The sequence below is a fragment of the Mauremys reevesii genome, linkage group 16 (genome assembly GCF_016161935.1).
Source record: "Mauremys reevesii isolate NIE-2019 linkage group 16, ASM1616193v1, whole genome shotgun sequence".
In the NCBI taxonomy this organism is placed as follows: Eukaryota; Metazoa; Chordata; order Testudines; family Geoemydidae; genus Mauremys; species Mauremys reevesii.
Window position 1 is genome coordinate 13,701,852 of NC_052638.1, and position 72,089 is coordinate 13,773,940.

A 72,089-nucleotide genomic window follows, 5' to 3' on the forward strand; every position below is an offset into this window, starting at 1 on the left:
AGTATTCCAGTAAAGGTTCCACTAACGCGCTATACATTTACTATACAATTCAATATTCTCTTGTTTATAATCCAAAAATCACAGTCTCTTAGCCGCTACATTGCGTTGGGCATTTATGTTCAGCTGGTTATCCGCCATGACCCCTAAAGTTCCTTTTAGAATCACTACTTTGCAATACAAAATGGTTGCACCCAATTTTTTAAAAACCTGCAAAACACTATAAGAAAACCTCCTGGAACCTCAAATCTATCAGATTAAAATCTTCTGCCTAACTCTGTGTATAATCACTTCCTCCTGGATACAATGTCAGACCTCAAGTGACTGGCCTACAGAGGATATACTGCAGCTAGCAGAGATTTTACCTTTACTCAAAGCCTGTGGCTTTGGATGAATGCCTGTTTTTGAGCCCCAATGCTAAAGGGGCGAGAGTTAGCTTGGTAGTTTGTGTCCTGTTTGTGACCATGGATTTATACACTAGATGCGTGCACATACCATAAGAGCTCTGTTCTGGGCCCTCCAAAGCTCTGTTCTGGGCCCTCTGAGAAGTTGCTAAACCACTTTCTGCACATTAGCCAGTATTTGGTGCCCAACAGGCAGTGCTAATTTTAGTTTTCAGTTCAATTTTACATCCCCAGATTATTGGGAAAAGATGTGTTTTTGCATGTTGTTTCCTTTTGTGAGATTTTTTAGAATCACATTATATCAATCAACAGTAGATAATTAGATGTGTGTGATAAATTTGGAATAAAGATGACTGCATGTTAACAACTGGTCTCTGTGCTTTTTTGTATATTTTCAGTGTTCTCTTTTAACAGTACGTGGGGTTTGTTCATTTGAATTAAAATCACCTTAAATCACTAAACACTACTCATTCTTGGTGGCCAACCAGCATTGCTTTTCAGATTGGGGACTTTGCATCGCTATTCAATTGTCTTTCTATATCTGTGAAGAAGGCCTGGAATCAAGACTCAGGAGTGAATGGAGAACTCTTTGGGATCACCCAGGCCATCTATTGTAGAAGCGATGTGTTTTGTCTCTTGTTCAGGTGCCATACCCAATCTTATTCAATCGTTTCCCGACAGATGCCAGAATTACATCATCGGCCATTGGCTGCTTACACCTTTAACCAGAGAAGTAGATTGTAGATCAATGCCAATAAGAGACAAGGTGATAGGAGGCTATTGAGGGAAGAAAGACATGGCTGATGGACAAATGACACTGTCTGGAAAGGCTACTTCAGTGGAAAAAACATGGAAGTTAAATGTAGAAGTACAGTGCTCTCTTCTGCAGTTGTGGGCCAAATGTAAGGTGCTACACTTAGGGAAGAAAAAACAAATGCACAAATACAGAATAGGGGAAAACTGACGTGGCAACCTCAACATGAGTCAGCAATGAGATGCTGTTGCAAAAAAACGCAAATGCAATTTTAGGTTGCATTACCAGAGGCATAGCATACAAGTCATAGGAGATGATAGAACCGCTCTACTTGGTGCTGGTTAGGCCTCAGCTGGGGTACTGTGTCCAGTTCTGGTCACCAATGTATAGAAAGGATGTAGAGAAATTGAAAAGGATCCAGAGGCAAGAGGCAAAGATGATTAAGGGAATGGAATTCAAACATATGAGCAACGGCTTAAAGAACTGGATATATTTAGTTTGGAAAAGAGAAGATTAAGGGGGATATGAGAGAGGTCTTCAGATACCTGAAAGGCTGCCATAAAAAAGGATGGAAATAAATTGTTCTCTTTTGCCACAGAGGGCAGGACAAGAGGCAATGGGTTCAAACTACAGCATAGCAGATTTAGATCAAATCTCAGGAAAAACTTCCTAACTGTAAAAACAGTAGGAAAATGGAACAGACTGCCTAGGGAGGTTGTAGAAGCTTCTTCACTGGAGATTATTAAAAAGAGGCTGAATAGCCATCTATCTTGGATAGGTTTCAGAGTAGCAGCCGTGTTAGTCTGTATCCGCAAAAAGAACAGGAGTACTTGTGGCACCTTAAAGACTAACAAATTTATTGTAGCATGAGCTTTCGTGAGCTACAGCTCACTTCTTCGGATGCATAGAATGGAACACACAGACAGGAGATATTTATACATACAGAGAACATGAAAAAGGTGGAAGTATGCATACCAACTGGAAGAGTCCAATCAATTGAGATGAGCTCTTATCAGCAGGAGGAAAAAAAACTTTTTGAAGTGATAATTAAGATGGCCTTCCTCACACCTTCTATTGGCCATCTTAATTATCACTTCAAAAAGTTTTTTTTCCTCCTGCTGATTAGAGCTCATCTCAATTGATTAGACTTTTCCTGTTGTTATGCATACTTCCACCTTTTTCATGTTCTCTGTATGTATAAATATCTCCTGTCTGTGTGTTCCATTCTATGCATCCGAAGAAGTGAGCTGTAGCTCACGAAAGCTCATGCTACAATAAATTTGTTAGTCTTTAAGGTGCCACAAGTACTCCTGTTCTTCTATCTTGGATAGTTTAGACACAACAAATCCTGCATCTCGGCAGCGGGTTAGACTAGATGAACCTTGCAGTCCTTTCTGACCCTATGATTCTATGAAATATTCCGATTGGTGTAAATTGGTGCAGCTCTATTGAAGTCAACAACTGAGAATTTGAACCTGAGTTCCTAAACACTTCCAATATGCGTTTCTGTTGTGGGTTAATATGGTCTTTCCTTTGACAGACACTCAATTTAACATGCTACCAAAATGCTTTGTAAATTCAAACAATTCAAGGAAGCATGTCTATGAGAATCACTGACAGCATCATTTGGTTTTATTTGTATCATTGGCATTTCGTGTGTGAGATTTTCTTTTTTCTTTTTTTTTAAATGAATAAAAACATTCCATCAGGTAGTAGATTGAAAATTTTCCATCGCCCAATGTATAAGTAAGCAGGTAAACAAATAAACAGACAAGCCCCCCAATGTTATAGAGAACAAACAAAACAAAATAAAATAAAACAAGTTAAACATTAGTACTTGGCTTTTTATGTATAATGCATTGACCTCAAAAATCTGAGTCATTCTGTCCATATAAACAAGTGATAGTAGTAACAAAGTGCATGAAGCAAATTGCTAAATTTTAACTAAGATATTAAAATAAAAAGTACTTTAAAACAATACTTTTAATACAGTTTCTTGCCATGATTCCATCATGCATCAACACAAATCAAATCCTGAGGCAACCTGTGCCTTTGCCAATCTTTCTGTATGACTATGTAAATAAATGGAAACGATGACCAAAACCTGCAAGAAGGTGACAAGCGTTGAGGCAAGTCCATCTATATTCAGAGTTGTATTAAAAAAAAAATAATCAAAGTGCACTGCTGGTACATCCTATTTGGGACTGGTACCCCACAGGGAACATAACCAAAGTCCAAAGAAGTCAGTTTCCAGTGACTTCACTGGATTTTGATTCCGGCACCAGGGGAATAAAAAAGTGTTGGATATTCTGCTACTAGCGTCACTGTGACTATCATGAAAATTGGAAAGTTGTACCATATTTTTGGGATAAACATCTTTTTGTATATTTAGGAAGTGCACACTCTTAAATTATCTGATGAAAGAAAGTGTAGAGTACTGGTACTTAGTGTTTTGGTACCAGTACCAGACTGGTCCATGAATTAGCATTCCGATCTATCTCTAATTACAGAAAAGGCATATAACGAAAAGAGTAAGTATTTGGTTATTAATATTCTATACAGTTCAGCAACCCAGCCAATCGGATTTTACATTGCCAACTTTAACAATCTTCAAGCTCGTGGCTTCCAGTTTTAGATAATACCAGTCCTTGAAAAAGTAGCTGTACCCTGTGAAGAAAAAAAAAGATAAATATTATGGAAAACACAACTCTTGATTATAGTTTTTGTTTGTTTCTTTATTATTTTAGCTAAACCTATAGGAATAGAAGAAATTTTTCTAATGATATTTAGAAGAAACTGTGTTTTATTTTTAACAGGGTTTTTAAAATGACATTTGTATTAATAACTTTATATATATATATATATATATATATATATATATATATATATATATATATATATATATATATATATATGAAATCCAGAGTGGATATCAAGGGAGGACTGATTTTGAATTAAGCCCATTTTGTGAGCCTAAGTTTTATGTACACAAATATTTGCTGGCACAATTAATGTCATTTAAAAATTTAGCTCCGTGGTATGAAGGTGCGATCAGGTAGGCACCTCCGTGACATCTCACAAACACTTGTGCCTGGGAAGTTGTCAGTGCAAAAATGGCAGGTCACTTCTGAAAACCATGGACTAGGTCCTTAGCTGCAGCTGAGCTACATTCAGAGATGGAAGAAGCAAAGTTGGCTCCAAGCTACCAGTATATATCCCCCCAGTCCTGAAGCTTACCATGGTCTGATTCAGATCCTGGGAGAATTAGAACAGTGCTGGAACATGCTCTAACTGGCCACCCATGATTCCAAGAAGCCATGTGGGGAAATCTCCTGGTCACGCCCTCTCCTCTTGGACCAGTTCTTATGTCAGAGGCCATGCGGCAGGATCTTATGCTGACCCTATCCAGGACTAGAAGAAGCCACCACAGGAAGGCAGCTAATCTGGTTTTCAGGCTTCACACCACCAGAATGGTGCAAAGCCATTCTGGGATTTGACCCAGACATCCAGTCCAAACCTTAAGGACTGTGTCATACATATTTATATTCCGTGTGTGACTGATTCTTCTCTTATATTCCTCCACATATAGAACAGGTTTGTAACCTTCTAGAGCAGTGTTTCCCAAACTTGGGACGCTGCTTGTGTAAAGAAAGCCCCTGGCGGGCTGGGCCGGTTTGTTTACCTGCCACATCCACAGGTCCAGCCAATCGCAGCTCCCACTGGCCGCGGTTCACTGCTCCAGGCCAATGGGAGCTGCTGGAAGCGGCGGCCAGTACATCCCTCGGCCCGTGCCACTTCCAGCAGCTCCCATTGTCTTGGAGCAGTGAACCGCAGCCAGTGGGAGCCACAATTGGCCGGACCTATGGACGAGGCAGGTAAACAAACCGGCCCGGCCCTCCAGGGGCTTTCCCTACACAAGCAGCATCCCAAATTTGGGAAACACGGTCCTAGAGGATAGTGACAGAAAAAACTATGGCCTTCAAGCTACCCATGCACAAGACATGGCATATAAAACATAAAGACAAAATGAAGACCCAGTATACAAATTATATTGACAATGAGGTAAGTGTTGAGTAAGTGCCCAACAGTTCAGAATTCGTATTCAATTCAAAATTTCAGGTGTTTAGACAAAATTTAACATTGTCCCGACTTTCTCATGAGACGTCTCTTTCCCCATGAGCATTTTGGCATTCTGGTTCTGGTCAAGTATTCTGGAATAAGACCCTTTCCTGAGGTATATTATTACTTCCACTTCTGATCCATGATGGAAACAAAGTGGAGAAAACCCCTCCAAAGTAGAGATGTTCCAGTTGGCAAAACTTGGCTTCTGACTCCCCTCAGGGTTCCATATTCCACAATATGGCTCACACCCATCTCTACTCCAACCAGTTCTCTAATGGGCTGTTTTAAACATGGTTTTGGAATGGGGAGGAACTGTGTTATCTAATTTGGTTTGCTCATTTCTAAAAAGGGAAAATGAAAACTAAAAATCAAAGGATTCCTTTGCTACTAAATCTCTAATTCTAAGAGACTTCCTTTCCAAGGGACCAGTGTCAGGGGAGCTTAAATACTTTCAATATCAACGGTAGCAGATTTTTTAAATACAAGTACTGCATGAAAGTGGTACTGATTTGAAAGGATGGTTATTTTTTACAGGAACCAGAAACGTTCAGGAAACGTAATAATTCCTAAATATTTTTCTTTAAGAGTAAATTGAGAGCAATGGGATATTTAACTGAAATATGTATTTTGCCTGGCAGCATGCCAAGCAGAATGATTGATTGGCTGCCTGTTCATTAACCACTAGAAATGAATGTCTCCAGGAAGTCCAGAAGTAGACAAGGGCAATACACACTTGAAAGGAAGCTCTATAATGACTTATGCCTGACTGCTCACCACTTCCGCTGAGATCCAGCACAGCATCTAGGTTATCTGGAACTCCATTCCAAGCATCAGCAATTAATTTAGGGAACCCAGGGTCCATTTTCTTCTTTACTTCATTGTACCTGCAGAAGATAACACCCCATAATCACGTCTTTATTTCATTGTAACATTTGCCACTACCTTTCAGGAGGTCACCAGTAACTGTGGCTGTACAAAACATTCACATGTGAAATTCAATCATCGTGTTTTCACACTGTTTCAGTTTTGTCCAGTTGTGTGACAATCCTGTGAATTTTTGCAGCTTTTCTGTTTGAAAATGCAATCAGTTCTGAACTGAAAATGGACCTCACTTTCACCCAGATAGTCTTTTCTGAGCAACGCCATCAATTTCCCAAAATTCATATTTAAAACTTCAAAACATAATTTCAGTGAAGGTCAACTTTTGCTCTGCAACCAGCAACTTTTCAGAATGACACATTTTGATGTATAATGGCCAGTTTGTGAAGATTCCATTCAAAGCTCCATTTCTGAGCCATAGAAATGACCCAGAATGAAATTACAAATAGTTTTGCATGAAATTTAACCACAAATCTCCACTGTTTTCACACAGCCCTACCAGTGATGATAAATATAATGGTTACAAGAACTAAACTTCCTTACAATTTGTTCCTACCAGTAATACCTTAGCTTGGAAAACCAGAGAATTTAAACCAACCCAATTACTTTCATTTGTTATACTTTTGGGGCTAAATCCTCAGCTAGTATAAATCAGTTTAGCTCCACTGAACTTATATCTACTTTCCAACATCCTTTTGAAGTGACTGGAGCTTTGCCGATTTCTACCAGTTGAGGATCTGATGCTTTGTTCACTTTGGGCACTTCGCTCTAGACTAGCCTGTGCACAGGGAGAGGAAAGATGTAAGAAGCTTTCCCCCCATTTTCATAGCCCACATACAGTTTATCTACAAGTGACTGTCCCTATGCACATAGGAGCACAGGGGACTAATCCCATTCTGTGACGCTGGGGATGCAGGATATTCCCAAGGGGTCAGGGGGGCTATGGCCTGGTTCTCTACCTCACGTGGACCTAGGGACTGAGACTGATTCCCAGAAGGAGGGGAGAGGAGAGTATGCAGAATTTACCAAGGGATGGTAGCAACTGATGTGCCTATGCCCCCAGTACAGGACTGCATCAGTGAGCCTCAGTTTAACCTGTGGTAGTGGACTGATCTCTTTATGATCATTTTCACTTCCTACACACAAATACCGTACAGAAGTAATATATTCTTGTTCTATACAGAGCCTGATTCTCCTCTCCCTTACTAGTTTTACACACACAAAACTCTCTTGATTTCGACTGAGTTACTCCTGATTTATACTGACGTAATTTAGATCAAAATTAGGCCCATACATTCAGAGAGAGATTTAAAATCATGACTTTTTTTTCTATTACTAGTTAAACAAAACCTACTTTGGGGGCTAAACCATCCTGCAGTGAAGTTTTAAAAGTTTAGCTGTGGAATTTATGAACCAATTCCCCTCACCACCAGCCCAATAAACCTCCCTGGCTTACAAATCCTGTTATGAAGACACTGAAAGGGAGGCAGTGGGCTTCATTCTTACACCTCTGTTCAAAGCTTGTGATAATGACATGAAAAGGACTTTGCAAAGTAGTTATTTTGATTCTGTCTGGCAGAGTACTTGTATAAAATAAAACAGCTGCATATTAAATGGTTATAATGTCTGTGTTAAACACAGTTGCCTTTTCCCAAATGTTTTTGATTGCTTGCTATCTTCTTTACGCAGATATAAGTCAGTTAAGCTGTTTAGTTGCTTAACAATAAATTATACATTCTACAGTGACTGCAACCGATAAGGGGTTTTGATAGAAATAGTGTCTGAGATCAGAGTGATAAATTTCTTGGAGACCCAAAGGTACAGTTAATCAAAACAGTGAGTGTTAAGGAGGAAACTAGCAGCATTGCTAACTCCTGGTCTGTAATTTCAAGTATTACAAATGGCTATATTATAAATACTTGAAAACATTAACCATGATCAGCTGCATAGTTAATATTTTCCAAGTGAGTGATAAGCAATCTTTTGCTTTTTAAGATCAATGCCTGTATTTTCAGATAGTGGGGAAAAGAAGAGTGCTGTTCTCAAAGGTAATTAATCATACTTGTCTTTCAAATGGTAACCTTTGTGAAAGGATATTTTATGTACTTATAGGAATTCATAGCCACTAGGATATAAAAAAGACACTACATCTACTCTGTTCACAATATGAAATTATTGTTCATATAAAAAGGATTCATGCACCCTAGATGTATCTTTGATATGTGATATAGCTTACATTTCACTGAAAGAATACTTGAAACCTTGGGAACTTATTACATCTGTAGTAGGAGCTTCCTGGTTTTTCCTTGTTTCTATATTGTCAATTAATGAATGGCTCTTATTTCTACCTGGAATTTCAAGTGTGTGTTCTTAAAACCAAACCCTGCCCTAATTCCATGTGCAAAGAAGGTCTATCTGGTGATTAAAGCAGGAGCCAGGATGTCAGGATTCCGCTCCCAGCTCTACTACTTTCTTGATGTGTATTCCTTAGGTAAGTCACCGCAGTTCAGCGAAGCACTCAGACAGGTGACTAATTTTAAGAACCTATTTTTGTGCCAAAACCTGCTGACAGTTATACTCTTGCAACTCCATGAAATAAAATAAAATGAGTACATTTTTCTTCAGATACAACTTAAGATATTTGATACTAACCTTTCAATCACACTCATAGACCTGCGGTTAAAGACATTTCCTTCTAGCACAGGACTCAGTTAGACTTTCTAGACAGGGACGGGTGTGAAGGAGCTTCTCCTTTCCTTCTAGCACAAAGTTAGCCAAAACTTCCTGCTGTGCAACTCTTTGAGTATTACTTTGATTATTTGGGAAGGAAGAATAATTTTCAGGAAACTGGTTTCAGTCCCCAGATCTGCCACAGACTTCCTATATGACTTTAGTCAAGTCTTTCAATCTCTCTGTGCTTCAATTCCCTTTCTGTAAAATGGGGATAATCCTTATTTTCGCCCAGCCTTTGTCTGTCTTGTCTATTTAAAGTATAAGCTCTTTGGTGCAGGAACTGTCATTTACTATATGTAACTACTGTGCCTGGCACAAAAGGATCCCATGTTTGTTAGACCAGGGAGAGGGATAGTTCAGTGGTTTGAGCATTGGCCTGCTAAACCCAGGGTTGTGAGTTCAATCCTTGAGGAGGCCACTTAGGGATCCGGGGCAAAAATTGGTCCTGCTAGTGAAGGCAGGGGGCTGGACTCCATGACCTTTTGAGGTCCCTTCCAGTTCTAGGAGATTGGTATATCTCCAATTATTACCTTATATTACCTAACCTCTGAGCCCTATCATAATATGTGACAAATAACAAGAATATGACATTTGAATTCTGCCTTTGGTTACTTATGTTGCATAATATTATTTTAACTCTCTGACAGACATTTCCAACATGACTCTTAGGGCGCATTAATATACACACTAGTATTTCGGGGTTATTTGTGGACATCCCTACAAAGACGGCTTGCCTTGCTGCGCATAGAAAACATATGAAAAGGATTGCAGATGCGGTCAAAATAAATTTCAAATTAAGATTTGACACGAGATTAACAGCTATATTTCAGCAGGATGTGCCCAGCTCCCCTCAGCACCAGCTAGATAAGTAGAGCAAATATGTTAGCCTTTTGTTATTTCTGTTGCTACCAGAAGAGCAGTTATACCAAAGTTTGCTAGCCCTATATTGTCGTCCCTCCCCCCCCCCACATTTTTCTGGCCAATGCCCTTCAGGAATAGTGGTTCAAGGGGAGATTTTTCAAAGGCACAGATGGAAGTTAGATGCTTACTGCCAGTGACTTTCACCTCGCTGCTATTTGTGCCTTTGAAAATCTCAGAGATTTATTCCAGGCCTTGTCACCTGACCACCTTGTTTCTGTGCTGCCAAGGGATATAATTTTTTTAGGCTCTTGTCTGGCAAAACATTTTGCAGCAAACACCTGAGCCTAAATGAGAACAAGTATCCACCACAACAGCTGTGAGTTTAGTTAAGGGCTCACCACCTTAACTGTAATGTGTCTCACCTCCAAAACTTGTCTCCTGCAAAAATGTATGTCTTCTTGTTTTTGCTCCAGTTAAAAGCTGCATTGACGTGTTGTACCTCGGGAGGTAACCCCAGACTGGTGAGTTTCTTTGGATATCCTCTCTCCAAAGTACTGGCTGAATAAACCCAGTACTCATTTCCTAAGTGGGAAAAACACTTAGTTACATGGTAGTTAACTCTGTTACAAAGTGGATTAACCAAAAAAGCTATTTCTGTTTTGTGACACTTCATAGGATCTTTTATCATCCTGCTTATATTACTAATAAGCAGTGTGTTCCAGTAGGCAGAGCACTGGACTGAGGCTCAGGAATTATGGTTCTGTTCCTGGTTCTGGCATTGACCTGATGCTTGGCTTTGGATATATAGCATCCCCTCGCTGTGCCTCTGTTTCCCTTCCTACTTGTCACCTGGCTTGTCCATTTAGATTGTAAGCTTTCTGGGACAGCGGGTGCCTCTGACTATGAGCATGCATAGGCCTTGCTGTCAGTTGGGTTTATTGTAGTACAAATAATTAACAATGATAATCTGGTTGGATGATGAAGTCTTAAAGCAGAGTAGTCTGAAGGCCAAACACAACCTATATCCTGCGCACACCCACCCTCTCCATGTATATGTGGTTTGTTTATTTCAGAAATGTCTATTCATCCATCAAGTTAGATACAAGAATATCACATATTAAGTAGTCCTCTATATCTCCATTTTAAAAGGCCCTGATTCTGTGGTCCTTGATTTCTAATATGACCCAAAGGGCCAAATTCTGCAACCTTTACATTGTTTGGTACCTTATTCAGTGAATATTTCTATTGACTCCAGTGAAATTACCCACCGGTGACCATGGAAACTTTCGCCATGAGAGAATATTTCTAATGGCCATAATTATATTACAATATAATTATATTACAATAATTATGAATGTCAGAAAGCTTTCCATTGACTTCACTGGGAGTTGGATCCGGAACTAAGTTATCTGACAAAAGAAAGGTGTAAGGTGCAACATTGAACTTCCTGGCAAACTCATAGATTCGCAGATTCCAGGGCCACAAGGGATCATTGTGACAATCTAGTTTATAACACAGGCCATAGAACTAACTCAGAATAATTTGTAGAGCAGAGCTTGTAGAACAACATCCAATCTTGATTTCAAAATGGCCAGTGATGGAGAATCCACCATGCCCAGATTAGATTGTTTCAATACTTAATTACTCTCACCATGGAAAATTTACTCCTTATTTCCAGTCTGAATGTGTCTTGCTTGAACTTGGATTGGGTTATACCTTTCTTTTCTAGACTAGAGCCTATTATTAAATATTTGTTCCTCATGTAGGTACTCATAGACTCTGCTCTACTTCAGATTCCCCTGTTTATGCATCTCAGAATTGCAGTAGCTATCTTGGCCACTGAGTATACTAGGAGCTCATGTTCAGTTGATTATCCACCACAACCCCCAAATCTTTTCATAGTCACTGCTTCCCAGGATAATCTTCTCCGTCCTGTAAGTTACCAGCATGGCCTTTCAGAAGCAAAATGTGGATGCTCCTGTACAAAGGATTTTAGGGTATTTGGGCTAGAGGCAGTTTCCTACTGATCTTTTAGCGATTGCTAGTCTTTCCTGTTTAGAATTTTTCTAAAGCAATTGCATTTCCCTGCAAAAAACAAAACAAAAAGCTACACCAAAACAAACCAAACAAAATAAAATCTCCAAAGTCCGCCACAACTAACAATAATATTTACTGGAGATGGCATATCAAAGCATTTTGACTGTGCTGAGTTTTTATTTTTTTACCATGTAGCTTAACTCCGATAGCCAATCAAACATGGGGAATAAATTAACAACACTTTTTCCCCCTGAGCAGAAAATGTACAACAGCATCAGCCATGTGTTTTTTACATGGCTGGAGATGTTTAGTCATGTTGCAATGGATTCTGAAGGATAGTTTTTGCTGGCTCAGTTTTCCAAACATTGAAAACAACCTCCCAGCTGTATTAGTTTGGCTAGGCTCGCTGGAGCATATATACGACTGACTTAAAATGGACAGTATACTGATTTGTATCTATTATTATCCTCGGCCGTCAAGCTAGCTAGCATGCCCGCATGCATCCTCTCTGCCTGATGAGTAATCCGAGTTAGACTCCTGGAATGCAGAGCAGGAATTTGTCTTTGACAGACAGTAGAGGTGCAGCAGCAGAACATGAGAAGGAATGGAATTAAGTCTAAGATTCTCAAAGAGAAGTGATCTGTACTGATACTGTAGCTGACAATGAGGGTGACCTGGACAACGGGAAGGGTGACATTCAGTGTGAGTGAAATGCCAGCATTCACATACAGTGACTCAGTTCTGCATATTGCCGAGTTTTTCTTTCAAGATGCTAACAGCCTTTCAGCTCCCAGTGGGTTAATGGAAGTGGAGGGTGCTCAGCACCTTGCAGGTTCTGGACCTTTAGTCCTAGGAAAGGAATAGCTGAAATCTGACATTCATAATAGATCTGATATGGCTGCCCTCAGAGGTACATTTCCCTCATCCAGCTTAGCATTTAGAAGACCGAATTTGAATGCAGCGCTTATGCAAGCTATGTTTACAACTTCAAACCAATACCTGAAAAAAACACGGTCTTCTCTTCCTGAGGGGCCTCATAGACAGCATCGATTTTTTCTGGCACCTCCGGCCAGAATGTAGCAACAAGCAAGGGACCTGTGGGTTTATTTCGGGGGTTTACAGTCCTCCAGATGAATCTGAACAGAACAGAAAATGGCACAGGCTTTACAATGAACTGATTCATCAGCACATCTGTTTCTCATCATATCTGGCAAAGGCGTATGTGCCTGAACACGCACATGCTCTCACATGGTCTAGCAACAGCAGCACAAACTTATAACTGCTTGGCTATACATTCAAAACTGTGCCTGGGAGGTTAAATGAATCCTCCTGCAGCATGCTAATGAAATGGTTGCATAATCTGCCGCCCGCCGGAACCTCACTGAAGTGAAGTAGATTGATAGCTGAAGGGTTCATGTTGCTTCTTGCGCCAGAGTAAAATGTATTCTGTGCTTCAATTATACAAATAAAACCATTTACAAGGCAGTTACATGATTACAGTTATCCTGCTGTTGTGTATGGAGCAGATGGACAAGCATTTGACAAATGCAGACATTTGCATCCCATGAATTGCTCCTGCAATTATTATTGTAGGGACTAAAAGTTCAAATCGAATAACTATATATCAAGCAGCTGGGAAGTGAGCTTGGCTGTAAGAGAAACCTTAAACATTAAACATGTTCATTAGAGAAATGCTTATTTTATGTACAAGCAGTATCCTCATTTGATATAAGATTTTAAAAACTGTAATTATCTTTCAATGGCAGAGCATTGTGTAGAAGGCACTTGATATTAACAAAGGCACTACTGGTTTTCTCCCCTGTTGAAGGAACAGCCTTCCCCCTCTCCCGCCCCAAGAGAACAAAAGCTTATAGCAATTTGCCAATATTTTAAGATGAAAAATCAACAAGCTAGCTGAAGCCCTGTTGCAACATACTTTAGCTGGTAGCTAGTAAGCTAATTATCAGGTCAAATCCAGCTTTTATCATTCTGAAAAGTAGAAGCTGAAAAAAATGTGCCAGTTTTTCTCACCCCTAACTGGAATCCTTTTCTCATGAAACTCTCAAAGACTGAAATTGTATTTCAGTGTTGCCTAAAAATGGCAGGATCAGGCCCTAAATTGCATTTATAGATTGCTGTACCACCCATCAGTTGAAATCTGACTATGGATAAAAGGAGCTAGCAAGGACACAAATTTAGAGCATTTTAATATGTATTTGTAAGTACGATAGTTTTTTGTCTCATTTCTAAAATTAAACAATTCTGATAATAGGGTGTAGTAACTGATATGAGCAAGACAGAAAATGACTAAATGTATGTTACTTTCCTTTTTCTTTACAAAAGTTTTGTTAGCTATAACTTGGTCTTAATAACCGGGATAATGATGTCTTAATGTGTTCTATTTTTCACTGATATAAACATCAATTTCAGATTTATTTTTAATGAAGAATAATCAGAGTAGCTATAGCAGGCCACACGCACACAAAAGCACATTTACTGATACACTATATGAAAAGGGTCCTTTTCCTATTGCCTATTATATGTTTCTTTTCTTTCACAGAAAAGCAGATCACGTGACATAAGGAACTCCATGTAACACATATCTGCCACTACATATATAGCTTTTGATAAATGATTATCCTTACAGAAGGGCCTAAGCTGCAGAATTCTGATCCATATTAGTGGCTCTGCTCCCCTTTGCAAAGTTTGGATCAAATTTAGGCTCTAATCAGAGAAAAGGGCCAGGGATCCATATCCACATTAGGATTCTAAACCTCCCAGAGCCCAGAAGGGTTCGAAAGCAGGGATGTGGTTCAAGCCCATCTCTACTGAATGGAGCCCATCAAAATATTTTTGACACAACAGTTTTCTGTTGGAAAATGCAGTTTAGTCAAAAGCGATATGTTTTGTGGTTACGTGTTGATTCCAGCAAAAAATTCAACAGCAAAAGAGGAGAAATGAACTTTCTTGTTTCATTTCAATAATGCTGAAACATTTTGTTTAGACTTTTACATTAAATATTAATTTAATATTGTATATTACATATATATATATAATGCATACAATATATTCTGTTTTTACATTCGTGAAACAAAATGATTTAGTGGATTTGAATTTAAATTTGTTGGACTTTTTTCATTTTGCAGGAAATTTCTAATTTTTTTTTTGTTCCAATTGAATGAAAACAAATTTCTAAATGCTGGAATTTCCCACTGAACACAAATTCCAATTTCCTCCCAGCTCGACTAATTAATAAGATTGCTTCCTACATCCTCATTGGAAAGGCTAGCAGGTCTTTTAATACGGGACCTCTTGCTTATGTAGAGTAGCGCACACACACAGTATTTCCCTTCTCTCATTTCTTGATTCTACATACATCTGTATGGAGAGGAAAAACAAAACCAAAACCCTTTGCTTTGAAGAGTTCTTCTAGTCTTTCTCCTTAGTCTTCTCTCGGTCTTATATCTATGTGATATAAACATTGGATTCTTTGGTCATTTTTATTATTAAGGTGGGTGAGTCATAAAAGTCACAGGCCCCATGATTCAGGGTTATTTATTAATTCCAGAAATGGACCACAAGGTTGTTTTCTGCCTTCTCCCCTAATATTGGGAAATACAGGATACAAATACAGGCGAATGAATTCCAAAGTAAACCAAATAAATAGTCACACCCTCTCTTTGCTGAATGTTAGATAAAGTATGAGTCAGTTTGAACAATTTGTTTTAATCTTTATATTGTTCTTGGAACAATTGAATTTTTCCGACTGCGTGTTGAATTTCATATTTCCCTATGATTTTGTATATTATAAAATGTTGACCTGACACGGCTGATGCCTTGTATATACACATTCATAATACTTGCACGTGAGTTTCAAGTGCAAGAGACCTATGTGAATAATATAGTTGATTAAAACAAGGCAATTGCTGATTACACTAATGCTATGACTGGCACTACCACTAGCAGCTGCCAAACAAAGAAAGGAGGGGAGACAGGTGGAGAGGAACTGCAAGAGGCTGTTGCTGGGCTCAGCAGAGGTGCCCTACACAAGGACACTGAAGTATGGTGTATTTATACCTGACAACCTCCTCTCTCTTTCCCAGGACATTGAATGGAAATTTCTTCAGGAATCTTGGATTTTAAAGGCTGGGAAACTGTTTTTAGTAGGATCTGTTTTCAGAGCTGATCTCTATTTGTGCCAGAAAATAATTATGGCAAAAATGGAAGCTGGCTTGGGGCCTGGCTGAAAATTGGGCCCTAAAAATGATACACATGGCATTGGAGTATCAATTTTAATACCACAATTCAGAAGTGGTATGAGCTAGCCCCCAGTCAGGCAGGTTTTGCAAACATATCAAGTTACTTTTGTGCAATGCAACAAATTTGACACCACAGATTTTTCCCCCTGCATTTAAACTTTGTTGTTGTTGTTTTGTTTAAAGGTGATTGACATTATTGAAAGGCCATGTGTTTAGCTAAAAGGAAGCCTGACCTAAGGGTTGCCCTCAGACATCGAGGCTAGCAGAAGTGTGTGCCCTCTGTGTGGTAAACAGAAAGTGGTTCAGGTCGTGGGGTCCACCCCTTTGTAGCTCAGGCACGGAATGGTCCAAAGGTGGCTTTCTGCAATGTTTGCCCTCCAGGCACTGCCCACAGCCCACAAGGGACCTTTCTGGCAGCTGCACATCACCAGATTGTAGGGAAGCCCTGGTCACACCTACTTTTTGGGGGGTTGAAAGGAATAGCACAGGAGCTTCTAACTGCCCCAATGCCAGCAGAGATTCTTTCCCAAGGGAAATCTCCTGAGGCCCCTTATACCCAGAGCACCACAAAGCAACTTCAGCTGGAGTTTTCTTCATAGTCTCTCTACTGTGTTCCTCTCTCCTCCATCTGTCTCCCCACTCTCTGTTACTTGACCAGAAAACCAGTAACAGAGCAAAAGTTAACCTCTCGAACCTTGGCCCTTGATTCTGATCTCACATGCATGTAAATTGGGAGTAAATCCACTGCGGAGTTACATAGTGGTGAAGCAGGACCCGAGAGCTTGCCTCTCCCTTCTGCTCTTTTTCTCTGAAAGGATGATTCAAAGAACATGGCTTAGGCAATATTATTTCGCAGAAAATCATAAGTGTTCCAGCTGAAAATTAAACATGGAGGAGATTTCTGGGCACACAACACCAGCAGGCACAAATGATTATTAAATGGCCTGAGACTGGAAGCTCCACAGCAGATATTTTGTGAGCATGCCCAGTTTGGTTATTTAGTTCCGTTCAGTGCATCCAAGTCTGTTGTGTTTCAGCGGAGCACATAGCAGTTGTGGTTTCCAGTACTGCTGGAAAAATGGCCTTTGTGCCTGTTTATCTAGGACAATAATATAACCATTGACATTCTGATTCATGCCAATTTCAAATTTTACAGCACTGCATGAGCAGTTTTAAACAAGGAAGTCTGCTTCTTTTAAACAAGTGAGATTCGTTTTTACGTTTTTAGCTATTATTAAAAAGCTTAATTTCTAAAATGAATTTACTCAAGCACAAATTAGTGTGAATGTGCACACATCTATACTCCCCCACTCATACTGTATCATATATATAAACACATATGCTGAGTCCATAGATTTTATGCCCAGAAAGAGCCATTATGATTATTTAGTCTACTGTCCTGTATAATACAGTTCTCTGGTTTTGTTGCAATAATAAAACATTGGATTATTGGAGCACTGAGTGTACTTTTCACCCTTTTATTCTGTGTTACTTTTTGCAACGGGCAGACACTGAAATTGGATGGGTCAGTTCCATTTGATAGTTTGGCCAGGTTCACTTTCTGGTCCTAAATCTGAGCTGTTGTGTTTGAGTCTCTCGCTCTCTCTTACACACACACTCACACTCACACTCACACACACAAAATATGCACATGGCCAGAACCTTAGCTATAGCCAGAGAATGCTTGGAGTAACCGAGCAATGGGGAGGCGGGGGGTGCTGTTTATACTCCCCCAACTAGAGCTGGTTGGGAGTTTTCTGGCTAAACGTTTTTTCATTACTGAGTCATCAAAACGGAACTATTTTCCAGAACCATATTTATTTCAATGATCTTCTGAAAAAAACATAAGTGGGTTCCAATGGAGCCCTGCCTGGTTTCCTGCCACCTTGCCTGGCGTGCTGCTGGGAAGTCCAGGCTCCCAAGGCCAGTGGCTCTAGGAGCACCCCTGCCATTCAGACTGTCTTTGAGTTGGGGACCCCAGAGCTTCCAGGCTCCCTGTGGCAGAGCCCAAGCTACTGCAGAGATGGGAGCCTGGAAGCCCTTGGTAGCTCCAGCTCTAGACAAACCTCCCAAACCTGCAGAAGAGAGCCTGGGAAAATCTGAGGCTCCTGGGACTTCTAGGTTCCTGGCTCCCTGTCATTTAAACAAACAAACAAACAAGATTATTTCTAAATCCTGCCTCTCCCTCCCCCCCGATTTCCCTTCCATGGGAAATTTCATCATTTCCACTTTGTTCTGAAACAGAACATTTGGTTTGTTCAGAAGTTTGGATTTTCCCTTGGATGGAAATTCCAGTTTTCAACCAGAATTTTACAGAATTGCTTTGACAGTATAGCACAAACTTTCCTTCTGCTCCAAGTAATCACAGAATCATCGGGTAAGACGGGACCATGAGGGTCATCTAGTCTAACCCTCTGCCAAGATCCACAGATGGCTCCAGCCTTCTTTTGAAAACCTCCAGTGAAGGAGCTTCCACAACCTCTCTAGGCATCTGTTCCATTGTCCTCCTGTTCTCACATTGTTTCCTGAGATTTAATCTAAAATCTGCTATGTTGTAGTTTGAACACATTGCCTCTTGTCCTGCCCTCTGTGGCAAGAGAAAACAACTTTTCTTCATCTTTTTTATGGCAGCCTCTTACCACTAAACAATGTCTCTCACCTGTCTTTGAAGAAAAACGTTTCTCCTCTAATTTGGGAGATACCATCAAATATGACATCTTGTTTGCATAACATTGGGGTGACTGGTCCAAGCGTGGGAGCTGGATCTGGCCCAAAATCAGTGGATCCTCCTACAACGAAGAACAGATTTATACTCTAATGTTTGAGTGTATTGTTGTTGCTATAAATCATTTAAGGGAAACAATCACTTCAGTTGTTTGGAGGTTATATTTGATGGAAATTAGAAAATGTTTCAGAGGTTGTGTAGTTCAGTGGACAGGGCACTAGATTAGGACTCAGAAGGTCTTGGGGTGGGAGGAGTCTATTCCCAGCATTGCCACTAGCCTGCTGTGTGAGCTTTGTCAAGACATGTCATTTCTATGTGCCTGTATTTCCCCTCCTACCCATAGTTGATCTAGTCTATTTAGTCAGGAAGATTTTCAGGACAGATAATTTTTGTTAGCAACTCGCATTTATTAACTTTGAGAATTTTTTTGCCCAGTGTTGGGGTAGTTTAAAATATAACAAACTAAAGTTTCTTAAAACAGTGTATGCCATGGTATCTCAACTGATGTGCAGATAATTCTGAATACTATACATACCAGGTTTTTGTACTGCAGTTTTTCCAGCCTGCTAATAGTTTGCAAGTCATAAATACACATTTTGAGCCATTTGTTGCCTTTCTCCCCTCATTAAGAATCAAAATGTTCTCTTCAAAACATGCACTTTGCCATCTGTTGGATTTTATTTTGTTTTGTTATTTGGCTGTGGCTGCATTGCCTGGTGTAGCATCTGGCTGCTCCTTAGCAATCAGGTGATTTTACATCATTAAACAAAACGTGACTCCAGCTGATTTGATGTAGCTCTGATTAATGCTAGAAAATGTGTAATGAACAATAATCCCAAAAGCAAAATACAAGTTTGTTTACAAAAATAAAAAGTTTTTTGAGTTAAAGTATTTCTTCAGTTAGTTAAAGAGGCAGGAAGGATGGTCTTCTGGTTAAGCCTTAGGGCTGTGACTTAAGAGACTTGGGTTACATTCTGAGCTCTTCCAGAGTCTTTTAATTATGAACTTGTGAATATCACTTAACCTTACTGTGTCTCACTTCCCAATCTGGTAGTACGCTGCATCCTTTTCTGCTTCCATCCCTTTGTCTTGTCTATTTAGATTGTAAAATATTCCAAGCAGGGATACTTTTTACATGTTTATGTGCAGCACCTCGCACCATGAGGTCCAGTCTTGGTTGGGCTCTCCAGACTTCACACAAATGATTATATAATTTCAATTAAAGAGCCCAGCAATTGGAAAAAATGAATATCAAAGTCAGTTTTTTGAATAAAGAACATATATCTGGTAATTATTTGGTATTATTATTAGCATTCCTAAGGTGTCCAGAACTACAGAATCAAGGCATCAGTAATTAAGAAGTGATGCAGTTAGAAAACCACGAAATGATATGATCCTTTCAAACTGCTCAGCAGCCTTATATTCAGAGATATTTTCATCCCTACATGGTAATTTAGCAAGTCTATAGACTGAATGGATTTTAACTGATCAAAGTCATAAAACCACCTCCATGCAATATATGCTAAAATGATCTTTGGAGAAAAATACATAAATATTAAAGATGAACGCAGAATACAAATATCTGATATCCTCCTCTTCCCCACAGAAACATCTGGTATATACAGCTATCACCTTCCACACATTATCTACAAATGTTGTTTCTCCTGTTGTACAGCCTAAATGGTTGGCTGATTGATAGGACGGTGATAGAGGTAACACACTACACATACTCGTAAATTCTGGTCCATCATCAATAAATCAATCAGGTGAGGAGGCTTATTGTTCACATATCATTCTGAAACTTATCAGGAAATCACAAGAAACATCTATCATGTGGAGAATAATCACTAAATTGAGCAGAGTGGAGACAAGAAACTCATGAAAAGCAACTTGTCTCTCCAGCACAATTTATTTTCATTTTAACCACCACCAGCAATCACCAGCTTCTAAGTCTAGGGAGTGTCTCCTTAATGAACAAGGTAGAATTGCTCATCTGAAGCATCCCAATTTGAAAACAATAGTACGAGGCTGAAGAGGGCGTGTGTGTCTCCATCTGTGAAACAGCTTTACCCTCTTTGCATTGCTTTTAGACCAAAAAGGCCTTTGGAGTATAGACTTAAATGTCCTTTACAGGCTAAAAGAGTGAGCTCCCTAGTTGGTGTCAGAAGAAGAAAATTATATACCCAGCCATTGACCTCTATCACCCCATTGCTTCTGGAAGACTAAATGAAGAGCTAAATATCTGGCATGAAGTTTTCTCTGGTTGATGGTAGGTAGTACACTGTCCTTAGGGAAAGTCTCTACCCCCATGTTAGGCCCAGGTTCTGCCCAGACCTATGCATGCACATCTCCCATAGAAACAGGGGTGTACTCAGGAATGTAAATGTTTCTGCTTTGAGTGTGGGGGGCACATTAAACACACATACATTATACATGAAACCATATAAACCCATGCACATGCATCATATGCAAAGAAATAAACAGCCACGTGTTCACCATTTAAATGAACTGTACCTTTAATCCACTTTGAATATGGGCTCCTTAACCTTATGGGGGGAACATGTGCAAACCAAGTAGGTGCATGTGCATCCATAATCTCACGTTACGGGGATACATGTATGACCTCACTGAGTTTGCGCACTGCATGTTAGGAGGAAATATCTTAATAGAAAAAAAAAGCGGGTGCGGGGGGAGGGCAGAGAGCTCCTCCCACCCTGGGGCTGCAGTGGAGAGAGTGAGCTTCTCCTTCGCTGGGGGCAGGGCTTGGTGGGGGATGCAGAAATCCTCCTGCCCTGCAGCTGCGGCAGGGAGAATGAGAGAGCTCCTCTCTCCCAGGGTTGCGATGGGGTAGAGTGGGGAGGGTCCATACCAGGACCCTTGTACTGCCCTCTGCCATTTAGTCAGGATAGACCACCCCTTTAGCAATATGTAGGGCAAGGTGATGATGGTCCCCTGACATCTGGTCATGACCCCTGAGTTAAGGACTCCATGTTACAGAGCAGGTATCCCACAATTCCCAGCATGGCGTTTCATAGCCAAAGAGAGAGAGAGAGCCTTTGAAAGTTCCACCTAAAGATACGGGATTAACCTATGCTGCTCTGGGGCTTTCACAGCTCAGAAGCGTAAGTGGCTGCTTGTTACTGAATTGAGCCATTAATAGGAAGTAGGAACAATATCTTGAGTGAGGCAGGCAAGGGAATGGAAATTTGCATCTCTAATTACTCGGAAGTGCACGTTATTTATAATAGCTTCTGAAAATACTAGGTCAGCCCGTACTTTTGATAAACGATGAATACTTTACCATAAAGTTCCTGGATTCCTTTAATGTCATCCTGAGACAGTCTGAAGTTCTTGGTAAAGGTGTAGATTGGAGCCATAAGAGCTCCTGGGTCCTCAGAGTGCTCTAGTCCCATGGCATGGCCAAATTCATGAGCAGCAACCAAGAAAAGACTGTAACCTGAACAACACAATGAGTCAACACAGGTTGCTTGTATCCGAATAAAGATATACTGCATCTATTATCCCAGGCCCATAAAATTGCCACTCCTCCTCTCTCCACCAAAAGATTCCCATAATAAATATTGCTTGATGTGGAATTTCATATAATAATAATAAACATGCCGTGCATATTGCCAAGTCTTAGGAAATGTCATTAGACAGAAAGGTTTCTTTTCAATCCTATTGTACAGTTGACTCATGCATATATTTTCCCTGTTTCCCATGTAAAGTGCCCTTGAACATTGACTTAGTACTTCTGAGAAGGAAGGAAGTAGTTCAAGTGAAATGTTTGATTTATTTAGCATGGAAGAATTAAACCACAATCTGGACCTTGAATCTTACTTTCAATCATTAAAAACCATCCAGGAGTTATACGGCTCTACTGAGGGTTTTTTATTTTATTTTAACAAAATTGCTGTTTTCATTATTTGTCTTGCTTGAGTTGCAGATAATATGAGGCAGGCGGAGGCCTACGATTAGTGCAGTAGCCTTTCACCTCTGGATTTCTGAGTTTAAAACCGACCTTAGGTCACTAGTACTTTTGTACTGCCATCTTAGACTCTAGTACATATTTGTCAACACCCAGTCGTCACCTCCATAATCCTTATTAGTACAGGAGGGCATTGATTCAGTACGGTTAAAAAACTACTGATAGGTGAAAAATCATCCATATTACAAAAGGGCAGCATTTTATCAACAGTTACCAAATCAGTGTCTGAACAGAGAAGTTATTTCCTGTTCTAAAAAAAATGGAAAATGCTTCTGTACATCAGATACCTGAATTTAGCAATTGTTGGTCAATGTTGCAAGTACTGCATTTAAAAAACATCTCTAATTTATTTCAAATAACACCAAAGATTATTAAAATGAAAATAATTTATTAAAAAAAATATTTCCCCCACTTTTTCAAGAGTTGTAGGGTTTTGTGGGCGGTTTTGGTTTGTTTTTTTTCCTGCTAACCCTTTCTGGGAGTGGTGGGCCACAAGTTGCCCGCCACTGCTTTAGGGGACCATTTATGATTAAAAACCTGTTTCCTTTGCTGTCTTTTATAAATATCCTGCAAACATTTTTATGTATTTATTTTGACAAGCTTTTTCCAAACCCTAACTTTGGGCGCCAGATGTACTCTGAGAGTGTCCTTTTATTTTCAAAAGTAAAATATGCATTCCCAAATTTGTAGGGAAAGTAATGCAAGTGTACATGAATTATAAATATGGGTCCAAACTTATCCTGGATGTAATGCCGATTACATCAATTACTCACAGCATTTTGGTCAATGTTCTTCTATCATTGGTTAGCCCGAGACAGAGGCGGGAGTAATACACGTTGCTAAAGGTTTTCAAGTTATTGTTTGAGAAACTGTGTTACCTTGATCTGGACAAAAGCCCCATTTGCGGTCATCATCATAGTTACTAGTGGAAGCACACCACATCTTGCCATCACTACGTCCAGCGCTTGTGCAGGATTCATACTTATTGCCAAGGAAGGTGAAAGGAAATACGCAAGGAGCTCCTTCTGAATTTCCACCAACCGTTGACATTGCTATGGGGAAAACAATATTTAAATGCAATAAGTAGAGAATCAATCAGCTTTTGTGACATAAAACTGACATCACCTTCTCTTAAATCGTACCTAAGCCCAGAAAGCAACTGGAAAATCTAAACTGTTGTAACAAACACGGAAACTGTGACTGAAAATGACAGTTTGAAAACAGGAGCGGCTCTAGCCATTGCGCCGCCCCAAGCACGGCGGCACGCTGTGGGGGGCGCTCTGCTGGTCGCCGGTCCTGAGGCTCCAGTAGACCTCCCGCAGGTGTGCCTGCGGATGCTCCACCGAAGCCGCGGGAGCAGCGGACACTCCGCAGGCACGCCTGCGGGAGGTCCGCCAGAGCCACCTGCCGCCCTCCCGGCGACCGGCAGAGCGCCCCCCGTGGCGTGCCGCCCCAAGCACATGCTTGGCGTGCTGGGGCCTGGAGCCGCCCCTGTTTGAAAAGGAAATTGCCTGCAACTGAGGAAAAGCGAGGGAAAGTCTAATTGTTCCTGCTGAAGCCACGGAAGCTAAAGACAAAAACTGCAACTGGCAACTACTTGCAGGAAGCAGTTACTCTACTGCAGCTCAATGGCATGTGGAATTGGAGGGGGAACTGATTAACAAAGTGATATTAACAACTGGTATTAGCCTAATTAATACGATCGTTTCTGGTAATGCTTTCAGTTGTCTTCCATGAGTAGATTTATTGATAGAAACTTATAATTTTGTTATATATCAGCAGATTGTGAAGTGTCACACTGAAGTTTACTTAGCTTCTGAGGACAAAAAAAGATCTTAGAGGAGTCAAAAAGTCAGATCTTGCACACTGAGACGGTCGAGGCGTACTGACAGGATCAATTTTAAATCAGTGGTTTTTAAACTAATCTAATGAGAAGGATATAAACTATATGTGATACGTGCTGTGGAGTAAAATTTCTACCTTTGGTGCTCACGGAGACCGCTTTTTGTCTTCCTATTCTACTATATCCACCCACACTTTTAAATATGGCCAGTGGGTCAGAACCATCATGGAAAGGATGCTGAAGAACTGTACCCCTTATATGTTGCTCAAGGTTGGAATGAAGGATATTGAGTAGCCACAGTGCAGGAGTGTGGCTTAGCCAAAATGCATGTAGATAGCACGGGATCCATGCAGGATGTACTGACTTTCACGCTGTGAAAATAGAAGTGTTAAATATGGCAGGGTTTGGGGTTTGCTTTGTGGAGTTGCAGAATCTACAGCAATGCCATATGGTCATTCCACTTCCACACACACTGTACCGAGGCATCACTGGGCTTAAATGTCATAGGGGGATTTGTGCCATAATTTGGAAAGAGCTCCTATATTTGCTGTAAATCCATAGAAAGTTGGAATCAAGACTAACCAGGCCAGCTAGAAGATTGGCATTTTGCGTAAACCAGACATAAACAATAAACAAATGCAAAGCACAACAGGCTGATTATGTAGTAACTTCTTCATCTGCTCAAAGGTTAGTCATTATTTGTATTACCAGAGCACGTTGGAGCCCCAGTCTTGGAGCAGGACCCCACTGTGCTAGATACTGTCCAAAAAACCAAACAGAGGGTCCTTACAGGTAAGTGTATGAGCTACTTCTAGTTATTGTTAAGATTTTGTGTAAGAATTTCAATATATTAGTCCCAATGTTCTCCTGCTCATTTAACCTTCAGTTAGATTTTTCTGTGTCCCCATTACCAGTTATGCTAAGTTTGATCCTTTTTTGCTGTTAAGAGTAATGATGGCTCAGAAAGTCAGAAATAATTAGCAACCAATCAAAATGCTCCAAGTACCTATTTTAAACAGAGATGGCATTTTAGAAAGCTTGGAAATGGATTCAATCTGTTTGTTCATCCAGAGCCAGCCATTGCTCCAGAGTTAGGCTTACATTTAGTTTTGGTTTCATTACATTTGGTGGCTTCACCTTGGCTCCATTAAGTGCCAAGAGTGCTGAACCATCATAGGCAGTTTAAATGAGTAACCGTGCTTTTCATCTGTATCTCAGAAAAATGATTCCTGCCAAGTTATACAATCCTCTAAACTAATTTTGTTCCTGTGACACGCTATGTAGTAACGACTGACGTTAACAAGCATTTAAAATTGTCAAGAAAGCAGAAGGATCATTCTTCTGGAGAGAAGAGATAATTTTCAATTTATTTCCTAGTATGTTGTAAATTCGTAAAGGCAAATTTATTAAGTTAAATTTGACTGTGCTAAACACTCTTTTAAAAAAAATAAAAAAAATAAATGTTAATCATTAGTCATTGGCTGTTTAAGTTTCACATTTCCTTTGTACTGCTTTTTTCATTTGTGACTCATGTTTCAGGGATATTAAAAAGTAATAATCTACCCACATTTACCATGTAGTGGTAGACATTTATACCTACAATTTAAAGTCATACATGTGTGCATATGCTCATTTTTGATTTAGCTGTGCAAATTCCTGATGCCCATGGGCAAGCTATCTAGGATTGTGTGCATGCATCCAAGATTTTTTCATCTGAACTGGGTATATTTAAAATTGTATGCAACCTTAGATGCATATGCTTTTACAGATTTAGGCTATACTTTGGTTGGCCTATACAGTATACCTCAAATATATGACTGTTGTTGTAGGTAATTCCATTTCCATCTGGAAGCTGAAAGAGCCAAGGAATCTGGGAAAGTTGCTATTTGTGACTTGCTTACGTTAGAAAAACGCAAGCAAACTCTTTCAAACCTCAGGAAAGTTTCAGCTCTGAGCTTTGGTCCAGTGTTCCAAGTGTGGTTCTGATTACATCTGAATGGATATATTCACTGATAATCAGGTGACTAGTGTGGTGAAGGAAAAAGCCATACCATGGCCTCAATTCATTTTTGGGTGTAATTCAAGGGGTTAGTACTGATTGGTACTACACAGCTCTCCCTCGCAATTTTCCAGCACTTGGGCTGATAAATCCAGAGATTTATTTATCTGGGGACTGCTGGAAGAGCATACTCAGTAAAGGGGATGGAATTCTGGAATCCACTTCCCTTTTGGTCTGACAGAGCACTGTTCCCTACAGGTCAGGCATATTGAATAGCTATTTTATTTTCTCTGACTTTTCCTGAGATGCAGAAAGGACTTGAGGATTTTTGTTTTTTCTGGGGGTTGGAGGGTTGGATGGGAATTCAGTAGTTCTTTATTCTTGTTAACTGATGTTGCCTTGGTTTAATATTATATTGCATATACGCACACATAGGTTTGTGTACGGGCTTAATCTATAGGTTATATTGTGCATGTGCCTAGAAGCCGCAATCAACACATTTTCAGTAAAGTGGAAATATCAACACATCCAGAGGCACATATGCCCCTAACTCAACTACTTTTAACTATTCAATTAAAGGATGGAAAATTGCATGTGCAACATACAGCTCAATGACAAACCAGACCAGCATATCAAATGTCTATTTACCAGTCTCTGGGCAGAAGCCGTATTTCTTATCTCTGTCGTAGTCTTCTGTAGTTCCACACCACCGGTACCCATCTGTCCTCCCCTCTGTTGTACAGCTGTCATAGGATGTGCCTTGAAATTTGAAGGGGAACTTGCATGGCTGCCCTTCACTATTTCCACCCATCGTGAAAAGAGCTGCAGTGAAAGTGAAACAGAAAAAAAAATAGAATATTTTTAATGAGTAATTATATAAATTATAACTAGAAATTGATAAGAAAAAACATTATTGGTTAATTATCTGTAGTATGGCAGCATGTAGAGGCCCCGGATAACATAAAGAGCCCATTGTGCTCGGTGCTGTACGTACACATGGTAAGAGACCAGAGGGTTCATGAGCTAAACAGACCAGGGTGGGAGAAAGGAAATAATATCCCCATTTCACAGATGGGGGATCTGAGGCACAGAGAGAGACAATAATTATTAAAATGGTTCAAGTGCAGTCCACGGGGTTGCTCAAGTTTCTGGCAATATATCCTTTATACCCTGCCTCATAATATATTACTGCCTATCTGTAGCTAATACTTCTGCTTCAAACAAGGCTTGGAGGGAGTGTTCCAGGAAGCCATCTATTTTTCTTAGAGTTTTGCTAATTAATTTACACTGTGCTACAGAGGTGACTAAAATCGCATCTTAAACATGTAGACAGGTTTGTTACCACTTTAGATGACAATTTTCCTAATGAGCATGTTATGTGACATTCCTCTGTTTGTTTAGTCTGCAGACTACAATAGAAGATACAAGTAGGGGAGACCATATCCTGGCATTTTTCCTATCCCACTTTTCTTTCCTTTAGCTTCTCAATAGCTCGGCTTTGCTTTTCTGAGTGTCCACACAACAGTCACTTGATGCTGCAGTGATTGATACTCTATAAATATCCAAGCTAGATAGACTGAACTTAACTCCTCTGACAAAGAGGGAGAGATAGGCATGGCTCCTGCGTTCCCTCCCAGTTAATAGTTTGACATGAGATGCTCCTCTTCAAGAAGTTCAGGTTTGCATCCACCCTCTCACCCACCCACACATAAACAAGCTCCATGACTCACGAACATTCCCAAGCTTTCTATAGTCCCTGAGAATCATCTACCACATAAATGGGGAGGAAGGGTCTTGTAGCTAAGGCACAGAACTAACTCCATGGCTGGAGATCCAGGTTATCTCCTTAGATCTGCCACAGACATCCTGTGTGGCCCAGGGAAGGGCAATTAAATGGTCTTGGCCTGATTTTGAAAAATAGATGTGAAAATGAGCAATGAATGTGTGTGCTAATGACTTGGTATCCATCTAAAGGGAGCATCAAAATCTAGAGGGTAAGAGAGTTGCACCTAGGACACAGTATCTTTCCTTTACGGTGTATGTTACTTTTAACTTTATATTTCAGCCAGTTCTGATTACTGAAAAATTATCACAGACACTTTGTATTTGTGGGATTAGATTTTCCCTGGGCTTAGTCTGTTATGTAAGCAGCAAGATGGCCATATTTACATATCCATTGTTTCTTGGCTTGATTTGCTTTTTTAGGGGGGTGGAAACCCTTCTAGCTTTATAGGCTAACTGAGCTGAGTGGCATCACTGCTGAATAGGAAAATATGGTGTCACAGATGACTCCCTTTCCAAGTTAAAGCAAGGACTGACTAGGGCATTAAGGATCTGATCTTTCCAGTTAGCATGCTTTGGTCCCATTGAGGGGAGGGTGCTCGGCACCTTCCAGGACTGGGTCAGAAGTTATAAAAGAACAAGTTATTGCTTAAATGTAGCAAGCATGATCTTCTGGTTTGGCCAAGCTATGCTCTGCACAGGATCCAGGAGAGGGGGGCTTAACGCCATATTTATGCTTCCCTGATCCTGCAATCAGCCAAATTAGGAACCTATCTCTAGGGGACACGTCATCCTTCAGGGACCTCTCGATCTCAAGGCTTTCTGGCAGTGCCCTAACATGTCCCCTATAGCCCCTAAGCTGTGGGAGCTGGGCGAAAGTGACAGAGCTGGAGCCAAGTGTCTGACTCAGTATTTATGTCTCAGATTCTGGTGGTGAGTTAGGCAGAGCACATACATTAAACAGTGCAGTCTTTATTTTGATTGGGGAAAGATTTTTTTAAGAGAAATGACACTTGGAAAGCAAAAAGAAATTGAGTTGTTTGGATGACTCATTTGCCACACATTCCACTTCCCGCTGCAGATCTGGCAGCCTTGGTCTATGAGTAGAATTTTTGATTGGTTTGAACAGGGATACGTTGCAAAATCATATGGAAAGTCAGTACAATATTAAGACACAGTCAAAATAAGGTTCTTCAATTTGCTCCTGGGTAATGGCACGTGATGCTAAAAGTCCCTCATTCCAACAAAGTTCTTACAGGTTTTTTTAAACTTAAACCTCTTTGAGTTTTATTGTAAATGAAAAAAAATAAAGACACTGTATCACTTGCTCAGAGAACTGAAATAAAGGTGCAGTTACTTATCATCAATGCATCATCCAGGGCCAGATTCTGATGTTAAAACAGGGTAAATCAGGAGTAATGCCAATGCAAAGTTACACCAATGTCAGAGCAGAACCAGCTCCAGTATTTCCAGCCCTCAATTAAGTGTCGAACCTGTGAGGGGTGCAACACCCTTAACTCTTGGAGGAAAGTCATTCAACCCTGAATATCTCTGAGCTGGCTGGTGTGTGGGGGACTGAGGCATGACTTTCACACGGTCCCTCCACTCCCCACAGCAGTAGGTGTGCGATGCAGTTCGGCCTTCACATGGGCCCCACAAAATGGGATACAAGTTCTCTACTCCTACCCTGCCCACGGCACAAAACAAACCCTGTGAGTTTGAGTCTCATTTACACAAAGGGCCTTTTACAGCACTTAGGCAGTGTAAAGAGACCTTCAAGTGGGTTATACCCTAGGCCCCTTTACACTACCAGAATGTTGTCGGAGGACTTCATGAGAACCGAGGCCATATGTTCTCAGCAGAACAACTGACTATATATGTTAGTTGATAGCTGGGTTGGCGTTCTGAAAGGTGCACATACAGTGTTTAAAATACCTATACTTTTTCTGGGTAGAATAGCTTTTTAAAAGCCTTCAGTGCAGATTCAGGTTTTAAACCATTTCTTTTAACTGTTTCACATGTATTCTCTGGTTATATAATGTTATAGGAAAACTAAAGACACTGACTTTAGAAATAAAAGATCAGCCTACTACCAAATATAAATCTTTCCTGACCCAACAGACTCCATGATGTAAATCCCTAATCCTGCCCTATTTGAATTTATTCCTAGGTTTTAGAAAATGGTGTCCTGGAATAATAAGTGAACAATACCACAATGTGTTTAACAAGAAACATCTGTGCATAGCTGTTCAAGCATCTTGCAAAACAATTACATCACGAACAAACAGCTCAAAACCACCAATTCAATTTCAAAACATTGACACCAGCATTTTGGCCGTGCAGAATCATAACTGCCCTTGACACTGGCAGAGACTGTTTAAATTCTCTAACCCATGTAATTTTAGGCACAGAAATAGCCCAAGATGCATGAATGTCTATCTGTCCACCTACCTACCTAACCATCATCCCTGCAGTATCTAAGCATCTCTAGTATTTTAAAGAAGTATCAACAGCAATTCCTCTCTCTGCCTCCTTTCTCGAAGGAAAAGTAAGGTGGGGAAATCGGCGGAAAGACTGAGTGCTTGTCTACAGGGTGAAGCAACGTGCCCCAGAGGGGCTGATTTGTAGAATGCTTTAATGTGCTGAGCTCTAATTGCCCAATGTAACTGCTGATGTACTCTAAGAGGTACCTAGTGCGCACTGAGATGATGGGAACTCGGGACCTCTCAGAGAGTACCAGCAGGGTTTACTTGGGGAAATTAGAAGGCAGCACATCAGCGTGCTTTACAATATTGACATGCCCTCAGAAATGAAGGACCCCCTTCTGTCACCTCAGGGCTGGAATACTGAAGTATGTGGCATTATACCTGAAAACTACCGATAACTCTGAAAAACTCTGGCTCATTTTGCAAATATTAAAAACCTCCTGTTCTGAAAAGTGAGCCCAAGAAACACCTAGGATGATAATATCTGCCTCTGATCACTCTTAGGATAAGAAGCCGAGCAGGGAAGCATTGAAAAGGAGGGTATGAGAATGCCTTTTTCTACACAACAGCTATTATGGTCTCTCCAAAAATTATGGCTGCTGGACTGACAAATATATACATAGAAATACCCATATGGGCACAGGGCCGCTGGGGGGGGGGGAAATGGGGGAATTTGCCCCGGGCCCCACAGGGGCCCCCACGAGAGTTTTTCAGGGCCCCTGGAGCGGGGTCCTTTACTCCGGGGGCCCCAGAGTTTCTTCCTCTCTGGGTCTTTGGTGGCAGGGGAGAATCCTTCCGCCCTGGGGCAGAAGGACCCCCACCACCATCAAATTACCGGCGAAGCGGGACCTGCCGCCGAAGTGCCGGGTCTTCGGTGGTAATTCGGCGGCTGGGAGCTCCTGCCGCGGGTCTTCGGGGCACTTCAGCGGTGGGTTCCGGAGCAGAAGGATCCCCCGCCGCTGAATTACTGCCAAAGCAGTGGCCCCCTGCCGCCAAAGACCCCAGTCCCCCTGAATCCTCTGGTCGGCCCTGTCTGGGCAGTTATTTTATGGGAGCCACTGCTGATCTCTGCAGTACATCACATGGTAGTTAGGGTTTGTTAGACTGGACTAGCATGGGCTTGAACCTGCAAGATATTGAGCACATCTGGTTTTATTAGCTTTGCTTTTAAGCGCGGGATAATATATTTATTAACCCGCACTCCCTTTCCCAATACAATCTAGATATAATCCAGCCGTAACCTTGCAAATAGGTGCACTGCAAGTGTTCCAAGGAGGAACAAGATGATTCCAACAACTTTGGTTTCAAACAAAACCTCCAGTATTATTTCATTCAATCATTCCTTTCTGACTCATTATTATTATTAACTAGTGTGTTACAGGAGAACCCGGAGGCTTCAGTTGGGATTGTGAGCCCATTGTGCTTGGCACTGTATAAAACACAGCAGGGACACCCTAGAAATTTTTCACATGGGATGCACAGCTGAACCAGCCTCACTTTAATTTAAAAGATCACGACAGAGGGGCTGACGGGCCAAATTTCAGTGAGCGGCACTTACGACCTGGAGCTTGGGGGTCTCAGCACAACTCGTTATCCCAGTGGACCCTCTGTCAAGGGGCTGTTGGGTGAAATCTGAGTGACGCCATGAGCCTGTGTGCCAGGCTGCAATGCCACTCAGTTTGGGGGCCTTCCCAAATGCCCCCCCCCATTCTGGACAGCCCTGTCTCCCAATTGGTGCCCCTGCCAATGGTACACAATAGGCGTATAGCTGTGAGCAACACTGAAACACCTCAGTTCCTGACTCCAAGAGCTTACAATCTAAGTAGACAAAGAATGGAAGGGGTGTGTGTGGAGGTGAAGTGACTTGCCCAAGGTCACACAGTAGATCAGTTGCAGAGTTGGAAATAGAACCCAGTTATCTTGCTCTGTAGGCCCCAGCCCTACCCACAGGACCACACTACCACTCCAGAATATTTCCTGCAGTTTGACATCGATTACATCAAATTAAAGTTCACATAATATAAGAGTTTTCTATAATCTTCTACTCTGCAGACTCACCCTCAATATTTTAAACAATGCACATATTACAAATGTGCAAAGGGAAAAATGTTCACCATATTAGTGTTACTTTAAAAACAATCACCACATTACATATATGTACAAAAATTGCTGAGTTAATGAAATTGTTATACAAATTATTTCATCTGTATATGATCTTTCCTAAAAAAAAGTTCCAGATTATGAGACAAATTTTCTGTGAGTCCTAGCACTCTGTTCACAATTCAAAAAGCTTAATAAAAAACCCTACATATGATCTCAGCTTTTCAAAACCCACTAGAATTTTTCCATTAATATGGTTTCTAATATATGGTTTCTGAAATACTCAGTGACATTCCTCTGGCTGCACTGAGCAATTGAAAGTACTTTTTAAGTAAAAGAGTCATTCGGTATCTGTTAACAATAAAAACCTAATACTCAAAGCATGCCCACTTACCTGACTAGCATTTTGCAATTATACCATTAACTATGTAACTTCATAACAACATTTATTTCCCATCACCAGAATTCTGTAAAGGAGTCAGAGCATTTCAGTGTAATGTGATGGGATGGAACAATTCATTCCATTGCAGAGAAGGGGGCCTGGACAGGGCCGCCCAGAGGGGGGACAAGTGGGGCCCCGCGAGCCGCTCCGGGTTTTCGGCAGCACTTCAGCGGCGGGCCCTTCACTCACTCCGAGTCTTCAGTGACGGGTCCTTCAGTGCAGCCGAAGACTCGGAGTGAGTGAAGGACCCACCGCTGAAGTGCTGCCGAAGCCTCGGAGTGCCACCCTGTGAGTACAAGCACCCCAAGCAGCGGGGGAAAAAAAAAACAAGCCACCATCAGCTCTACTGCCATGGCTTCATTCTTTGGCGGCAATTCAGCGGCAGATCCCTCTAGGAGGGAAGGACTTGCCGCCGAAGACCCGGCCCTGCCCCAGGCCCCCTGAATCCTCTGGGCTGCCCTGGGCCTGGATTCTAACAGAAGACAATGGGCTTGATCCTCAGCTATATGAGTTGACAGAGCTTCAGTGATGTCAATGGAGGTCCAGAAGTTCTGGCCCATTGACTCTTTCTGCCTTCTCCTTGTGAGGTTCACAAACAATGGTCTCAGTTGTTGCTTTTGGGGGAGCTACAATTCTTGCTGGAGCGGCATGGTGTTCAGGGGGGAAAGATTTGCTGCCCCAATGCGTAGGTAAGTGCAGCACGCTCCCCTCTGTGAATCTGGCCCCATCTTGCTAGGAGAAGCTGACCCTATGATTCAGGGAGCATGGGGAGTGTGCTTGTATTTGGCTGCTGGGTGTCAAGGAACAAGCACAGCAGGTTTCTTGTGCTATCTGCTGCTGCTGAGCAGCAGGTTCAAGCTGGGCCTATACTGGTGATATTTAATATCAAGCAAGTCAAAATCTACGTATGGTGAATCAAAATGAAAACATCTTTCTTTTATCTGTTCTCATTCTCTTTGCAATCACACCATCCCCTTAATGGGACTGTTATCCTGTGGAAAAGCCTGTGACTTCCTCAGCTGACCTCGATGTGCCATAAGACATTTGGAAACTCAGGATCTGTATAAATCAAGATTAGTTCCTTGCAAGGCTCACCTGTGCTGTGTGGGGAAAATGCTAATCTGCTCGTGAAAGTGCGAGTGCTAGGCCCTTGCAATGGCCGCATGCCCGGTTTGGGACAAATCCTTGTCCCACTGAAGTCAAAACCCAAATGCTAGTCCTTTCCATCGCTCCCCTGTTATGTGGACCTCTCTTTGGAGAGGGCCAACTGGCAGGACTGAAAAAAGAGGAGGATTTCTTACTAAGAAGGCAGATCATTTACTTTATTCAATTCACCTGACTTGAGCACAAATTTCCTCTCTGATCCCAAGAAGGAGATGGTGGGAAGTTGTTTAGCTAGTGTTTTCTGTTGATGTCCTCCTCATATTTCCCCTTTTTTATGTTTTTCATATAGTTAATAAGGACCAACTGGGCTCCCATTGAAGTCAATGCTATAATTAGATTCCAGGAGCTGAAGATAGTGGCCTAGATTCTCTTCTGGGTGCACTGAAAGGGGGAAGGGAAGGGACACAAAAGAGCTGACACTGCTACTTGATCCTGGGACTGACGTTTCTATATCAGTTTCAACATACTTCGGAGCGTTCAAAGTGGAAAGGTACAATGGTAGCCTGACATGCAGAATAACTACAGTTGACTCCTCTTGGCTAAAATCAGCCATGAGACAAGCCTCCAACCCAAGTGTTCAACTTACATTCATGGGGACAGAATCCATATTTGCCATCGGAATCAAAGTTGTACGTGGTTGAGCACCAAAGGAATCCATCATTGCGCCCTGCATCAGTACAGCTGTTATATTCCTTATCACTGAATAGGAAGGGAAATTTACAGTATTCACCATCTGCATTCCCATACTTCACCTTAACAACTGTAAAGGGAAAAAACACAACAGTGCATCCTGTCACCAATTGTTTTCATCCATTATGGTGTCTGCATACAGGTTTGTTTCTTTTCTGGAGTGAAACTTTCATTATAAGGGACATTAGTGTAGAAATTTCAGGTGCATTTACACTTTGAACAAATATATTCTGTTGGTTTCCCAGTTGTCATGATGACTGTAGCTGAAACTGTAATAAGTAATTTTGGGGGAAAAAGCATGGCTATTACTTGTGTTGAAGTGCCCAGAAAGATAATTATAGTAGTCGCTATAGCAATGCAAACTTATAACCAAGCTGTTAATTTGTTTAGTAATTTAGATCCTTTAATAGCATAATCTAAAATGTGCACTAATTTTCCAAAGGTTCCAGGGAGTCGTTTCAGCATGATCTTAATATGCCTCTTAATCCATTTTGGCATTTTCAGTCAGAATTGAATCTGATCTACTGCTGTGCTAGCGGATACGTTAATGCATACGTCCCCAAACCTGGTTTTTATTTCAGGAGATTGTAATATATAGAAACTTTCCTTAAGAATACAACACTGGCATGGTAACTTATTTTAAAATGCACTCAACCTAGTTTCCGTTAGCGATTTCTCAATATGAGGGACTAATTAAGAATATAAGAATGGCCCTACTGGGTCAGACCAAGGGTTCATCTAGCCCAGTATCCTGTCTTCCGACAGTGGCCAATGCCAGGTGCACCAGAGGGAATGAACAGAACAGGGTAATTATTAAGTGATCCATCCCCTGTCGCCCATTCCCAGCTTCTGGCAAACAGAGGCTAAGGACACCATTCCTGCCCATCCTGGCTAATAGCCATTGATGGACCTATCCTCCATGAACTTATCTAGTTCTTTTTTGAACCCTGTTATGGTCTTGGCCTTCACGACACCCTCTGGCAAGGAGTTCCACAGGGGACCAGTCATGATTTTATAGACCTAAATCACAAATTGACCATTTGTAGAATAAATCCAAATACACAAAAGAGTTTCCTGTTCATTGTTACTTTTAGGGAAGCATTCAGTCCCATAATGACAGCCACAAATCTATTGCTTCTGCTAACGATTGAAGAAAGCCAAAAGAGATGGAACTTGACTACCAGGATATAAGGATTCAATTATTTTTCCAACGAACAAATGACTTCAGACATTTTGAATTTGAAGTGAAATAAAGAAATGAGTATGCATTTTAAATTCTGCTTTTGTGAGCTTCCATTCCTGTTAAATTTCTGGCACAAAGAATGATAATCAGTAGACTATTATTTTTGTCAAATTAAAGAGAAAAAATGACAATAAACATCAATATTATTTACTTCTAAAAGGTGAAATAATGGCCAAATCATGCTGGCCTGCCTCAGGTGAGTATTTTATTGAGATCAGAATTTGGTTCATAAGGTACGAGGCAAACAGTATTTGGTCAACAATTTGCATAAAGAAAACATCCCCTGATTCTCCAAAAGACAAACTTGCAGACATCTCTAAGTCTCGTTTTTTCTCAGCCCTGATATAGATCTATATTTCAATTCAAGTCACAAACCTGCGGAACTCAGAAGCTTTTGATAGATGACATGAACCAGCAAATCCTTACTCATCTGAATGGTCCCATTGAAGCTAATGGCACAACATTTTCAAAAGTGATCACTAGTTTGGGGTATCCATCTTACAGAGGTCCAGTTTTCAGAAAGCACTAAGCCCTCTCCTTCTAAAAAGGAAGCCCCTTTAAGGGTATCTCAGTGGTTGGGACCAAAAACTGGAAGCACTCAAAATCCCTAGTCACTCTTGAAAATCATGGCCTGGCACTTCTGCCATGAGGGCTCTTTACTCACTTCTCTCTGCTCACATGAGTAAAGGTTTGCAGGATCAGGTCCATAATTAATTCTAATTTCTGGGGAGAAATATGCAACTTTTTCTAAAAAATTATATAAAAGTTTGATAAAGCAGAATTTCAAATTGTTAAAATGCATAACCATCAGCTTCCAGAGTCATAGTTCTATTCTAGCATTTACAACTTAAGCCATTTCAGTAACAGAAGAGCAATCTCTGGCCACCATTTTAGACACAGCAGTCTATAATTCAAATGCTTTGAAACATTAAAATGTTTGGGTACCTTGTCCCTCTCCCAGAGTCCACTGTTCATCATCATCAAAATGGGAGTCACCTCCAACACCTGGCCCAGGTGCAAAAGCATGAGCCAGGAGGCCATCCTTGCCATCAAATGGATATCCATCACCATGCTCTGCACAAGAAAGAACACAGAAGAGGAGCACTTACAAGTTATAATGGGCCCGGTCCTGCAAACACAATCATGAGTAAAGATAGTCACATGGATATTCCCAAAAGAACACATCACTGGGAATACATCACATGTGGAAGGTTTTCAGGATTGGACCCTAGGAGAGGAAACCATTTCATATAAAAAACGAAAGCACACAAGATTAGTGTGTGTATTACAGCATGTTTCTTTATATGTACTAAGGATATTTGGAAGGGATTCTGGTGTTAGTGAAGTTCTGTGAGATACCCACACATTACACTGTGCTATACTCATCCATGATATGTTCTTGATTTTGACTGGTGGGAACAGTAAAATATACATTGTAGTTAAGTGATAGTTTCAGAGGAATATAACTGTCCATATTGGTCTTTGCAGGCTCCTTTAGTCAGTTACACAGCAAGCTATTCATTTACAATGCACTCTGTTATCTTTTCCTGTATGCCTTCTCTTTCCTTCTCTTTGCCCAGGCTACCAGTGCTACTCGCAGGAAAGCAAATTAGCTTCATTTTTCTCAGCACTGAATCCCTGAAAAGCTGAGTCCTATTCAGTATCCCGATGTCTGTGGTTCAGCCCATCCTACTTCCACATCAACCATGCCTAGTCTCAGCCCGCTTGCCGGGCAACTGCCTTTTCAGTAGTTCTCCTGTTATTTCACTGAAGGCTTTTCTTGGAAGCTCACCACACTTGGGTAACACAAGCTGGCAAGGGCATAACCCTGTTATTCACAGCTCGCTCACCACATTGACCTGACCACCAAAGCTGCCAGTGGCTCCAATTACATCACTAAAAGCCTTTTGGTCTGATGTGTTGCCATTTGACAGAAGCCCTAAATACACAGGCCGGAGTCGCTATTCCATTGCACCTATTTTGTGCTGGCCTCACTCCATTGACATGAATGAAGTTTCTTCTCCCCAGTATTCCCATGTATCAGGCATTAGTCTTCCTTCGTTGGTAAAGACTCAGTTTGAGAAAACTTGTGAACAAAAAAAAATGCTGTATAGGACCCCTACCAGTTTGACTCCGACACACAGGGGTGTGAACAGTGATTGCAAAGAACTGAAACATGCCTCTAGTGTATAATTAAGCATAAAATACTATAGGGGAAGCAATTCTTGTGCTATTTCTGGGCTGCGGTAATCAAGTGGTACTAAAATCAGCATGAACACTCTGGATTTTGTGAGACTTCAGTTTTGTGGACCAAACAGGCCTGGTAAGAATCTGAAATTTTGGGTGGGTGCTCATCCATACTGCACAGAATCTCTGAGCCTTCTGAGGTTGACCCATCACTAACTTAAGCAAAGAAAACAAGCTTGAAACAGAGACCTCCTTGGAGAGCTCAGCTATTCCATGAACTGTTCCCTTTGGTTCCAAATGCCATCTCCCAAAAGATTGAACATGTGAATATATTTATTAAAATTATATAGCCCTCTACAGCTTGTTGGTTAAAATGCCAGAGGTTCCTTATGAAACCCAGGCTCTTTCTGAGTGAAGTAAAATTAACAAATGAAACTGAATCAAGTCTAATAACACTGGCTGGTCAGATGTAGATTTTGGAACTCCCAAAAGCTAAGGATGTTTGGATTAAGGGCCTCAGTTCAGCCCATACAAGTAAATAGAGGCTAAGCGTTCAGATGGCATGTCCCAATTCATCTGTAGTGTCTAGGAGTATTAGAATAGTCTACTCTCTGCAAATAACCTTTGAAGACATTTGAAAACCTAGCAGAGATTTATAAATTAACAATATAATATCATTCCATTCACTTTAGTGGACCTGTGTCCATTCACAGCTGCTAAGGATCTGGCCCAATATTTTCCAGTTTATTACTGATAGTTTACATTCAGAAATAATGTTTTGTCCCCTAGTAATTCTCTTGTAACAGATAAATCAAGAGTGTACGTGTGTGCACACACACCCCTTTGTGAAATCTGACATAGTCTGTACAAACCAAGTGAAAACTAGGGCATCGTTTGCCAGAAAGGCTCATTGAAGTGCTTGCTTGAGGGGAGGTCATTCCAACGCTGAGGATTAATGGAAGGAAGAAAACCAAGAGCATATGTAAAAATAGAAAATATACCCCATCGTCCAAAATTAATCATAATGTCCGCTTCTCCATCATTAATTCGGGAAAATGTCAGTGGTGTGACATCACTCCAGACTTTAAAGGCTCGGGCAAAGGCATCGTCTACTGTTTCAGAGTCCAAATCCGGTGTATATCCTAAAATCCTTAACAGTAAAAGGGGGGAAAAAATCACAGTTTCAAAAGCTAAACAATACCTAAATGTGCTGATCTTTACAGCTTGCTGTTTAAAGTGTTGAAAGTACCAGTGAAATTAGCTCCTTTGGCAAAGGGAGGTGCCAACTGTGCAAAAAAGATCAGGACATTCCCAAGGCTCAGGGATATTGAGACTTTGTTGGGACCATTCTCTAATTTAAATGTAATTATCTGCCAGAGAGTTACTGATATTTCCTTTAAGAATGAGGACACTGCAGGAAGCAGCATGGCACGTAAGTGGTAATTTGACCAGAGTCTGTATTACTTACATTTTTAATACACTCTGAACTAAGTACATTATATGTATTTTATGTCAGAGTTGGCATACAGGAAGAGCCATACCTAACAATATTTTGCTTCACTGAAATTAAAGATCCTTCCAGACATATCATCCTATTAGACGTATGTTTACACAAGCACCCACTGAGTCATCAGAATTTTGGGAGCCTCCTAACTACCAGAAGCACTTTGGAGCTCCAAACATGGGTACTTTGCCCCTTAAGCTTAAAAATCACCTTTTTGTTCTTAGTCATGTTTTGGTTTTGTGTCAAATAAATGATAGTTAATTCCTTGCCAGTATGCCCAGCAACCCTGCCATCAGGGATGTGGTACAGACTGAGAAGGGGAGACACAAGCACATAAAATAGAGGGACAGCTCACAAGAGCACCTCTTTCTTCATCTGACTGGGACTTATTCATGGATCTCATTTCAGACAATGATCTTCCTGCTAAAGAAAAGCTTCCAACACTGTGTGGCTTCTTGTGGTTACTGGATCGGCTTTGTGTCTGGGATTACTGCAGTGGGATGATATCATCTGGAGCACATCAGCAAAAGAAGGCCTGCAAATCTACCACAGTGTTCTCCAGAATTCTCTGGTCTTCAGACTATGAAGGATGCTCTGACCCCCTGACCAAAGAAGGATGAACACAAATAGAAAAGCAGCTAGGAGGAATCCGCGAGGATTTCTGATCCCCTCACCGGTCATTAAGAGCATCATCTTGTACAACTGAAGTCTGTGGGAGTTTGGCCATTGATTTAAACAGGAGCAGGATTGGACCTTCATTCTTTGGCACATTTTCCTTAGCTGCTAAAACCACAATCTATGAAATACATTTGCTGCTGCTTAGACAGACTGCCTCACAGTCATAAATAAAGCTGGTCAAATTGTTTGTGAGGAATATTAATCCTTTCTCCCTCTTTCCCCCACTTTTGCAAGTTATTCATGAACCAGTCTGGATATATAAAGGCATGTTGTCATTCATAAGTATTCACACTTGGGTGAAAAATATTCATCCTACAGATTGTTTGAAAACTGTTCACTTCCACTATTGGCTACTCATTATTCCTTAGTCCTTCCTTAGTCTGTTTTAATACTCATTAGTCCCTGACTGGATGAAAAATCTTAAAATTAGACATTAAAGAATAGTAAATAGTGAATAGTTTTAGTAGCTTCTATGGTCTTCATTGCCATAGTTTCTGAACACTGTCGGGTTTATCCCCATAATTATCCGGTGCAGTCAGGAATACTATTACCCCTATTGTACAGACAGAGGTGAGATTAAATGATTTGCCCAAAATTACAGAGGTAGTTTGCAGCAGAACAAAATAAAACTCAGATCTCCTGCACTTTAACAACAATTCTCTCCTTGAATGTATGGCACAAATTTTGGATGAATGTTCATTACATTTTAAATTTTGGTAATCCACAGACATTTTCCAGTGGTTGTCCAAACACAAAGGGATTATAATCTGGGGATCCCTGGTTCAAAGTCTGGAGCTCAGGCCACTAGAAAATTCCTCCATTTCTAAATGCCACATTGAAGCACTTCAATTCTCAAGGCATCCCATTTTTGTGAAAAAACAATATTGCTAAGGCATTACCTGTAAGTTATCTGATTTTTTTCCCATTTTGGCTTTCTTGGAAAGAAGTTATAATTGGCCACATCTGGATTACCACAGCGGGGCTTCTTCATTGTCTCAATAGTGTTTTGATCCAGATCTCCTGTTTCAGGCAGCCCAAAGAATTTCTGCATTTTCTTCAAAGTATCTTTCAGCACGAATAAATTGCAGTTGTCTTTTGGGCACCCATAGTATGTATTCAGGTATTGCTTTAAAAAAGGAAAACAAACAAACAAACAAAAAACGCACAGAGAACAGAGGTTTCAAAACTCTGAAACAGGAGAGACATCCCTATAATTATTGACACTGCATGTTAACTTTTATGTCTATACTTTGTAAGGTTTTTTAAAATGACTATGTTAACAACCAACATTCAGATAATCTTCTTAGTTGACACAGACCTCCAGGGACACAAAATGCTGCTAAATTAAGCAATTGTGCCAGTTATTAGAAATATTTCAGATTACATTATTGTCTTTATTTTATGAATTGCTTTATAAAAAGCAGAGCACAAAGCATTAAAAATGAACTACAAAAGAAATGATGGGTCCATCTTGTATTGGTTTCTGCTTGTTTTATATTTTAGAGTTTCAGGTTGTGTCTATCCTTTTATTTCCTGGAAGAGTCTGTGGATGACTGAAGAACTTTAAGGTCATGGTATCAAAGGAAACCAATGGAACCATATTAATTAAGAGGGAAAGTGCTTTTTATTCAGATGGTTAGAAATGACTAGGGTTTTAGGTTTGTTTTTTGTTAATCTGTTTAACTCAAATGCTTGAGAAACAGTTGGAGGAAAAGGTGTCTCTGCTAAAGCTTCACTTACTGTTCTCCCCATACAATTAAATATGAGGAGCGCACAATCTACATCTCTGAAACCTCCTCTGAGTCCTCTAGCAGAACAAGGAAAGACTTAACCGTAACCTTCCGGATATGTCCATGGAAACAAACAGGCCACAAAGTCGTCTTTCTTTACGAAACAACATTCAGGCTTTGTGATGAATTGTAAAGAAACACAAAGAGCAGCACTAGCCCATTTTTCCTCCACACTGTGTTCCTCTACATTGTTCTATAGAAACAACTCTATTTTTATACATTTGATGCATTCATCAACCCTAGTACAGTTAAAAAACATGAAGAGAACAAAAGAGCATGTGAGGTACTGGTTTGCTCCTTTTAACAATTGGAAATAGTTTTCAGACACTAGGTGTTCCATTTCAAATGGATGAGGTATGTCTTTTGTGGTCTGTTGTGTCTACTCACTGATGTGCATTACACTCAGTCTGTTTCCTAGCAGTCATCCCAATTAAGAAGACCTACCATTCATCTGTGTGCTGATTAACTGGATACCTCTGTTTAACATAAGCATTAGGCATACAATTGTTGTTATGATTATTCTTTTAAGGTGTGTGTGTTCCTCCCCAAAATGTGCATATGCAGAGAATTAACCAACCAACCAACCAAAAAAACCCAAATCCCTATTTTATCCTTCCCTTACCCTAGCCCATAATTTAATTGTCTTACTGTGAGCTTCTTGGGGCAGAGACTATCCCTCTTTGAATGTCTGGAAAGCACCTAGCATATTGTGGAAGCTGCCATAAAGTAATAATAATACATAGAACATTGAGTAGCAGTCCTGAGTTTCAATACTTGATCCTTCATTTCCCCATCCAAAGTACTCTCCTTTCCCCCCCTGAAGCTTTTAGAAGACTTTAAACTATTTCTAAAACATCCAGTGCATGCTATTATAGGATGCAAAGCAAACAGAAGTGGATACACGAAAGCCTGTTAATTTAAATTATAATTAGAGGCCTTAGCTTCAAAATTTGGATCCAGAGATGGATTTCAAAAGCCCTACCTAATCTTCATAGCTCAGGGTGTTCAGATCTGAGGGACTGGTTTGGCTTATAACAGAGAATGGACCAGCTATGGGATTTGGATTAGGTACTGGGTTCCAATTTGGGAATGGATATTTCTACCAAAGTTTGAGAGTGTTCAGATACATATTGAGTCTGTAATAATAATGACTAATTGATATTTAGACCACAACTTTCATCCAAAGATCCCAAATGTCTTGACAAACCAGCTACAAACTAATGGCCCTGTTCTCACAAAGTGATCCTTGAGGAACCTTCACTTTCGAGCAGAGACAGACTCATTGACTTCAGTGGAACTCCATGTTGAAGTCTGATGTCTGCAAATCCCTTTGTTGGTTCTGAGCGTGTGTATAAAAGGATTATTTCAGCCATCCCTGACACACATTGTAGAATGGAAGGCAGGGTATGTGCTGTATTCAAAAAGTGAAGAACATCCTTAACCAACAGAAAACATGGCAGCTAGAATACAGTTATTCTAGTTGAGTTTAGAAAAGATACCAGGACAAACATCCCCACAACAGTAAAAAGTAGCAAGGGATTTTTAATGACTAAAAGTGGTTAGGGCCTGGACCTCATCTGAAAGCTGGCACCCCATATCACCGTGCCAAGGAAATAATTCACTGTTGACTCAGAAGGAAGGTTGCAATATACTAACTTTGTGCAACCACCTGGGTTCCTCTGAAGGTGCTTTATTCAAGTACTGACCAGGATTGACCCCACATAGCTATAAGATTTGATGAGACCCCAGTCTGAGGTGGCATTTTTGCTCTGGAGACCATTGCATCAGCATATAAATTAACAAACAAATCTTATGCAAATTCTTCATATTGTTCTGCCACCATGAGGTTCCTTCTGCCAGAGCATAGTTAATGGGGCCTATTAGCTTCATGTGAAATGGTTCAACACCACATTCTACCCATATCAGCACTTGGGATAGGTTATCCTGATTTTCATATTGACGTGTAAATATCCTGATCATGCTTCTGTCCTTAACTCTCAACTATGTGCTATGGTCTCAAAACTAGAGTGTACGGAGCAAAAGTTTACAGGGAGTCTGAAGGGGCAGCGTGGTTTTGTTCCTATATACCGTAGTTTGGGAGGTAGCTGAGCAATAAGAACAGAGGCTCAATAAAGGTATTTACTAGCTAAAATATAATTCAAGATAACCCATATCAATGGAGTTAGGGTTGAAGAGAAATGAACATAGCCAGCTTCTCTATGAGAACAGGCTTTTGAAAGGGGATTTAGTAAATTATATCTTGGCCTGAGCTGCAAAATTCACCTCTCTCAAAGTCAGGAGGGAAGTGTGGTACTCTGGGGGTTTTGGAAACAGAGTCCAGCTGCAAAATTTTGATCTAGGTTCTGATTCTGAGCCACAAGTTTACCCAGATCCAGGGCTCAAGGAAAACCTAGTCATGTAGTATTATCTAGGAATACTACAAGAGAAACCAAGAAGAACTAACACATTAAAGCACCCTGTGATTTTCCTTGGAATATACACACTAAATCAGTTTGCTGAATGAAATGCAAATGAGATGATTACCGTTATTCAGTAAAAGCCTGATTGTGTCTAACAAAATGGAGAGAGTATTTAAGAACAGTTGATGTACCGTTAGAAATATATGATCCATTGTCATGCTGCCAAGGTCAGTAAAACCTTTGGTGATTTGTCCTGTGAGAGCCAAGACTGGAAATTGCTATTTTGGGTCAGTTTGCTTGCTTTTGCTAACATCTCCACCCCCTTTTGGAAATTCTCCACCCCTTGTCCCCACACCGCCCTTCTGCCTGGCAAGTTTCCCTGAGATGCACATCAACTCCTAAAGAAAGAGGGACCAACTTTCTATCATTTCCATGCTAAAATAAGGATAATCTATCTCAATCTTCCTTAAAATGGATTTACTGTTGAAGAAGAGAAATGTCTATAATTTATATGCTAAAATAAGGATAATCTATCTCAATCTCCCCTAAAATGGATTTCCCCATTATATCATTTTAAGAAAAGTCCACAGGGTTACAATAAGGTTAGGATAAAATTCTACATATCCATAACTTGCTAATGTCACATTCAGAAATCCCCAACTCTTTCCTTTGTTCCAGATCGAATTTGGCTTAGGGAAAGTATATTGCAAAGTTAGAACTAGTCATTATCTTCTTTGAAGCTCAAACCAGCTTTAAGCTATAATTGTCCCTTAAAGCTGTGCTTATGCCATGTATAGTAAACAACAGGGAAACCAACCTTTTGAACAGCTGTGTGAACTGCTAACAATAAGTTCAGGTTTATGTAAGTGTTTTCCTATATTTTTCTATTCCATTTTATTTACTTTGAATTTAAGTTTATCTATTCTCCCTCCCCCCCCCCCGCCCCTTACCACTTTAGTGAAAGTCACAGAAATTTAATGAACGTATTCTCCTATGTATTCAAACTTCAAGGTGGGGGAAGAAAAAGACTCGGTGCTGGCTTTAAAAATTTTAAGAGAGGCAACATTTGGCTCTAGCATTTACATCTGAAAGCTGATATCCTTGTTAGCCAGCTCTCCCTTCCAGAGACTCTAGAGAGAAAAGGCTACAGTCATTTCCTAGTCTCAGCTGAAACAAGAAAGAAACATCTGCTATGGAGAACAACAAGATAATTCTGAAGCAAAAAACCAAAACTTACCACTGCTAGTTCTTTGTCTGTTTTGGGAGAGTTGTCTCCAGGAAACTTAATGATTGGTGACGGTGCAGCTAAAGTTTGCTGAAAAAAATATAGCTGGAGCAAGAGTACTTTAAAAATGAAGGCAAAAAGGCTAAAAACAATGTGAGTCTTCATTTTGCCTGAACTCAAGTTACCCTCTTTGCAAAGAGATTTCTCCTAACGGACTGTCGGTCACTTTAGCTGCACAGTCCACCCACCAGTTGCTTATCGGAACATCTTAACTCTCTGCACCGTTTTCCCTTTTGCTTGCTCTAGCAATTCCTTTGTATGTTTAAAACATCCAGATGCGCAGTCTCGAGCTACCACAAGAGGAAGTCTGAAAACCAGTGGAAACATGAGAAAAAGGGCAGTTACCAGATGTGATTTGCTGTGATTTTAAGGTAGCCACAGACAGATATTGTGATTTAGGCTGAAAGAAACAAAAGGCCAAATTCTGCCCTCATGTAATTACGTTCAAGCCCTAGGTTTGCCCAAGTGCAACTGGGAGCAAAATCTGACCCAAGATTAATTGCTGATGAGGTATCGGATACATGGTTAGTAAATTTTAAAAATAAAAGCCTGAGGATTTTTTTTTAAGGTTTGGTATTTGCATCATTTTGTTCAAACTATTTTCTTGCTCCAAACATGCTTTAGCCCTATGCGTCTCAGTACATTACGGTGCATTTGGGGCGACATTTGAAGTTAGACTGTGAACCAACACAGGAGAGAGAAGTCTTGTTACACTCAGGCTACATGCACCATAGATTTATGCATACAGGACTCATGGAGCCTCCTTCCCTGGCATGTACAGAACACATATTATGTGATATAATTTTTTATCAACACTTATTTGGGATAATCTGTATAACCTATATGTGGCTTTACCCCCTATATGTAATGTACATTCTCTCCTTCTCTCAGTACAGTTAGCCAGGCTGATTTTTGCAGATACAAGTGGCAATCTCATGTGGATGTTATGAGATCCAGACCTTATCTATGCTAGGGATTTTATCCATCGGTGTAACTGTACCAGTGCAACCTCACTTGGCCACATTCATGGGTACTTTTCATTTTTATCTCATGCACATTGTGGCCAGCTTTCATGGTTGTATCACAAGTCTCATGATATTCAATGATTTTCTTAAAGACCTAGCTCCTGGAGTGATAGGCTTAGGTGTGAATCTCAGCTTTTATTTAAAATAAAAATAAATGTCTAGGCCTTATGTTTGCAGAGAAAAACTTGAAAATGTGACCCAAGTACACCCTAAAGGCTCGAAATAAAAAAAAACCTAAAAGAACCCATAATTTGGTTTAAAAATCATGAGGTTTTTTTTTAATCTCATGACTTCTGGGGCCTGACTCATGATGCTGAATGCCTGGGTTTGGTAATACTGCATGCATACCATGTGCACTCTAATCAACATGAAACCACAAAATATGTTCTGTTAAATGTGAAACAGCCCTCAGAGTGTTCACCAATGTTCCTGTGATCCAATTGGCACCACAGAGATTGCATTGGCATCATACTAATTACGACTGAATGCAATTTTGCAGGATGTCCTGGAACTTGTGCTTTTGCCAAGTGCAGCTGTTTGAAAAACAGGAATTTGTTCACAAAAAGTTTTTATATTGGACATTTTGTATCTGCCAAGCCATTGTGCTAACTGCATGCCAATGGAAAGAATAAGGGACTTTTACCATGCCTAAGAATTCAACCTTCTTATAATGGGGCCACAGTTTCAGGGCAACTGCACCTATATTTGCCCTCTGTGGTCCACCGATGGCACCCACTCTCAGGCTTCCTATGGCCAGCTGCCACCTCTCTTGGGCCAAGACTTGCATCTCTCTCCTTACTATAGAGGGGTTTTCCAGGCAGCATAGTTCCCTGCTTTACATTGTGATATTCCCAGCTGTGCACTTTGTTTTCTCTCCAGAGGTTATGCCCAGTGTATTGCCTGCAGATACAGGTCACCACATAGCACTTCCTAAGCAAGCACATTTATTCTTAAGGTGAAAGCATTATAGAGAGAACATATTAAAACAATAAAAGAACTTGTACGCACAATAATAAGCTTGCCAGAGGTCATCCCAACTCCATCGTCAGGCTCTGGAAGATGCCAGTCCTCCAAAACCCACGTGGTTTTCCTGTAGTTACAAGTTCATAACGGCCTTAGATTCAGAGCCAGAACAAAGGCTGGACAAAGCAGCAGTTTCTTTATACAGCTCAGGCATTTGATCTTGGCCATTGGTAACAGATGATCAGCAGACAATGACCCACTCTTCAGTGTGTAGCTTCAAAAGGTGAGTTTTTGTATAACCAGGGGTGGGGAATTTGCATTAATCTCTCCCTGGGTATTCCCCAGGTAAGCCACTTCACGCTTATTGTCTCAAAAGTCCATTCTGCTCTGGCATATTTTCAGTATAGTCCTTTGAATTCACAGGCCTCACATCACATCTCCCCCCTAGAAATGTTATGTGCAATCCTGGCCCACAATAACACATAACTTTTGCATTTAATACACTGGACCCTAAAGATGCTTAATCGTAATTCAGTAAGGTCTCCCAAGGATACGTAGGAAATTGCCATGTGTGTCACACTGTGGTCATGGGGTTCTATGTGAAATCAGTAGAAGCAGCTTCTGTGTCAGTGAGTGCTACTGTCATGAAATGAGAAGCTTAGTTTCCTGAGAAAAAACCAAACTTCAAGAGCTGAGCCGCCATTCGAGGAATAGAAGCATAGGAAGAAGTGCTGAACCACCACCAGGGGAAGGGCAGTCCAGGAGCTGTTGCCATGAGATCTTTGTGGAGCAGGGATGAGGAGGGATTCTCTGACTGTCCAGCAATTTACCCAATTCAGGAGATGTCCCCCAGCCATTCTGAGAGGCCCACTTTCCTCTCCACATCCTCCACACCAGTGACTCTCAAACTTTTTTACTGGTGACCCCTTTCACATAGCAAGCCTCTGAGTGTGATCCCCCCTTATACATTAAAAACACTTTTTAATATATTTAACACCATCATAAATGCTGAAGGCAAAGCAGGATTTGGAGTGGAGGTTGACAGCTCTTGGCCCCTCCACATAATAACCTTGTGACTGCCTGAGGGGTCCCAACCCCTAGTTTGAGAACCCCTGCTTCACACCCTCTTCATTTCATTTCCATGTGCCTTGCAGTTGGTCTGCCACACAGGAGTTACAATGAACAGTTCCCTCCACTGGTCCAGTTTGGAACTACACCTCCCAGTTTAACTTTTGCTTGAACGAAATGCCCACATTCTCCAAGGACGTCACTAAACTCTGCACAAACACCAATACAAAAAATATGGACCTATTTTTTCCACCACCCTATGCTAAATTGAGGAGAGCACTTTTGTCTTCTGTTTGTAATGGCAGGTCCTATTTATATCTGGCCTCATGCAGTTATAAAAGAACAACAACTAAGAAATCCCAAGATACATTTGCTAATTTGTCCCTAATTAAGTAGGTAGACATTTTAGGACCTGTGATTCAAGATTCTGAGATCCTCCATCTACTGGTACATTTTGCAATAGGGCGGATGTTATGGTAGACTTATTGCACAAGGATTTTCGACTTTCATGCAACTCTAAACAGTAATTTAATATAGCTTAGTGTATTTCATTTTCTAAGGGTATTGTAATGCCACCCATTTAAAACAGAATATTTCCTGGTACCTTTTAGTTGCCCTCATAACGCTCATTGAAGCACAGTGAGTGCTCAGGCTTTCTCATTGCATTTTGATTAATATAGCATCAGAAAGGAATGAAGAAACTCATGAGTGCAATGTGAGATCCCTGCCGTTTGAAAAATCCCTTTTGTTTCCCAACTGCACTGACAACAGGTGTTGCTGAAGGTTCCCACTGAAATGACTTCCCTTATATAATCCCTCTTTGAATTAACATGGCAACAGAGATGTCACAGCCTTTGTTCTGAAATGTTGCTTCTGACCTTTGACATTAGTTGAACAGATACATTCCACCACTTCAGCTGGTGAGCTGTTCAGCAACTTATGTTAAATTAGGGACCTTAATAAACAGAAGAATACTGGATACTGTATTTGGAGATGATGCTAATGTTTCAGTGAATGACATTCTTCCTTCTAAGTCAGTATGAAATCAGTAGTGATCCAGACTGGTGTGAAAGGGCACTTGCTATGTGTAAGAAGTGCCATAAGACAAAAGCCACTTTTGTTGTTAAAAATCCTATGGCAATCCTTTTCAACAGGGCAAGTGTTTGCCATGTTCTGGCCAAATTCCAACTTGTTTGTTTATTTCTGGCCTCCTTAAATTCCTAACATCCTTAGCAAGTGATCAGACTCGATGATCACAATTGTCCCTTCTAGCCTTGGAACCTATGAATGTGTTGTGGTATTTAAAAATCAGAACATTAAAATGGTTGCATTTATAGTAAACCATTATTTATGGCATCACCCTTCTCTTCTGTAGAGAGGGCCAAATCCATCCCTTTCTTAAAACCACTGGAATCAGTGGGGTAACACCAGAGATGAACTTGCTGGAACCTCAGTATTGCCTGAATTGAATATGGTGAAACATGTTGAGAAGAACAAGAAAACAGGATGTTCTGGTGGATGCTCCAGTCTCAGCTCATCCCATTGTGCCTCATTATAAATCACAAGTAGGGTTCCCCTCAACCCCCTTCTGTGGTTCCTATCCTCTCACCATATTTTTAAAGTACGGGAGGCTCCTGGGAAGCAAAGTAATAAAACACTAGTAGTAATATCCTTATAAGTAAATAATATATTTAGGGTAGTGGGGAGAGTAAATCCTGTATTTCCCTTTCCCTCCTTTCCCCACACACCAGGTGGCTCCACTTCTCAGATCCAGGGCCCTGGGGCAGATCCTATTCCTCCCGGAAGAAATAGCTCTGAGTGGGGTGAAATCCAAGCCACAGCGAGGCAGGCAATGCTGGGAACTGGGTAGATATGTGTGCTGGAGGCTTCTCTTTTAGGGGCTGGACTGGGAAAGCTGCCTAGATTGGATTGGGGCTAGGAGGAAAAGCTGTAGGGAGAAGAGGAACATTTGAGACTTGATTTGTAATTGTTACATTGTGTTTAGCTGAGAGATGCTCATTTGGAACAGAGATGAGGGCTGTTTATGTTCGCAGGCAGAGAGTGGGCCAGGCATTAGGGGAAGGAGAAGGGAATGCCCCGGGAACACAGGGTAAGCTGGTTAGTAGGACAGAGGCTCTCGTACAGCTAGGGAAACAATAGCAGGAAGGCTAGAAAAGCAGCACTAGCAATTCTTTGGCAGCAGTGGAACCTCTAGCGCCCTGTCCAGCTACACAAGTGAACTGCCTCCTGCCCTGCTAGCTAGCTCCCGGCATGCTTGCATTGCTCAACTGTGTTCTCTAATGCCCTGCTCCTGGGCTCTTGCCCTGTTCCCTGGGGCTGCTACATGTTGATCATGTTCTGTAACTTCCTCTGGTCCTGCTCCCCAGTTCTTTCTCCTTCCCCTGACCAGGGAGAAGGAGCTCAGAAGGACCAGGGAAGTCAAGGAGCCAGAGGAAAAGGCCAGGCATGGATGCTGACTGAGGCAGAGAAGAGAAGCTGACACTCTGTACACCACCTCTTTTTCCACTGCCTAGCACACCAGTGAAAGGGCAGCCAGAATCTAGCACTGACAGGGCCACTAGAGAATTGCCAGCTCCTGTCCAAGCTGCAAATGATCCATCCACCTACCCACTGCTGCTATCTCTCTGATATCTAATATATGTCTGAAGTCAGCTTTATCCTGAGTGTAACAGGAACAACGTGAGTTCATTGTGGCTGACAAGTGCTGACACAGGAATATTCAACAGAGGAAAACTTAATACTAACAGTTTTTCTGTTCGGGGAGAGCTGTCTCCAGGAGACAATGATTAGCAACAGCAGCTCTAATGTGAGTTTAAAAAAAAAATAACTGGAGCAAAACCAGTATATACTGAAGCCAAGTGAGCTCATCTAAATACAGCATGTGTATTGCTTGCTGTGTGATAGATAAGGAGTTGATCCCTTCCAACACATAATAAGCCTTAACTTCTCAATCCCTTCATTTTCCCTTATTTGCAACTCTTTTCTCCCTGCACTGTTACTGACTCAAGCCATTGCTTTTGTACCGAATATGCCAACAGCCAAATGTACAGCTTCCGACTACCACACCAGCTAGTCTTTTTTAAACTATTGGAAACCAGAGGGAAAAGACAATGGTTGTCACCTGATGTGGCTTACAGCATTTAAGGTAGCAAAAACAGTTTTTTTTTCTTTTCCTTTGCTTTCTGGAATTTAGGTCCAAAGGACAAGAAATTACATTGACACATGGAATCAGTTTGTCAGCTTGTCATTGAATTAGAAATGAATTTTTGGCAATTCAATTAACCAAAGGTTAAGGCCTTTTCTATTCTGGCTGAAATCCTGGCCCCATCAAAGTCAATGGGAGTTTTGCTCTTGACTTCAGCAATGACAAGGTGTCACCCTATGATTTGATTTATTATCCATTTGCATTCTGTCTAGATTGCTGTAACATCTTGGTCAGCAATGAACACATAAGAAATCACTGAATAGATGGACTAAAGCTTGGGTGGCCAGAAAGCTGAAAAAGGGTGGCCCAGCCAAGGAGGGGCAAAAGATTTATTGTTTGGGTTTGGAGGTGAGCCCAGGAGGGGAGAATGACCATGTGTCTCTGAAGCCAAGCCCAGGAGGGGCAAAGAACAGTTTGGTTTAGGACCAAACCCCAGAAGGGGGCTTAATGTGTCTGACTTGGCCACAGGACTGAGCCTCAGTAGACCAAGCAAGGGAGTCCAGAGAAGGGATTGACTAGGTCTTAGCCTTGAGACTGGGTAAGTGGCTACCAGAGCAGGTGCCCCAGGAAATACATTTACACGTGGTACCAGAAATGTCGTCTGAATGGCTCCTGGAATAAGGGGAAAGGAAGGGACGGACCCTGAAGGAAGAAAAGAGAGAGAGAATCAGAATACAAGGAGGACTTTTTTGGTGAGGCTGCCCTTCTTCCTTAGTGTAGAGAGGGACAGATATGGGCACTGAATTTCATATACCCATTTTTGGGGAGGATTGTGTCTGTAAAGCAGCTTCAGCAGCTCAGTGAGGCTCACAGATTCTCTGAGAAAGAGACTGCAATGGCTACCACACTGAGTAGACAGGAGGGACCTAAAGGCCTGGAGGCTCAGCCAAGGAGATGTTATGGAGTGGACAGATGGGACATCTAAGAAGAGCTTCCCTTGGGTGAACTAGGGGGAAACGACTGAGTTTCTGGGGTGAATCAGGCTAAGAGCCACAGAAACTCTGCCAGTGGCTGAGAGCTAGATAAGGCTTAATTGCTATTGTTGTGGAGAGGTAGGCCCCATAAATTTGTTTTGCCCTTTGAAGAGGTGGATATGCTGAAAGAAGAAATGTGGGAGAAGCAGCTTGCACCACAGCTGTTACTGGAGATGATGAATGTTACAAGTGCTCCGCAAACCCACCTGGGCAAGGGTAAAGGAGAGTGGAACAAAATAATTGTGGTCACTGATGCAAATCTCCCTGAGGTGTCAGTGCCCATGGAAATGCCCCAGGGGTGCCTAGAGCTGACAGTGAAGAGCCCACAAGGGGAACCAAGTGATGTGAGGCAGACTCTGTTGGCAAACCTAAGTGAACAGCAGTTTGTGGTGGAGGCCTTTTGTGAAACTTGGAAGGAGAACAAAGCTGTGGGTGGGATGCAAATGCAACCTTGAGAGGAGAGGACATGAGAAGCCTCCTCTCCTTCCCCACACAGGAGTTATGAAGAGAACTTGATGCTATGAAAGAGACCAAATGGAGAGCCCAGGAGGAAAAGGAGCAGTTGCTTGTGGAAGTGGACCAGATGTAGAAGGAACTTGTGAGAATGCAGAATGGTCTGAAATATGGATGGTAATGTGGCCCAGTAAGGTTTAGAAGAAGGGAAGGTATGTGACAGGGCTTAATCCCCATCACCTGCAGTCCAGAGAGAATCTACTTAGGGATGCTCCACACTGGGAGGCGATTAACTGATTGCCTCCTGGCCTAAGGAGGTATAACTACCTGAAAGAGCATGTTTGGCAGGAGAGAGTTGTCTCTCACTGGGAAAGGGTTTGGAGGAAGGTCTGACTGTGGCATGAGGTAGAGCTATAGAAACAGGATTAATCCCAGATGGAAAGGAGTCTTGAGCTAGGGTTTCTAAAATCCAGGGAAGGAGGTAGAAATCCATAATGGGTAGAAAATCAGGTCAAACCCCCAATTATGTGGTAGAGGGCATGCCTCCTCCATGGGGATTTTTTTGATGGGTGGAGTTATCTTTAAGTCTCTGTTTCACAGGATGTGTGGTTCCTGTGCCATCATATGGACAAGTGTGACAAAGCAATGGGGAGCTCAAAGGGTGGGTGGAGCTTTTGTTACTAATTTAGATGTTATGCACAGTAGGTTATTTATTTATTAACAGATGCAACAGCAATCATGTCTCTACAATGATGTGTACTTGGCATAAGCTGACAGGCCCTACTTACAAATGGCCCAGAAGTCCAGTAAATGCAAAAGCCTATTAAATTATGGGGTCTTTGAGGTGGAAACTTTCCAAAACCCCAATGAAGGGAACACAACCCCAGGGTGAGTCTATGAAAATTACCCAGAAGAATCATTTTTCTATAAGAAAAAATTATAGAAATAATAAATTGAACAGATACTGTGGAGCACTGTGAGATTGATACATACATCATCATCATCATCTCAGAATCCAGCCAGGGTAACAACTGCATCCTTTTGACCATACAGGTGCACTAGCATTTAAAGAAAATCGGCCTGACTTTGTTGCTAGATAAGCTGCTATGTGAAACAAAGGGTCTGTTTACGCTACAATGGAAAGTGTGGATGTAATTCAGGTAGGTGAGCTTAAATCTAGCATGCAGAGCTAAAAATAGCAGTGAAAGTAAAGACATGACAGCACAGGCTTCAACATGGGGTTTTACAAGCCCACCCCTGAACCCTGGGTATGTATTCTCATTGCTAGCCCAAACCTGGGTCCATACTGCCCTGTCTTCACTGTTTTTTAAGATGTGCTAGGTAGCTTATAGGTATACCTACCTGAGCTGCAGTCATATCTCCAGCTGCACTTGAGACATACCTAAAAACTAAGGCAGGGATAGCCAGCCTGAGAAGGAGCCAGAATTTACCAATGTACATTGCCAAAGAGCCACAGTAAAACGTCAGCAGCCCCCCATCAGCTCCTCCCCTGACCCTCTCCCGATCAGCTGTTTTGTGGCATGCAGGAGGCTCTGGGGGGCAGGAGGAGGAGTGAGGGCACTGCAGGCTCAGGGCAGGGGGTGGAAAGGGGTGGAGTGGGGGCAGGGCCCGTGGCAGAGCCAGGGGTTGAGCAGTGAGCACCCCCCCGGCACATTGGAAAGTTGGTGCCTGTAGCTCCAGCCCCGGAGTCGGTGCCTATACAAGGAGCCGCGTATTAACTTCTGAAGAGCCGCATGTGGCTCTGGAGCCACAGGTTGGCCACCCCAGAACTAAGGCAAAAATATGGAGCCAGGTTTCACACAGCTACCCTGCACTCACAATATAACCCACAGAGGGAAAATCAAAGTAGCATACACATGAAACACTGTTTGAACACACTTCCATTCCTTGAAAATGGTCAGGAATCCTCTCAGACTTCTCCCAGAAAAAGTGACAGAATAAAGTATTTAATTCAGAGCACTAAATTAATACAGGGTGAGGGCAAACCTTGTCTAGTAAACGGGACAAGCTTATTTTTTTATTCTTTTGTCTTCTGGATTTGCTGTGTCCCTGGATTACTGATCGAGCCCTGAACTGGTGTTGAATGGAACCCAAATAAAAAGAACATTTGAATAGATTTGTACTGTTTATATTCAGATAAGTTTGTGATGGGAATTAGCACCTGCAATTTATACCACCATTTTTCCTCTGTGATCTAGCTCTGTTACTTTTAAAGACCTGATCAGACAATCCCTTACCACTGAGATTACTGCTGACTAGTGCACAAAGCCTCCTTGGCTTCAACATAAAAAAACAATATGTAGAAACCTGAAGGCCAGATTCTGTGTCCTTTACTCATGTTAAGAAACACTTTGTGAAGCAGTCCTGCTTCTTAACCTGGGCAAAGAAACTACTGGCTGATTGCACCTGTCCTTAAAATCAGATTCTATGTTAAGAAAAATTCAATTGCTTTGAAAAGAAATACAGCACCTCATATGGCCTGACAGAAGAATGTAGTCCTGATGTTATTAGATTTGCCTAAGCCAGGGTAACACAGCATGATCATAAATAGTATTAGGGGCAGATTCTACCATCTTTAATGATGTTGAGTTGTGTCTTTTTCTGCGAGTAATCCCCTTGATGTTAATGGGGCTACTTACAGAGTAAGGTACTACTCAATGGAGTAGGCTTGGAAATATTAGTTTGGTTGTTCTTTTTATCAGTAAATGTTGATTTCACCATACACACACAAACTGATGGAAAAAGTCCAGATGAAAGCTACAGATAGGCAATGTAAGAAAAACGTTGCTTGAGAACTTATTGGCATTTGATTTAAGGATATTTACTTTGTGCATTTTGACATGGGATGTTACAATGTGTGTGTTAATGGTTATAAAGTTTAACTTTTTGAATCTCAACATCTACCATCATTAAACAAGTATTGCCTGACCTCCCCACTGTTGGACCTCTTCCAAAATGTCCCACAACTGTGAAAATTTAAATAAAGAAAATTTAAAAATGCTTAAGACCCACAATTTTGCATAAGTGTGACCATTTAAATAGATAAAAATGCTTAGAAATAAACATAGCTATTGCCTGTTAAAATGATTAAAAATAAATCTAATTCTGCCAAGCCTAAATGTGAGTAAGAGTGGAAGAATCTAACCCTTAGCCAGCAAGCCACATTGCAATTGTACTTCTATTAAGATGATGGCTACTCACAGTAGTGAGCATTCGACTTAGCAATAAGTGCTTTGAGGATCAGATAAGCAATCGCATAATGTGGGCCTTGGTTACTTTGCTTTTTGTAATTTCTTAGGTTCACCCTGAGGAGTAGATCACTGAGTGACCTATTTATTTAGTCTGAATATGTGCCTGGTACTTCCCGCCATGTGCCATTCCAGAGTGTCACTATTCCCCATCGTGGGTGTGTTTGTATTCTTGGGAGATGTCTTTTCGGTAACAATTGGAAAGCGCAGTCCTGAGCATGTCAGAATAATAGTTCTGCTTGCTTTGCTGTCTCTGCAGAGCTGCTTGCTGATAGGCACTGTCCATCTCACTCGTCATTATAATGTTAGTATGCAGACACCAAGGGGCTTTAATTAATGACTGTGGAGATCTGGTCTTTTATAATTCATGACAGAATGTTAATTAAAATCAAATGCAGAGTGGTTGAAATAGCAAAGGATTTAAAGTGCACAATCTTTGATGGGGAAAGTGATTCCCTCTGACCACTAGCATATAGGCTGAATGCAAATTACTTTTAATTAGGCTAGATTCAGAGACGAGAATGTGCTTTTTTTAAAGCAAAGAGGTCCCTGTTGTTGTGCTCTTTGTGAAAGGGGAAAGACCGGGAGCCTGTTGTCATTGGATTCTATTCTTTTCTTTACAGAGTTCACATCCAGGTAAAAAGTCTGCTTGTTCTAAAAGAAATTTGCACAGGTTTGCCCAGCGTTTATATATTAATATTTGGGTGCCAATACTATGAAAGCACACTAAATAATCATCTCAAGAATCCTGTGCAAGATATCAGCAATATAATCCTCCTTTTACAAATGGTGAAACTGAGGCATACAACAGCGAGGTCACTTGCTGAAGACAATGAAGCCAGGATTAGAACTCCAATCCATAGCAAATTAAATCAGCAGGAGTCTTTGCCTCTCTCTCATGAGCACAAACTTACTTTACATGCTGGATCCTTAAATAGCAACAGATTTTGACCACCACCACAAACAGTCATTCAGGAATGAATGTTAACAAAAGTTCTAAACAGGTCACACCTGCAACAGTTCAGCCCTTCTAAGGACACATGACAATATGTGCCCTTGCTCTGGTTGAGACTCAAATGTTTGTAGCAATGTTCTGTTGAGTCAAAGCTGAGAATGCTTCAACTGCTACCACTCTCATCCAGAAGATGGAATGGAAGTTGGTGAGTAACTTAAAGACTGCAACCTGACTTGCTAATCAATTATATTTATTTATGGCTATGGTATAACCAAGCTTAAGCAAATATTGTAACATTAAGGTTCCATTGCTCTGTTTCAAACAGTTTGTGCTGGGGAAGGTGTTTGTTTGAAGGCCATTTAATTTGTTCCCAATCATTTTCTTCTTTGAATATAATTTAACTCAAAATAACTCCCATTTAACCAGAAATTCTTAATTTAAGACACTTCTTATCTAAGGGATTTAGCCTACTGCTCAATTACTAGTCTCTGAGCACCTTCCACATAAAATCAATAACAATAGTGAAGACCCAGTGGGTGGCACAGAGTCTCTGGCACTTCCCTTTGATGTGGCAAAAACTCTGCTTGGGGTAGGATTTGCGGTTTTGATTTTTAAAATTTCTGATTATTTAAAGGGTGTTTTGGTATGGGTGGTTTTTATTAATTGGCTTGTTGTCTTACTTGATGTACAGTCATTTATTGTTGCTAAATTCTCCCTACTACACAGAGAAACCTATTTCCATTATTTCTCCCTCAACAAACATACTCAAACCCTGAAGCTTACAAAAGCTAGCAAGTTAAACACTTTTTACAATTTAACAGAGCTAAGGAAAATTGGATAATAAGTCAAAATAAGGCAGAGGTGGTGGTTAACAGTGACGGCCAGATTTTACAAGTGATTGAATAGTGGGGAAAAATTACCAAATGTTGGCAAATTCAGAAATAGCTTATTTCCTAGCCACAGAAATGATTTAACAGTGGGAAAGTTTTATTTGCAAATCACTTATTCAGTAGCTGATGGAAAGTGTATTTATTAAACTATTTTTGAACAACATTCAACCAGCTGTAGTTGCCATCTTTACCTATATCCAGGAAGTAAATTCTAGCTTATTTCATATAAAAATAATTTCCCTGGGAAAAAGAGATTAGCAAGAGTGGGTATTCAAGATAGCAATAAATCTTGGAGACAGTTACAAAGTGCTCCTGCTTTATATTACCAACTTTTCACATAGTAATTCAACCAGCTATTAAAACTAAAATTTGAGAATTGTCTTAACAGGGTTCCTGGGCATGATCTTGGGGTGAGAGGCTTTTCTGGAGGTTTTCCACTTTTTTTTTTTCTTTTTCTTTAATCAGCTGGCTTAAGTAAATTGTTACATCAGTTTGATTATTTAAGGCTGCTTGCCTGACAGACTTAACGTATTTGTGTATTAGTATTAACACTCCCAGTTATGGCAAGGCTAGCTATTGTCAGGGTATTTAGAGTTCTGCATGGACTTATTTTTAAATTAAACTTAAAATAAATGTCTATGGGGTCTTCCTGTCAGTTATTCTGAGTCCTTATATTTCAGGCAATGTGGGTTACTTTCGAAATTAGGCATGTGCAACTGCATGTCTAATTTGTGTGCAGAAGTACCAAGATTGTGCAAGCAACTGTAGTAATTGTATACGCACAGGAGACTCCCTGTTTGAACATATGTAGCCCTGCCTCAGTGCAGGGGACTGGACTAGTAGGACTAGAAGAGACTGGAATAGGTCATCATTTCTATGCAATTACCCAATTTGTGAATGAAATTGAAAAATTGGTCTCTTAATTTAGTGACTTTCTTTTCTGCATAATTAGCGGTAACATTCAGCATGTTTTCTTTTAACTCGACCAATAAGGCAGCATGAGCAAGACCTGTCTCATTATGGGTTTTAGTTCTATGAGGCAGGCTTTGTGATAGAACTATGACCTTTGAAAGCCAGTAGAGGGGAGAGCTATAGGGAAGCAATGGGAATCCCAAAGGGGAGTAGCTGGTTAAAGCCTAACAGCCTTCAGTGGTATTGAGTTCAAAAGAAACCATCCATTAGAAGGAAAATGTGAACTAGTGGCACCACCTGCATTTCTTCATATGCCTTGTGTTAGTTGTTAACAGGAACAGTTGAATAAAGGCAGCATTTAAATGGCCAATGAGACTGTGTCTGTAAAAAGATTAAATTCCAGTGTTTTGTCTTTCAACATTTTTATTGCCCTTCCTGTGCTTTTTATGAGCTGTTAATTTCTTTCATACTTGACTATTACTAATACAGGGCAAATAAATGGCTAAACTGCTTCCAAAGGGAACCTGATCAGCCTTACAGTACTTACATGTTTTCCAGTTAGTGGGCCTGAGTCTAGCCTTGTTCACCAGTTTTACATTGGCTTAACTCCACTGATCCAAACTGAATTGTTTTCTGATTTTAAGCCTGTGGGAGATCTGGATTACACCAATTTTTCTGCTCCAAAGAATAAAATGTCTAAGGGTTTCGCTAGGAATCGAAATGAAGATTTACTTTGCCTAGATGTCTCTTTCGTCTTGCTCTTTCTTGATGCTAGAGAGAAATTGAATAGCTGGGCAAAAGGAGTTGGTTGGGCAAGTGTGATCATGACCAGATCAATCCATGTTTTCTGTTAAGAGTAAAACAAGTAATGGGTACTTTTCTCTGTGCACTGCCCAATGATAGATAAAAAAGCAGTAGTGAAAACATCCAGCCTATTCCGCTGATATAGCAACATTGGTTTGTCTAAATCTAGTAAGCTTCCTTTTCTGTTTCTTAACTTTGCCTACTATACTGTTTAAATGGGGAGTAACTAACGTTCAGTGTGTTGGTTGGTGTGCTATGCATTAAAAGTTGTCTTTGAAGAAACCAGTCTTGGCGCATCATATGGGGAAAGGGTGACGATAAAAAATAGTATTTGAAGGACAGAAAAAGGAAAGAGCTGGATGTATGAATTACTAACCCAATGTACAGACAAAAATAAGACAGTGCACTGCTAGGGTTATTCATCTCAAGGGCTCAACTTGAATGCTCACTGAAGTCAATGGCAAGCCTCCTATTGACTTCCCTGGGTGTCGGATCAGGCCCTAAATATGAGACAGACACCCAGCTTGTCTTAAATACCCAGTGCCAAAAAGGGAGCTAATCCGCCATGATTTCAGCCAATAATAAAATAATCCCTGCTTCCCAATTTGAAAAATACCCTTTTTTTAAAAAAATTACATTTGGATACAGGGAGTATATCCTCTACAGGTATATCCACGACAGGTATCTACAGGTAGCCAGCCACTGCCACTGGACACAGTAATTACTAGATAAGCTGTCCCCAGAGACACAGTGTACACACAGCCTGAGTGGTACAATTCAGGATCAGGTCCTTTATAACAGCACATCCCAAATATATTTATAGTGAGAACAATTTATTTATATAATACATTTATTAACAAAGGTTAAGATTTAAGAGAAACCTAGAATGGATAATGAAAGCTGGTTACGATATAAAACAAAATATAAACTACAATCCTAGGTCTACACGTATTAATGGTTATCTTATAAAGTAGTTTTTTCTCCCAAGGATTCAGTCTTTGTTGGGTTTTGGTCCAAGTTTTCATAAGTATCCCCACACCTTGCAAGGGGTTTCCTCAGTAAATAGATACCAAAAAAGGCTTTTTGCTTTTCCTTGTTTCCCAAAACTCATGGATATGATGCCAGAGTGGGGATGGCCCCTTGTTTGTTCTCCACTGTGCTGTCTCCAAGTTGTCTTCACATCCTCCTGTTGACTTGAAATATAAATGTAGCTCCCATTGTGTTTGTCTTGCAGTACTAAATCTACATATGAACCTAGGCAGATGTGAATATCCATCCCTTTGTCTGGCAAAACCAGTTCTTTGCCTCTGCTGGGGAGTAACCCCTTGATACAAACTATAAAGACATATTTTCATGATGTTGATTATATAGACACAACTTTTTAACTATAATCCATACATACATTTACAATAATGATAATCCCATGATCCTGACTTTCATTGAAAATCTCACGTGACAGTCTTTATAGATAAATGCTGGACAGCAAAGTGTTAGGTGTAATGAGTTTGTCAGGCCTGAATGGAGCTGCTGTTACAGAGCAGTGAACCCTTTGCCAGTTGGCATCAAGGGGGTCATAGGGTCACAATACTAACATAGCACCTTTCATCCCAGGAGCACAAAATTAATCCTTACAACACCCCTGTGAGTAAGTTACATATTATTCTCAGATGAGGAAACTGAAGCATAGAACCATTAAGTGACTTATTCAAGTGACTCAGTGGTCTAGGAACTGAATCTTGACTTGACTGCCATGCGACTAGTGCTCACCCCAGCTGTTAAATCATTTACACAGCATATAATTTACAGGCTTTGTCATTCTATTGGGGTAGAGATTTTTAAAAAGCCGTTTCCATGTAATCATGGTTACACTTGTTTCCTTCTTTCAGAGCTTCTTTGTTTGTTTTTTCTCTCTTGAGATACTGCCTCTAGATGTCATGTTTATTGCCTTCACCCTGCATTTCGCTTCCAATGTACGGTAAATCCAGGCTGCCCAAGTCAGCTTGTCCGATATCAATACATTTCTGGAATAAAACTCTGGATAATGGCAAGACGTGGAAAGGGGAGAAAAGTAGTCCATGGGTGGTGTACCCAAGCCCACTTATCCACTGACACTTTAAAACTCTTGCACTCCAATCTGGGTCTATGCTGGTTATGTAATATGTATGTATCTCTTCATCCTTGCAACCGATACCTGTAATCCCTCATAACTCAAGCCTGACTCCAGATGTACAGTACCTTCCCTCTTAACTTGTGTATATTTAATTTTAAACATTAAATTTAATACATTTTTAAAATCTTTCCTCATGACTCTCATCATGGGGTTCAATAGGAATTGTGAGGTAGGTTACAGGATCCTGCTCTTAGTTATGTGACACCATATTTTTAGAAGAGACACAATACTCTGAAATATCTGCAGTGGCTCCCTCCATACCACCTAGGGACTCAGCTATCTCTACAATCTCCTCCAGGCCAAAACTCTTACCCCCCCCTCTCTCTCTCTCTCTTATAACAAGATAAAGAAAGGGGATGTTTGCTAAGCCTTCTCTATAGGATTACCTGTATGGCTCACCTTGCCATTATGGTCAGTTCTATAGTGTCTGCCTTTCCTGCCCCATTATTGCATATTGAAGAATTATTAGCACTCCAAGATAGACAAACAAACCACTTTTGTTTTGATCAGGAATTGGTGATAAAGTATTAAACTGTGGTGAAATAACTGGGTGGAGTTTTGCTCCCAGTAGTTTCGGTGGGTAGGGTCTTATTGTCATTGCTGTCTACATGAGTTTTACCATTTGCTTCACTGGGGAGCAGGAGAGGACCCTTGTATTGAAGCCTTTTCATTTCTTCCAATTATGAGATTATTTACAATATAAAAGCTACTTGTTATTCTTAGCTCTGCTCCCCCGTGCTCTTAGTTTGCAGGGTGCAAGTGACTTATTTGAAAATGCCATTCTGGTCAGGAAAGGGGCTAATACCCCATAGTTCTGTGCTCGACACATCTGAGTCACATCTGCTTATTTAACCAACTGAAATGATGCAGAGATGACACAATTATGGGCAAGTGAAGTGAGCTGCCTTTCTGTTCCATCTGGCATTTAATCAACATCATTAGTAGCTGAATTTCATGTGCCAGATCTTTATGACTGGTAGTGATGCATGAGCCATAAGGATCACACTTTGACTTTCAGATCCCAGGCTGAGTCTGCAGAACTAGCAGCTTGAAAAAAAACCATCCTTTGACTTGTAATCTGAGGAGACTTGATCTGGACGACATGGAGATACTGTATACTAAAGGCTAAATGGCGCCTTAAAGCACATTAGCTAGGCTAGGGACCCTGAAGAGCTGTAACAGACAAGAGGTGGCCTGAGGTACTTGTGTAGTGCCACTGTCAACAGAATATCTCAGCAGCAAGAGGGGTAGTGTGATGGATAGAGTTAATTTCTTTTAAAAGGGTGTCCCCCAAACCTGCACACTCCTCCTGGATACAAGTAGATGTGCAGGGGATTAGAGCTTGGGACAAACCCTCTTGGGATTTAGACCACCATTGGCCATGCTAGTTTCTCCTTCCACTTGCTGTACACAAGAAAATTCACAAGTGGGTCATAAAGTCCCATAAATCACATTTGCAGTCACTTTTCATAGTATTACCACTGTGTAAATGCACCTTGTTTCTACTGTTGTTCACGTTAGCACCTGAGAGATCCATCTCCATCCCTCCATTTTATACAGTATTTTAAATTGTTGCCATTGTCATAATATAAAAGAATTCTGCCAGCAATTTATTTTTTTCTTAGAAATTGAGGGTTAAACCCAGCACCAGAGATCCAGCTTCGTGGATCTACTATATTGAAACCCAGGGTAAATTCGCTGGTGGATTAAATCAAAGGCAGTCTATTGAAGATTGCCGATAGACTGGCAAACCAAGACCCACCCCCCAACACCACCTTATTCAGAATACTAACCAAACCCAGGTTGTTTCCATCTTGCAAATTATCTGGCAATTTCTGCTTCCAGGCAAGGTATCCTTCCCAGTTTTCAAAAGCTAAGTTCAAATGAGCTTTGGAGAAGCATCTGGACACCTGGATGCTGAATCTCCTCAAAGGTTGGAGGCTCACACCATGCTAATGGCTGTCAACAGTGTCTTTGATCTTCATTATGACTCTTTATATTCAGATTCAGGCCCAGAAGCACCGGTACATTTTGTCAGCTTTATTCAGCCCAGTGATGGAAAACAATCGTAAACTCATCTTACCTGGCAGTTAAATCGGGTTTATGGCTGATTTGCATTGCTGCCGTGCTGCAAAGCAGCCTGAGTGAACCCTGGTGTTACACTTACCTCCTTCTCCATGTATGTAATGTTTACAAAACAGGGAATATTGTATTTTTACTGTAAATTACATCTTGTGCTTTCCTGCACTCTAAACAGTTAAAAGAACAAGACATGGAAATTATAGTAATAAGAAGTGGCAGTGGAAGGAATGTTAGGAAGTGACCCCTGCTATGTATATACATAAATGAGACAGAGTAGGTTTTGAAAAGCCCACATTTTGGAGTGACTCATAAAGATAACAAAGAAAAAACAAGTCCATTATTGCTGGATATTTTCAAAAACAATGCAACAGGATCAAGAAATGATTAAGACAAAAACACGTGAATGTTGATGTCTAACTGCCCATATTTGGTAAAGCTAAACACTTTTCTTAGTCATAAAAATACCCAGGGAACTAACAACTCCCATGTTTTTGTAACTACTAGTTAGAATTATCTTGACTTTAGCCACTAGCTTTCAATAACCCTTAGCTACTCCATATTCTAAACCAGACTTGACCAGGGATTGCAGGCATACTGTTTTCCTGGTGTAAATCAGGAATGATTCCATTTAGGTAGATGCAGTTACACCTGTCACCTGTGCAGTTACACATGATCAGAATCATGCCATGTGCATGCACTGCAGCATTATGTAAGGTTTGCAGGGCCCAGATCTCCAATTCCTGCTTTGTGGCTGTTGGATTTAACATTATTTAACCTAAAATGTAGCAATATACAGCAGGGTTATAAGTGGTCATAGCCCACTCTTTCTCTGCGATATGGATATGGGCATGTCAACGCAAGTACTGGCAATCTCTGAAGAGACCATGCTCTCAGCTACGTGCATGACAAGGAATTGCCCCAAAGGAATGGGGATTTTATAGAACTCTGTCTCTAAGGTGCACCAAGTACTCCTGTTCTTTTTGTGACATTAGGTTAACAAAAGAGCTGAGTTCCCTTGCCACATTTAATGGGGAGGGGAAAGCAGACTGAGCTTCAGCACTTTAACCAGACCAAACACCGATTTGAGATTTCTGGGGAAGACGGGGGATAAATCATTAAACTGAGATGAGGACTGAAATTCAATCGTAGCTCCAGATGTAGGTGCAAAGAATTTGGCAGCATTAATTTAGAATCCAGTGGAGTTGAGATCTCAGCATAAAGATGCCACCGGTGGTAGTGAAGGAAGAAAAAGTTCTCATTGCTGCTATCTCTTCAATTTGAGGAGCATACGTTTTTATTGAAAGGATCACACAAACCTCTACATGCTCTATGCACAAAAAACAAGTTAAGTTCAATTCTTGAACAACTGACAGTGCTCTAAGCAGGCGTGGAAGATGACCTCTCTTAGATCTTCTTTCTAACGCACTTGTTGCTTATATGAAAGAAGTCCTACTGGATGACTGACTGTTATGTCAGGTCTTCAGATGTGAAGACCTATCATGAAATAAAGTAGCTGGCAAAAAGGATAGCAGATACAAGGATGCATAAAATTTAATGCTGGCTCCCTAGGTCTTTTGATAGGGATCAGAACTCTTCCTTTAAGTTAACAAAATGTGAAGCTACTGATTGTACTACTTGTTTTGGTATTAGTATTAGAATGCTGCCATACTTCACTGAAGTGCATTTGCATCGAGAGTTACATCTCACTCTTTAATCATATGTGCAATGCTGACAACTTAACTTTGGCAGGAGTTACTTCTCCCCTCATATTTTATGAAGCACATAGACTTGATTTTTAAATTTTTAATTCCAACACATCTTATTAAACACTCAGGCATGGAGAAGCACCACCAGTCAAAGTTGTCATTATTATATGCATGGAGGGTTATCGTCTGCCTTTCTATCCTCATAATTCATTAATGATGCACAGAGCTTTGTCATTTGTCTTTTCAATTCTTTGTCTTGATTCTATTGCTTATGTTTTATGACACATGGAGACTTGTGTAGCAACTGTTCATCATCAGCATTATATCTGTGATGGAATGTATCATATGTTAGGCCCCAGAATTAATTTTTGTTCTTGTATTTTTCATGCTAATTTTACTCTAAAATAATTCCTTACCTGTGCTGTTTCCTTTTAGTCTTTAATTTACTGAGACCATTATCAACACAGCTATGACATATGTTAAAAGGTAACCAACCCACACAGAATAACCTTTTTTTCCATTTCCTATGCACTTATCCCCCGACTATCGTACCAGGGTTATTCATTTTATCCCCAGCTGTGGAATTCCATGTTATCATTCGGATAATGACCTCCAGTATTACTAAGATGCTATCCAGTCTTCCATAAAACTGCCAGTTAGGAATGTCTCTGGCCAAACATGTCGGGTGTGCATGATTGTGATGCAAACTCTAGTCCACAGGGAACTGTGTGGAGACTGCTAAAGCACTTTTGACTTGCGCGAGTCATCTTGAAAACCCCCCAAGACACTCTGATCATAGGTTGTAGTGAATGTTTAAAGTTTTGCAAGCTAGGCTTAAAGAGCTTCATCAAATGTTCTGACACAATTGGCACTCATTAACATTTTTGAGCTGTAAACACCCCAAACCAGGATTTTCTAATTGCCAGTAATTAAAGTGCAAGGTTCTTTGTGAAATGTTCTCCTTTATTGATAAGTCTGAAGTGCTTCAGCTCCCCAGTGGCATTCTCACATAGACATGGGCCTGCCTCAGGCTGCCTGCCTGCCTCTCAGAAGTTAAAAGGGGGAAAACTTGGGCTTCGTACTCATCTTGCATAAACAGTTCAGCTGGGGCTACTGGTGTGAGTTAGTAACAACAATTTTCTTGGATGACTTCTTTTTATTACAAATGTATCTGCTCACCCCCCCACACCATTTACTGCCAGATATGACTTTTTTCAAAGGATCTTGGTATGCACAAATACACAAAGGGAAGCACCTCATTGAAATGGTTCTATCGCTCAGAAGCGTGAGACCACAGTGCCCAACTGGAACTGGTTTGCTGTATATTTCATAAAATAGATCTTTTAACAATGGGGTGAGCCTAAATGGTTTGAAAAAGATCAGGTACCTTCAAATTGGGGAATTATAGACCAACCAGCCTAACTTTGATACCTGGATAGATATTGGAATAAATTTAATAAACAATCAATTTCTGGGCACCTAGAGATGAATAGGGTTATAAGGGTCATGGATTGGTCAAGAACAAATAAACTTTGACAGGGTTACTGGCATAGTCTATGGGGAGAAGTTCTAAATATGATATATCTTGGTTTTGACACAGTCCCACATGACCTCATAAGCAAACTAAAGGAATTGGTTACATAAAATTACTATAAGATTGGTGCACAACTGGTTGAAAGACCATACTCAGAGTAGTTATCAACAGTTCAATGTCAAACTGTAGGGATGTATCTATTGGGGGTCCTGCAGAGGTCTGTTCTGGGTCTGGTACTAGTCAATATTTTCATTAATGACTTGAATAATGGAATGGAGAGTATGCTGATAAAATTTGTGGATGGCACTAACCTGGGAAGAGTTGCTAGCACTTTGAAGGACAGGATTGTGACTGTTATGGCATTTTCCTCCAATATCCCTACTGAATTAAGTTTAATTGTTTTAGGAGTTAATTTTATTAAAAATGCAAATATTTATGTATTATTGTGGGATTGCATTGAATTTCTTTGGGAGGAAGACAGAATTAATGCAATCTCTGGGAATTCAAAAGACTATGTTGAACAATGTAGCAGACATTAATGATCTGTTGGGATAATATGTGTGAAGTGGAATTCATAGGAAGCATTTGGGAGAACGGGATTGCAATCTCACGTATGGATTCAGCCTTTGAAGCTTTGCCCTGGTGGAGACAACCTTTTGTCTGATCACCTGTAACATGTGGGCAGGTCAAAGATGAACTGTATAAATGAGTATCTGACTTGTGAGGGTGCTGGTTCTGAGCTGAAGTTGTCATGAACGTGTGACCACAGGTAAAACCACTGAGTGCAGTTTGAAGGACTAATCACCAGCCAGAACCCTTGTTGGAGTGAGGGGTGATCATGATAAGCTTATTACCATGCATGTAGGTTCTCTTACTGTTTTTAGTGTTTTCTCTGTAATACTTTTACCCTAAGAATAAATGTGCTTAGAAAAGTTGTGTGGTAATGTTAAACTATGGGCAATCATAGTTATTCATAATCTCCGAAGAGAAAACGGAGTGCAGGAACTTGCCTGTTGAGGCAGTCTACCTTGTTGGGGAATAAAACAGGCAGAGAACTCTTCAGCCTGGGAATACCCCAGTCAAAAGGGAGAGAGATTCAGGTCTCCTCCCAAGAGAGAGATGGCTAAGAAGCCTCAGGCGGGTGTCCTTGCTGAACCATAGAGGTGGAATACAAATGTAATTGCCCTGATCTGTGACAAGGATTAGAATTCAAAATGACCATACAAATTGGAAAACTGGTCTGAAATCAACAAAATGAAATTTAATGAAGACAAGTGCAAAGTACTGCACTTAGGAAGGAAAAATTAAATGTAGCAAAATCAGGCATAACTGGCTAGGAAGTAGTACCGCTGAAAAGGACCTGAGGATTATAGTGGATCACAAATTTGAATATGACTCAACAATTACGATGATTCAGTTACGAAAAAGGCTAATATAATTTTGGGGTATATTAACAGCAGTGTCTTATGTAAGACCTGGGAGGTAATTATCCTGCTCTACTTGGTGCTGGTGAGGCATCAGCTGGAGTACTGTGTCCAGTTCTGGACACTACACTTTACAAAAAATGTGGACAAATTAGAGAGTCCAGAGGAGAGCAACAAAAACGATTAAAGGTTTAGAAAACCTGAACTATGAGGAAAGGTTAAAAACTTGGGCATGTTTAGTCTTGAGCAAAGAAAACTGAAGAGACCTGATAAGTCTTTGAATATGTTAACAGCTTTTATAACAGAGACAGTTCTTCCTGTCCATTGAAGGTAGAACAAGTAGTAATTGTCTTAATCTTCAGCAAGGGAGATATTGGGGGAGAGGGAAAATCTTCCTAACTAGAAGGATGGCTAAGTGCTGGAATAGGCTTCCAAGGGAGGTTGTGGTATCCCTGTCAGTCGAGGTTTTTAAGAACTGGCTAAACAAACATTTGTCAGGGACGGTCTAGGTATGCTTTGTCCTCTCTCAGAGCAGGGGGCTGGTGTAGATGAATGCTTGAGGTCCCTTCCAGACTTACATTTCAGTGTTCTAAGCTTGCAAGTATTCTTGCTTCTGAGATTGATATTCCTTGTGGCCACATCATATTACAAAAGTTGATTGTCCTTGATTATCTCTCATAAGTTTTCCTGAACTTCCTGTCTACTCTAATCAGGCTAGAAATGCCACAAGAACAGAATTTGTTGTGGTATTTTGGCACTTCTGCTTTTATTGTCAGTCAGAACAAGGAAATGCAAAGGGGTGGAAATATATTTTTGTAAAAGGCTAACCATTTGGGGACACGGTGGGTCTAGAGATATTTCCCGCCACAATCTGTTATTTTTATCTTTTCTCCTCCCCGCGCCCCCATGAGTTATGGCGTTGTTTATACCATTATTGGAAGCCTCTGACAGTTACTCTTGAAATGGAAGTTCCTGTATTTTTTTTTCTTGCCCTGGGGCAAATAGTTGGTCTGATTTCCATATTTACTATTCTTTTTGTTGGGCATTCCCGTAGAGGCATATGGATCATCAACAGTGAATTATTGGTGGAATCATTTTGTGACCCCTTCAGATGTCATGTGGATAATGGGGACTCATAGCTAGATTCCAGCAGCATTTCCCAGACAGCAGGAGAGTTGTGTTCCAGCCAAAAGGAAGGAAGATATAAGTGGCCATGTCGTACACCCACTTCTCACAGCTGCAAAATAACTAAGGAAAAAATTTGATCAAATTTGAGCCCTGCATAATATCCAAAGAAACTCAGTCAGCCACATTGCCATTGTTTACCTCAGGCACTATGGGGGCATGAAGAGGACTGTGCACGACCCTAGGGAGAGGGTGTAGAGCAGGGGTCTCAACCTTTTTCTTTCTAAGCCTCCCAAACATGCTATAAAAAATCCACGGCCCAACAGTGCCCCAACAACTGTTTTTCTGCATATAAAAGCCAGGGCTGGCTTTAGAAGGCAGCAAGCAGGGCAATTGTCCAGGGCCCCATGCCACAGGGGCCCCACAAAGCTAAGCGGCTCAGGCTTTGGCTTCAGCCCCAGGAGGCAGGGCTCAGGGCCTCATGCTTCTGCCCTGGACCTCAGTGAGTGTAACATTGGGCCTGCTTGGCAGGCCACCTGAATTCTGCTTGTGGCCCCCACAAGGGCCTCCAGACCCCTGGTTGAGAACCACTGCTGTAAAGGGCCCCTCGAGTCAAAGGAAAAAAGGAATGTGGTATTCCTTCCTGGTAGAGGGGGAAGGAAGAAGTATTGACAGGCCTGAACATATGCCCTGTGGATGTGGGTATCCCAGAAGGGGTGGAACTGTGACTTATGTGGAAGGCTAAGTCACCAAAGTGGCCTGGAAGGCCTTGGTGACTAGGTGAAGTTGCAGAAACCCAAGCGAAAACTGAGCCAAACCTTCTGCAATGCCCCCACTATATTGCGGGGCCGGGGTGGGGGTGGGAGTGCACAGAGATGTGTAATAGGAGTGAGGCTATGTTCCAAATCAAAGTCCAGAGCTACAGCCCTGGTGAATTTGGTTTGGTGCCTGGGGACGCAGGCAGGTTGGAGAGGGAAATGAAACAGCTGACTGTAACTTATTCTCCTCTTTCAAAAACCAAAACATGCCAAAAATAGACATACCATTTCTAAGTCAGGCTATCGGTTTATACTAGCAGCACAAATGCTAATGGGTGACTCACACATGGCGCTGTATGCAATGAAGGGAACAAATTTG

General features: G+C 40.9%; 1 protein-coding gene across 1 annotated transcript; it reads right to left on the reverse strand.

Moving 5' to 3' along the window:
* Window positions 1–2,769: 2,769 nt before the first annotated feature.
* MMP2 (matrix metallopeptidase 2) lies at window positions 2,770–46,658 on the reverse strand. Its single transcript, XM_039503771.1, has 13 exons — window positions 46,325–46,658; window positions 41,777–42,003; window positions 39,697–39,845; window positions 37,454–37,582; window positions 35,162–35,335; window positions 27,250–27,423; window positions 23,638–23,811; window positions 22,073–22,228; window positions 18,706–18,835; window positions 12,787–12,923; window positions 10,173–10,332; window positions 6,052–6,161; window positions 2,770–3,822 (listed from the first exon to the last, which is right to left on the reverse strand). Exons 1-13 carry the CDS (start codon window positions 46,475–46,477, stop codon window positions 3,719–3,721), a joined length of 1,977 nt encoding a protein of 658 aa, XP_039359705.1. The 5' UTR covers window positions 46,478–46,658; the 3' UTR covers window positions 2,770–3,718.
* Window positions 46,659–72,089: the final 25,431 nt, after the last annotated feature.

Excerpts from the sequence above, each read along its gene's own strand:
- MMP2 (XM_039503771.1), bottom strand. The coding sequence starts at position 46,477 with ATGAAGACTCACATTGTTTTTAGCCTTTTTGCCTTCATTTTTAAAGTA. Across the intron at positions 18,836-22,072 it reads AGGAATCCAGGAACTTTATG|GAGGATCCACTGATTTTGGG; the intron begins GTAAAGTATTCA and ends TCTTCGTTGTAG. Across the intron at positions 6,162-10,172 it reads GCAGGAGACAAGTTTTGGAG|GTACAATGAAGTAAAGAAGA; the intron begins GTGAGACACATT and ends TATCTTCTGCAG.